Genomic DNA, 72089 nt, shown 5'->3' with positions numbered 1-72089 from the left:
ACCATTAGTAAAACCTTTAGTTTTGTATTTTTTTATTTTCTTGTTCATGTTCTTAACTCTTTCCCGGGTAGTTCCCAACGATTTCCACTTTATTTTTTATATTATATCGTAGATAATGATAGAAAATCTTAAGAGCTCTTTAAAACAATATTTATAAGACTCAAAAATTTTTGGGTGGATACATAAGTTCCAAATATGCCTCCTATTTATAATCATAGGATCAGATCAACTTATACTAATCTTTCGATGTGGGACAAATCTACTATTTATATGTAGTATATTCACCACACCTACTTATTTTCCAATGTGGGACAAAACATACTAAAAATTACACAATTTTACGTATTAAGAAGTACACCATCTTTAATATGTGCAAATAATATGAAATCTATACTCTAATGATAGCATTTTTTACCACAAAGCTAATTATATTATTTTCATAATTTTTTTAACGATATTTTGTTGCCAAATGAAATGTAAAAGTTTGATATAAAAATTGGAAATATCACTTGAATATAATTTAGGAAATATACATATTATAATAATTAAAAGATTTTCCACTTTATTTTTTACATCAAAAATTATACTTTCCTAAATTAATTTTTGATGATGTGGACGCTCTAGAATCGCTCGAAAAAACTCTCTTTTATATATATACTAGATTTAATGCCCGTGCGATGCACGGGCCTATTTGTAATTGCTCTGTTATGTATAATATAGTAACCAAAAAGTGTTTTCATGGTCGCAACTATATACTACTTTACTTGTATTGATATACGTATATGTATAAATGTATAGTGTAACTGTTTATTATAAACACGGGAATTTACTTTTGTCTCATCTATCTTTTCTACTTGTCCCATCCTAAGCTTAAGACGAAGATACACCCATCTAAAATAAGAATTTCTGTTAAAAATAATGAATAGTTGATTGATTCATTATTTAATTTCTGTTAACACGTAAGCTTCCTTTGCCCGCAAGAGAATAGTTGATTCTAGAAGTACATATGAGAATTTGTGCTCATGAACGCTTTAGTGATAAATAAGGTTTTCTAATAAGATCTCTTTAATATCTTATAATTTTTTAATTAGAGATTAGTAGCTTGCATAGTGAACGTATGAATTGGGTAGTTAAGTCCTTCATTAGGCATTGGAGTCCTTATTTAATTTGGTCTATGAATTGAAGTTGTGTCCTAATGTAGTATATAATCCTAAGATCGTCTTTAAGATAATGACGTAATTTCATTTAAAATTTTATCTTGTATTTCCTCTGTTCCGATCATCTGTTATCCTTATTTTATTTTGGGTGTCTCGGTCAATTATTGTCATTTGTTTTAGGATTGGATTTGATGAGCAATTTGATTATTCACACCCAATTTATCCCACTTGTCATCTAATATTTGGACCCCTTAAATTTAATTGTATTGGTCTTTGTGCCAAAATCAAAGGACAACAATTGACCGGGATAGAGAGAGAGTAATACTTTTCTAAGTCTTAAGTCGTTCTCAAATTGAATCGAATAGTGTTCGAAGTGTTTTCTAAAACTTGTACTATTTGTAATCGCTCAATAAAAAAAGTCCCCTATATATATAGATAGATAAATAGGTACATATACTCGTGTTATCGTATTTTTTATTCAAAGGCTTATGTATATTTTGTATTCGAAGACTTATATATACGCACAATTTAAAATCTGCTCTAGATTCACTGTTATATACTCCCTCCCAGTCGCTATAATGTTCCCTCTTTCCCAAAACGGATTATTCAAGTAATGTTCCCCTTTCTATTTTTAGAAACTTTTACTCTTATTTTATTCATTTCTCTCTCCTATCACCAAACCCCACACAACTCTTTTACTCATATTTTATTACTTTCCTTTATGTTTTGGCCCCACAATTCTTATTTAACTACTAATAATTCATCCCTCTCTCCTACCACCAACCCCACCCAACTCTTTTACTAATATTTTAATAATTTTCCTTAAGTATCGTGCCCATATCAAAGGGGAACATTATAACGACTGGGAGGGAGTAAAAGTTTCTTAACAAATTCATAGTACTTGCATAACTTATCTTTGCGTTTTATGTTTGAACACTATTAGGCACATTAGAGTTGTGTGGTTAAATTGGTTTCACATCCTTTATTACCATATTTCTCTAAATATATTTGTAAATATTAGCTTATCTTTAATTATGGGAGCGTTGTTTGACTATATAAACAATAATAATACATACAATATGTTGATGGATTTTAGATTTTTTTTTTAACTATACAATATGTTGATAGATTTTAGAATTTTTTGAACATATAGAACTCTAATAAGTCGTATTTATTAATGTAATTTTTAATATTGTTTTAACTCTTACGCGCACTATATAAATCATGAATGATCTTTCAACTCTTTCATTAAACCTCAGGATTCGCTTTGCACAAAATAACGGAGAGAAAGGAATGATCATGGATAAAAATTGCAACACAACACTTCCGGATAACCATATTGTACACTCTCTTTTGCGCTAAACTTGTGTGATATACATCAAACCCAAATTATTGTTTAAGGAGGAGTTTGTGGGTGGGTTGGGAAGTGTGGATTTAACTCCTAAGAATACAACAATTGAGTTCTCATTTTGTTCAAAGTGTACTATTTTCATATTTTTTTAAGTCGGTTGCTTTCGCATTATAATACTCCGTACCGTAGTAGAATTAGTTGTTCGCAGACATACATGGACGCAAGCTGAAAAAAAAATTGTAAAGGAAAATATATACCGATGTGGTCAAATTGTCATCCAATTTCTGAAAATATTACTACTATTAGGAACGTAATACAATCCGATATGTAAAATTATGTATATTGCGGCTAACATAGTATATTATGATAACCATAATATTATCTTTCCACTTAATAATATATTTCCTAATATTCTATCCTATCTAATATTCTATTCTAATATTCTCTAATAAAAACATATTAGATATGTAACAACATCAAACTATAAAACAATACATTGTATTTTATCAAAATAATAAAATAGAAAAACATGATATAATGAATGAACATGAAAAAAAGAAAACTAAAACTTGTTGTATCCCTCAAAAGCAGCATTGAACAAACACCAAAGTCCTTGCATATATAGCACCATCAAGCTATGAAACGTACATGGGAAAACCTAATATATTGGTTCGTTGATGGTAGGCAAAGGAAGCTTACGTGTTGTTTCATCGCGATTAATCTTCATGCTTACGGGCTTACTGCATAGCTACAATATCTGCACACAAATGCTAAAGAATAGGTCGTTGGAGAGACGGTCTCTTAATAAAATCTAATACTAACACTTCCCTGAAACAGTTTTAAGAAGTATTTGCCATATTGAAATAGGAAAAACGATTACCTCAAGTATGCTAAATTTTATATAATATCAGACAATATTGCACTGCACAAAAAAAAAAAAAATTAAGTTAGCAAGTAAACACCGCTAAAATAATGAGACATATAAAAATTGTGTACACAATAAATATCAGAAGGGAAGGGGAAATTTCGAGGAATCTATGCTTGAAAATTTAGGTTTTTTTTACTGTTAAAAGCCATATTTATATACGCAGATAGTTAGAGTCTTATTACGACTATAATGAGACATATAAAAATTGTGTACACAATAAATATCAGAAGGGAAGGGGAAATTCAGAGGAATCTATGCTTGAAAATTTAGGTTTTTTTTTACTGTTAAAAGCCATATTTATATACGCAGATAGTTAGAGTCTTATTACGACTAAAATTGTTCATTAAGAACCGAGGAGTCTTGGAAGTCTAGTGTTAATTACTACTCCCTCCCAGTCGTTATAATGTTCCCCTTTGATATGGGCACGATACTTAAGGAAAATTATTAAAATATTAGTAAAAGAGTTGGGTGGGGTTGGTGGTAGGAGAGAGGGATGAATTATTAGTAGTTAAATAAGAATTGTGGGGCCAAAACATAAAGGAAAGTAATAAAATATGAGTAAAAGAGTTGTGTGGGGTTTGGTGATAGGAGAGAGAAATGAATAAAATAAGAGTAAAAGTTTCTAAAAATAGAAAGGGGAACATTACTTGAATAATCCGTTTTGGGAAAGAGGGAACATTATAGCGACTGGGAGGGAGTATAAGATACGTAGTACATATATCTACATGAATTCTAGCTAGTAGCATGAGAATACCGGACGTCCGAGAATACTAACTTTCATTGGGACTGTGGTTATTTTATTTTTTTATTTTTTTAAATATTAGGTAGTTCGTAAAAATTGGACTCTCTATAATCGCTCGAAAAAAGCTTCCTTTATTAATATAGATAGATAGATAGATAGATATAGATTATCATATTGTTTTCTTTAAAATTAAAGGGGTGGTTTTTATATAATCGGTTATTAAACCCTAGTCATATTAAATTAGGATTAAATCTGAAATAGAATTAAACTAAATCGAAACAAGATGATACAAAATCTGAATTATATACTTGACTCAAAAATACCGGCCTAAGTTTAATTAAATTGACCATTTTTCTATTTACATGTTTTATTAATGATTTTCGATCACTTTTCAGCTTTATAAACCTCAGGTTTGGCTCATATTAAACCAAACTCTACGTCTCTATCTACCTATAAAATTATATGCTAATATCAAATTTTGACTAAATCGATTTTAAGAAATGTGAGTGACTTCTCGAGTTAAACGATCTTTAAGTTAAAATTTCTCACAAACCTATTTTTTTTAAAAAAAAAAAAATTTAAGCGGCTGATTATGAGTGACGCCTTGAGTTAAGATCGTGTAGATATTTTTTATTTTTATTTTTTTTAGCTTATAAAATGAGTTATGTTGGACACTTGGACTCATTAAACTAGCACTAACTAGAAAAGGACAAGAAGGACATTATCATTTAATTTGCATTATCATTCAATATACTCCCTCATATTCACTATATTCTTTCCTTTTCCTTTTTGCACAAGAAATAAGAAAGTGAATTTGGACCACACAAAACACACTACCCCACATGCAATTTAATTTGGACCACACAATTCAACCCAAAAAAGGAAATAGGGAAGATAACCCGAATAATCCAAATAAGGAAATAGGGAAGAATATAGTGAATAGGGGGAAGTAATAATTCCTTTCATGAAGCTTATAAGGCCACGTGATTCTTATGCAACTTGCCTTTAAACTTTCATTACAAATGTAATATCTGGACTAAAAACAAAAAATTACACCAACTTCAAAATTGGAACGGCTCTCTCTCTAGAACTCTCCATCTTCTCTCTTCTTTTCCTCCCCCTCTAAGTAATCTTTGATCTGCTTTCACCGACTCTCTCCCTACCAACCCTTATCCTCTCCGACGCCGCCGGAGATATGGCCGTTCCATGGCCACTCTCCGGCGGTCCTGATCCGCGATCACGTTTTCAGTTCGTCGTTCTGTTTTAAGCCGCCCTTCTTTTATGATTTTTGGGTTTCTTTGCCGCCTCATCTTGTTCTAGGATTTTGACCTGGTTTTCTGATCTTAGGTCGTTGGTAGCTTGTTGTTGGCTTGTTTTTCCCGAGCTCTTTTCCTATCTTTGTTTATTGGGATCGATTTTAATTTCACAAGCTTTGAACGTTCTGAATTCTTGATCTATGCCTTTACTTTGAGATTCAGTTTCTTTTTAGTGCTCGAATATCCTTTTCAGTTTCTCTGGGTGATGATGGTGTTTGCTGTGAGTTCTTGTAGCTTGCTGTATGGTGACGAGCTTAGGACTCTTGTTTGGCGGCGGGTTTCTTAACTAGTTGAGCTGTTTCTTTCTGTTTGTTGGCTCAATTTATTTCTTTTACCGATGGTGGCTTTTTTTTATGCTCTTTCCGTGATCGTCTTTCAGTTGGAGGGGGTATGCCTGGTTTGGCAGTGGAGTTTGTTTGGTTGGAAGCAGTATTTCTTATCATCGTTTGTTCTTTGCTACGATCTTCTTTAAGCTTCCTCTGCCTTTTAGTTTCCTTCTTTCTTAAGTTTGTGTTTAGTTTTTCGTCCTTCCTTCTTTATGGCTTATCACTTAATTTTAGCTAGTCTTGTGGATATGTTTCGTGGGGATGATTGTCCCGAGATGGAGGTTGTCCTTGGTGAAGCCATTATGGAATGTGGGGTGCCATCGTGTCAAAGTGTTGGCTTGCTCAAGGATAAGGGGAATGCGTTCTTTAAAATGGGTATTTTGCCTTTGGCGTTCCTTCATTATAAACTCGCTCTAAAATTTATCCTGCTTATGGGTACCCCAACCAGTTCCGATGTACCTGCTGCAACTTCTCTTGCTCTTTCTATCTTTTTGAATTTGGCAGCTTGTGAGCTCAAGACTACCGATTACGACCAAGTGTGCCGGTATTGCTCTTTGATTTTGATGATTGAGCCGTTAAATGTTAAGGCTCTATACCGAAGAGGGTTAGCTTTTAAGCACTTGAATCTTCTTCCGAAGGCCATTGCTGATTTCGACTATGCTCTCAAAATTAATCCTCATAACAAGGACATTTCCCGAGAGCTACAAGCTGTCCACGACCGTTTAGCTATCAACTCAAATGGGAAACGAGAATCTTCTCAAACCGATCCGCCACCGAGAGGAAAGGAAAGAAGCCCTTATTGTCTCGGCTTTGCTTGAAGATAGTGCCCCTTCGCTTGATGCTTGCGTCCCCGACGACTACCGGAATCGTCTTCCGAGGTGTCTATGGTTTCGAGTTTTTAAGCGAGGGGCCTATGGAGACCGAGTGTTGCCCTCGCTCTTGCGCTACTGTAAAAAAAAGACCGTCGTGGATGATACCGTCTCCTCTGCTAGCTCAAAATAAATCGCTTTCGGTTTTATCAACAAGAAAAAGCCTCATAATAAACTTAATCTTTCATCTCAAGTCTATGAAAATTTAATGTGTGGCAAAAATTTGGAGTTTTTCCACCCTAGGTCTATGTCTATCATGAGGGTTCGTCCCCTCATCTCAAAAACTATCCAGACGGGAACTCCCCTGAAAGATGTTTCAGGTCGCAGGTTCCCATTTCTTCTCATTTTACGGAGAACTTTGATACACAATTTAGTGTCATGCAGGCTGAGAGTGATGAGCTGATTCAAGAGGACGTCATTTTCCAAGCAGAAAAGAAGAAACGCCTCTCTTCTGTCTCTTCCCATATCAGCAAGGTTTCGGTGACCAAGTTCAAGTTTGCAGCGGTCGGAAATCAGTTGAATAGCAAATGGAGATGCAATAGGAGTCCCTCCTACGGGAATGCTCAAAAGGGCCAAGCTTCTAATATTTCGAAGAAGCGATCGTTAGTTTCTGTTGATGTTTCAGTTGCTTTTACCAGAGTTGCTCACTCTACCACAAAGGTTGAAAGGGCCAAGCGAAAGGAGTTTCACTCGATCGAATTTGACAACCACTATCATCCTCCTTTTAAGAAATATCGTTGTTTCTCTTCAGTAAAGACTTCGAGTTCCGTTACTTCGGTTACATTAAGCAGTTCAGGGGTCTCTAATCCCCCTTTGTTTGTATTTTCGATGCACGATATGTACTAGTTTTATTTCTCTATGAAAGTTTATTGTTGTCAAAAAAAACAAATGTAATATCTGTACTTCATCTTTTTGCAAGCGGGGACACTCCTGCCGAAAGCACCACTTAACTAATTCAACCCACCAATATGTCTCATCATAAATTCTTTGGTAAGATTTTGTAACGAGTTAAATAAAACTCACATAAATAAATATAGATAAATTATTTACAACTAACTAAACACTCTGATTTTTGTCGTATCTACTTATGTGAGTTAACCCGTCACATATCCTCACAAGGAAGAAGACTTACTGATGACCCATGACGCTCTTGAGTTATTAAGGTGATTATATATTACCGTTTCTTATCTAAAACCGTCTTAAATTTAAGGCTAATTTATATCAATTACGTAAGAGATTATGTTTTTGTAATGAAGTACGAAGAATTAATTTAATTCACTTTTTGTTATATTTAATCTTACTATTACAAGTTATTGTATTGCATATTTACATGGCCTTTTCGTAATTTTTAATTAAATTTCTCGAATTTTTTTCTAATATACCTGATATAATTACTCATTCACCTCCCTAAAAATTTCCGCCCCTAATTTTAAATTCTGGCTCTGTGACTACTGTATGGTACCATCCACTATTTCATGTACTGCCAAAAATTATCTGCATACCAACGACACTCGTTACCATTCCCGATGCATGATATATACCGGATATTATGTGTAAACTTCTGCGTTATTTGTCTGGGGCAGGTGAGGTGCGATACGCTATTCGGGACAACTGACATACTAAAATGTCAAATAATGGTATTTTAACTAGGTTGGTGTACCTTAACATAAGTGTAAAACAGCGTGAGAAAAACGAGTAGTTAACTAAATTACTATCATACACCTAAGTTAGTTTAAACAAATTAGGGACTTTAACACCAATGTATGTAGCATATATTACAACATTATGTTACGTCACAAATTATTAAGTAAGACAATCTTAATAATCATGATCAATAATTAAAAGGTTACAAACACGCATAAAGGAAAACGAAAAAATAATTTCTCAATAATTTTGAGATCATCTTTCACGGGCCGTTGTGATCTTTAGTTATATGGTAGACATGAATCCCGAGATCGGCATATAACTTGTCAAATAAATTATCGCATGACTTTTCTGTATCTCTATAGAACTCGAAACTCGTGCTACCATCAAAATATATACAATTCGATTTGTATCTCACGCAAGGGATCATATCCCAAGCGTGAGCACAAAAGGAAAATTCACGCCCAAGAAATAAAACCGAATTACCAATGCTACCAACCTCGAACCACTCCGAATCATATGACCTAAATTGATAAACCTTTATTATAGGAAGGTACTGGTAGTAGTCGGTACCATACCTGAATATCCATACACTTAGCAAAAATAATCGACCGGTCAAAAAATCAAACACTAACCGTTTTCTTGTCATCAAAAATACGTAACCTTTTTTTTCGATCTTGTATATACCCGTCCTATCAAAAACTGGTGTCACAATTTGTGACAATTTTAGGGTTTTACGATCCAAAATAAACCCTCTTCCATATCGGTCTATCACAAAGAAGTTACCTTTGTAATCAACAACATCATCAAATTTACCGTTACCTTGTATTATTTTCGTCCATTGCATGGCATCTCGATCTCCACATGATAATCTAAGTACAATTAGCTCCCCTCTATCCGTTATAGCTAAAACAACGTCTTCAATTACCGCGACTTTCCATAATTTTAATTTAGGTTTATCGGACGATGTAATGGTGTAAAACTTGGACATGTATGACATGGAATACCCTAAATCATTATTAACCATGTTCATCTTCTTATTGAAAAATAAAGAAGAATAAATCTTTTTTTTATGGAAAATACTATATGGTCGGAATTTGAGCTCGTTTTTCTCATGACTAACTTGTTCAAGCTCAATTAATAAATCGTTATCCCACAAAAAAGGGCAATTCCCGTGAACTAGGTAAATTGTTCTCTCTTGGAGCATACAATTCCCGTCACCTTTATGGCCGTCCCATGGTGACGGTATTAATGTAGGTACAAAAGGAGCCGGAGGTGGAAGAGACGATCGCCATAATTTGCAAACCGAGCGGAATCGAGCCTTGTCTAGTGCACTTTCGAGATGTTGTGCTATCCATGGCCATAGGTCCCGTGGAAGGTCCGGCCATGGCACGATCGTGTTGTCACATTGATCGATTTTACGTCCTTCCATAGATAGATAGACAGATGTTCTCTATGTCTATAATTTATAATGTATCGGATTTTCTAACATGTGCCGAAAAACCCTTAATATATTTTGTAAATTGAAGGATGTACGTACGTGTTTACTTGTTTTATAAGGTTTTTTATGGAATGACACTAAGATTAGGAAAGTTTTTTTTTGCCAAAATTTTCCCATTTGACTTAGGTTAGGATCTTAGAGTGGATTTATGTTTACACATTTTTTAACATGTGCCCTTAAGACAATGTTAATAAGTTAATTAGAGAAACTTTGTTGAGAATATTTTACTAATTATGGTAAGTGTGAGTTTGTATATCTATTTTTCATGATTTATTCTCAACAAAATTCTCTAATTAACTTAATGGGATTGCCTTTAACATGTGCCCTTTAGGGCACATGTTAATAAAAACCCTTATGTTTATTGTTTCGATTTTCCAAATTAACTTAACTTACCCTTATGGAAATTAAATTATATGGTAGTACTTAGTTTATTAGGGTACATGTTAAAAAAACCCATAAAATATAGGAATGAAATATCATATTGATGTTTTAAAAATTAAAGGGGCCAAAGTTATAAGAAAGGGTAGTTTTTATGTTATCGATTATTAAACCCTGGTCGTATTTGATGGGGCATATTCTGCACCGCTGACCAAGTCAACACACTGAGCAAGGTCAAAGATATCCACAGCAAGTCAACGACTTAGATAGCCTAGCCGATGCATCCCATCGGCCCGCACACTGGGTCTCGGCGTGACAACTCGCCGGTAGGGACACACATCCGCGTACTCATATCCAAGACCCCTCGGCGCGCGTCAACATTGTCCGCCGGCTCGCCATAGGTCCCTCGGCCGAGGGGTAGATCGATCTTTCCACTGCTAGCCACTTGGCCACTTGGCCACTACGTGACAAAAGGTGAAAGTCTATAAATACTCCTCAACCTTCATTGAGGAAAGGATCTCACAATGATAACCTAAATACACTATTCATCCGGTAATATCTCCTTATCTCTCTACAATACGCATCTAGCCAAGTAACACGGCTTAATCCTTTAAGTTTTCGACTTGAGCGTCGGAGTGAGTACGCTTGCACACAGCCAAGCCCTCGGTTCGTTCATTGTTGCGGGAGAGGCCGAGTGGGACGATAGGAGCAAGAAGGATTCAGCTCAAGACATTATTCTACAAGCCATGGGTGGTAACTAATCACTGCTCTGGAATTATACCCGGAACAATTGGCGCCGTCTGTGGGGAAAGACACTAGAAGCCAGTCACATTCATTCCCAAACAAAAACAAAACTCAAAACAAAAACCCACCCAAAAAGCCGAGAAAATGTCGAAACAAAGAAGACGCGATCGTGGACCGAAACGAAACGCGTTCTACCAAGATGACGCTTTCAACAACTCCGGAGTCATGCAGCCCTCCACCGGCGGAGTAATCCAACCGGAGTTCGGGATGCCAATGATACCGACGCGCGGTACCAACCAACCAGGTCACCATCATGGGGCATGTGGTTGAAGCAAAGCAAAGCTAAAAATGCTCCTGGACCTAATCAAGCAACACGCCCGCTCACACTCTGTCACACCGACAAGAGCGGCGGAAACCGTCCAGGATAACCGGGCCCAAAACGTGACTCGAGAAATCGAACGGAGCACTAAGAGAAGTTGACCCGGTCAAGACGGGGGAGCCCAAAGTGGGCGCGGTAGACCTAAGTCCTTCCCACACTCGCGGGAGGACAGCGTCCCCGCCGCACGAACGAGGCACACCCCAAAGGAGCCAGAGGAGTCCGACTCAGCAGAGTTGGAGAAGGAGTCATAGTCGAAGAAGGAGCCCCTCCCGCTACGAGGGGAGAAGCCAAGATAGGGATGCGAGGAGCCGATCGCCACGTGTCATTCAACACGTGGTCAGGCAACCCCTCAACGCCTACGTCCTAGAAGTCCCGGTGCCAAACAAGCTAAAACTGCCACCCCTATCATACAAGGGGGATAGCGATCCAGCCGACCACGCTGAGGCTTTCGAGTCTTACATGTCGGTATGGGAGCAGCCCGACGAGGTCTGGTGCCGAATTTTCCCAACAACTCTGCATGGGATGGCTCAGAGTTGGTACAAAGGGCTTCCCGATGGCTCGGTGTACTACTACGCCGACCTGAAGGGCGCTTTCCTAACCCAGTACTCCTGCAATAAGAGAAGGGCCGCAGAGACCTCCGACCTCCTAACTATCAGACAGGAGGGGGGCGAGTCTCTCCGAAGCTACGTGAAGAGGTTTGATGGAAAGGTCCAGCAGATTCGAGAAATTAATCCCGAGCTGGCGGCCTTCGCGCTGATGAAGGGCCTCCCGAGGGGAGCCTTAAAAAACGAGCTCATCAAGAGCGGAGGCCTAGGCTGGGACGCCGCCAGGAAGCTGGCCGACCAGGCCATCAAGGTAGAAGACTATCACAAGACCTGGGTAGATCCCAGCGAAGCCGAGCACTCAGAAAAGAGGAGTCACCGGCAGGACAGCCAGGACGAAGAACGCCGCGACAACAACGGTTCGCGGTCCGATGGAAAACGCCTTGAGAATAATAGATCACGGTCGGACAGATCCGACCGGAGGCAAGACTCGGTGGGCGCCGGGTGGAATTCGGGAACGTACCACCAGAGGCGGTATAGTGAAAAAACCCCCCCCGTCGTATCAGCCGCCGAGGTCTTCGCCCGAGCAAAAACGAGGGCCGAAGTGGGAAAGACCCCCAAGCCAAAAAGTGACGGTGACACGAGCCAAGATCTTGTGAGTACCACGGCCACACCGGCCATTTAACCAACCAACGCCGCCATCGAAGAATGCCATAGAGGAACCGATCCCGGAAGGGGCCTCGGCAAGTACGTCGCAAAAGGCCAAAAGGCGACGCGGCAGTTCAGATAAAAAGTCCGTCTTCGAACGGATAGGAGTGATTCACGTTGTCATCGGGGGCAACGAGAACGGAGGGTCCGCTCATGGGCACAAACGACACCTAAACGAGCTATATCAGGCCATCAACTTTGTGCCCAACTCGGGGATCCCTCTGCAAGCATCCCCGACATGACTATTGGAAGAAAGGACTACGAAGGGGTCATCGCCCCTTACAAACGACCCGCTCGTAGTCAATTTAGACATATCCAACCACCTGGTCAAGAGGTGCACGATTGACACAGCGCATACACGAACATCATGTTTAGAGAATGCTTCCTCGGCCTCGGCACGAAGATCAAAGACTTAAGCCCCCGCACCAACCCGCTATCTGACTTTTTCGGGGCCGGCCTGGTACCACTGGGGTCAATTAGGCTCCCGGTGAGATTCGGCGAAAAGACGTCAGCCAAGAACGTCCTAGCCGAGTTTGTGGTCATCGACGGCTCGTCCGCATACAACGTCCTCATAGGCCGGGTCACCCTAAGCGAGGCCGACGCAGTGATGTCCATCCGGGCCCTAACACCGATGTACGTCTCGCACCGGGGAAGCGCATAAGCTCGTCTCCAAAGACGAGAAGGATGAGGTGATCAACGTCCAGATAGCTGCCCGAGGATGCAACATGCAGTCCCTCAAAGAGGCGAGAAAGTCCGAAAAAGGGAAGAGTCCGTCCTTGCAGCAGGAGGGCGACCAAATGGATACAACTAGGGGCTGACTGAGGAAGTGTGCCTGTAATGAGCCGATAGGGCATCGGTAATCTCGTAAGAGTTTATGTAGCCGCGGAGGTGTCCAAAATATCTGTGGACACCCCAACGCATGTTTTCACCTAATGAGAAACCATCAAGCCTTCGATCAAAGCGAAATTTTCCCATCAGTTATCTATCAAGAAACAGACGCCGGCTCACACTGTCATACCGACAAGAGCGGCAGTCGTTATGAAGAACTACAGCGCCGTCGCAGTCACCCCAAGTAGTAGACGCCACGGCAGTCACCCCAAGAGGTAGATGCCGTCGCAGTCACTCCAAGTGGTAGACGCCACGTAACACGCTATCAAGAAACAGACGCCGGCTCACACTGTCACACCGACAAGAGCGGCACATCGTTATGAAGAACTACGCGCGCCGTCGCAGTCACCCCAAGTAGTAGACGCCACGGCAGATCACCCCAAGAGGTAGATGCCGTCGCAGATCACTCCAAGTGGTAGACGCCACGTAACACGCTATCAAGAAACAGACGCGGGCTCACACTGTCATACCGACAAGAGCGGCAGTCGTTATGAAGAACTACGCGCGCCGTCGTTAGATCACCCCAAGTAGTAGACGCCACGGCAGTCACCCCAAGAGGTAGATGCCGTCGCAGTCACTCCAAGTGGTAGACGCCACGTAACACGCTATCAAGAAACAGACGCCGGCTCACACTGTCATACCGACAAGAGCGGCAGTCGTTATGAAGAACTACAGCGCCGTCGCAGTCACCCCAAGTAGTAGACGCCCACTAGCCACCCCAAGAGGTAGACGCCGTCGCATCACTCCAAGTGGTAGACGCCACGTAACACGCTATCAAGAAATGTACGCGGCTCACATTGTCATACCGACAAGAGCGGCATCGTTATGAAGAACTACAGCGCTGTCGTTAGTCACCCAAGTAGTAGACGCCACTAGTCACCCCAAGAGGTAGACGCCGTCGCAGCTACTCCAAGTGGTAGACGCCACGTAACACGCTATCAAGAAACAGACGCCGCCTCACACTGTCATACCGACAAGAGCGGCAGTCGTTATGAAGAACTACAGCCGCGTCGCAGTCACCCCAGTAGTAGTAGACGCCACTAGTCACCCCAAGAGGTAGACGACGTCATGATCACCCAAGTGGTAGACGCCACGTAACACGCTATCAAGAAACAGACGCCGGCTCACACTGTCATACCGACAAGAGCGGCAGTCGTTATGAAGAACTACAGCGCCGTCGCAGTCACCCCAAGTAGTAGACGCCACGGCAGTCACCCCAAGAGGTAGACGCCGTCGCAGTCACTCCAAGTGGTAGACGCCACGTAACACGCTATCAAGAAATGACGCACGCCGGCTCACTTTGTCATACCGACAAGAGCGGCAGTCGTTATGAAGAACTACAGCGCCGTCGCAGTCACCCCAAGTAGTAGACGCCACGGCAGTCACCCCAAGAGGTAGACGCCGTCGCAGTCACTCCAAGTGGTAGACGCCACGTAACACGCTATTAAGAACCAACGCCGGCTTCCCCGGTCAATCCAACAAGAGCCATCGCACATTACACTCGCAAAAACATTCAAAGTGTCTTGGAAGCGTTGAAACACAGTTGAGATACGCACTCAAAAACGGCCCCGGCCAAGCCGAGGCGAAAACAAAAAGGGCGCTCAATTAAGAATACAGGAAGACAACTCTGATAGAGATGAGATAAAGACCACGGCCAAAGGCCGCAGCGAAAGAAACGAATTGTTATTAGAAGATAAGTTACAAGATTTACAAGTGAGAAGAATAAGACGACGACGGCCGTCCCCGCGGGATAATCCGAGACACAACCTACTAAAAGTTGTACAAAAACAAAAGCTACGATTATACCAAGAGATAGCGGGAAGGAAGAGCCGAGTAATTGGCCCACGGACAAATTGAAATCGATCATTTGTAAACTTGTTCTCATCAAGCAAAGACATGTTAGTGAGGAGTGAAATAGATCTCTTTGTAAACTTGCTCTCCTAGGCTGCTTTGCCGCCATCGTATCGGCGGCCGCATCTTGAAGAGGGCAACCCAAAGAGCTTCTCTAGCGGCCTCGGCCTTGGCCTCGGCATCCTCATTTGCCCTCATCCTTTCGGCCTCTTCCTTAGCCACTTTAGCCCTCTCAAAGAAGAGTCGCTTTCTCCGCGGCCGCCCCCCTCCATCTTCGCCTTCGCCGCCTCTTTGGCCGCCTCCACCGCGGCTTTCTCCTTAGCCTCGACTCTGTCATCAAAAGACGTCGAACCTGTCCCACGGGAAGGAGCCATCAAGAGGAAAAGCTCCCGATAACTTCCCCTGGCGGCGTCTTGGCCAAGTCCGGAACTCGGCGCACGGTTTGGGGAGCATGACGGTTTGGAGCATATCAACGTCCGCCTCCTTTTGCTTGATGATGGCCTCTTTGCCACGAATCGCTCGGCACTGGGCCTTAAACATGCCCTCGTATTGATCCTCTGCTGGAGACAGAGGTCGGCACGCTTCGAGCAAGGCTACATTCCTCCAAGCAGCCCGCGGCCGGTCGCCGCAGCCTCGGCCTTAGCTCTCTCAGCAAGGACCTCCTTTTCGGCGTCCTCCCGGAGCTTTCGCTCAGCCAAGAGCGCCTTCTCAGCGTCTCCCCTGAGCTTCTGCTCATTATGGAGACTCAGCTTCGCCGACGCAGCCACCTGCTTAGTGGCATTACACTCGGAAATAGCTCGAGCAATGACCCTCTCCTGCTCCTTGAGGCGAGCCCCGGTAGCCACGTTCCACCTCGCCAGCTCCCTAATCAGCTTTGTGCCTTCCTCTATAAGCTGGGAGACGGAAGCCTTCTGGGGGGGAGGAACGGCGGTGGTACTTTGGCCACCAGCCTGTGGCTGGGAGAAGGAAACCTTCTGGGATGAAGAATTGACGGTGGCGCCCTGATCGCAAGCCTGCGCAGAGAAGCCCACCGCCTGCCGCCCAACGTGAGCGATGGCCGGCTGCGGCTGATCTGCAAAAATTCAATTAAAGCATCAGTATCAACTGACTTATCAGGAACACCTAATGGCACGGCTAAGTTTAAGCCACAGGATAGACGGATACCATGTCCGGCCTTCTTGGCGGAGAAGGCACTTCCTTGCCGGCAGCAAGCCGTCCTTTTCCTCCTACGAGATAAGGGGAGATCCCTCGCATCGAGTCCCCTCATCGGGAATATCAACAATCTCCACCTTCTTAGGGGAGAGGACGGGAGTTGAAACCGGTTTCGACGCCGTTTTCCGCGTCCGACGCACTACGCCGCTAACCACCCGAACTGCGCCTCCTCCTTGCTCAAGCCCTTCCCCCATTGTTCCATAAGGTCATTCGGCGACGTCCTGCGATCATGGGCCAGAGCCTTGGGATGCAAGTTAGCAACGGTTTTGTCTTTATGCAGCCCCATTCTCCGAAGAAGATCCTCAGATAGGTCCGGTCCGAAGTGGTCTGCAAAAGAAACAAAGAATCAAGAAGAGGAAATAAATCGAAGTCCGAGAAAACAGGAGCATTGAGAGCGGTGACGGGCCTCACACCGACCCCACTCACCTGCGCGGGGGCCGGTATGAGGCCGACGTAGCAAAGCGGCTCATCCTCGAAGAATGATCGTCGGGGAATCCATCTTTTCGGCACCCCACTCTTGTCCACCTCGAAGAGCCTCATCGCCAACCTCTCATCCTCCTTCGGATGGACCTGCTGGCATCCATTTTCGAGATGTTTCCGGGTGACCCATCCGTCATGCTCCGCCCTAGTCTCACACCGCAAATTAACCTGGTCTTTGGAAGGAGCGGGGCGTGGATAGTCGTCCGGTACCTTAACGTACACCCACCGACCCCGCCGGTCCTTGCAAGAAGAGAGCTTGTCAACAGAGACGTAACCTTGCTCCGTTTGCACGCTGTACCATCCGACACGGCCAGAGATTGATGGTTTCAGATAATGAAGTCGACGGAATAAATTCACCGTCGGAGCCTCTCCCTTGAAGAGACAAAGCCAGACGAAACCGATTATGGTTCTCATGGCCAACGGGTGCAGTTGGGCAACGGCAACGTTCATAGCCTTAATTATGGCCATAACATACCCATTCAGAGGAAACCGGAGACCATACTCCAAATGCCGCATGTACACACCGGTGTGGCATGGCGGAGGACAACAGACGGACCGACCCTCCCGGGGATGACAATTTCGTATCCACTACCGAAGAAAAAATGGCCCTCGAAAAGTTTCTCACGAACAATCGCAAGCTTATGGGACCAAACACGGTCAAGGCGAACCTTACAGGCATCACCGTGATCCATGACGATCGCCTCTCATTAGGACGAGGCCTTTCCTCCTCCTCACCAAAATCATCACCAAAATCACCACAAGAATCTTCATCCTCCCATTCCTCCGAATCCGAGGATCAACCTCCGGAGAAGGAGACCTAGGACCCTCCGACACGGGCCCACTAGGTCCAAAGATCGCAGCAGACATGTTCACAACAAATTACTAGCAAAGAAAAGAAAAATTCGTTTGTTTACCTTCAAAGGAAAAAGTGCTAGCCGGATCAAAAACTCTGAAGATTGGAAGAAAAAAGAAGCCCTTCAGTTTAGCAAGACGAAAATTTTGAAGAAAATTTGAGAAAATGAAATTAGTGACCAAAATCACGGAAAAACTGCCCTATTTATAGAAAAAAAAGCCCACAATGAAGGGCCAATCGAGCACGACCCATGAAGCAACAAAGCCAATCAACGAGCAAACACGTGTCGAGCATGCAACCACGGAATGTCAATCGTCGCAACGCTTAAACGTCAATCAATGCAACAGTGACCAAGCGTCTTCAACACGCCGTTCACATCCCTTCAACTATTCATTTTCCTCAACAAATTCCTAGGTATCCGGTCTCCGCCGCCACCGATCAACCAAGCTAGGAAGCACGGCCGGGGCAATCAAAATCAACCGGCACTCTCGGCCTTGGTCACGGCCGGCGTCATATTCTTTTCCACATCGAGTGCCCTTTACGCATCCATGTGGAGGGGGGATATGGTATACGGCACGGCCTAGGATATGGTATACGGCACGGCCTAGCAAGAGCCTCGCCGATGCACAAGAAGAAGCCGGTGCGAAAATTTCTAAAAATTACTTGTGCAGAATACATGCTCAACGTACATCGGAGCCCATACCACGGCATAGACTACGCTGGGGGCAAATTGATGGGGCATATTCGCACCGCCGACCAAGTCAACACACCGAGCAAGGTCAAAGATATCCACAAAGAAGTCAACGACTTAGATAGCCTAGCCGATGCATCCCATCGGCCGCCACACTGGGTCTCGGCGTGACAACCCGCCAAAGGGACACACATCCGCGTACTCATATCCAAGACCCCTCGGCGGCGCGTCAACATTGTCCGCCGCCCATAGGTCCCTCGGCCGAGGGGTAGATCAGTCTTTCCACCTGCTAGCCACTTGGCCACTTGGCCACTACGTGACAAAAGGTGAAAGTCTATAAATACTCCTCAACCTTCATTGAGGAAAGGATCTCACACTGATAACCTAAATACACTATTCATCTGGTAATATCTCCCTTATCTCTCTACAATACGCATCTAGCCAAGTAACACAGCTTAATCCTTTAAGTTTACTGACTTGAGCGTCGGAGTGAGTACGCTTGGCACACAGCCAAGCCCTCAGTTCGTTCATTGTTGCAGGAGAGGCCGAGTGGGACGATAGGAGCAAGAAGGATTCAGCTCAAGACATTATTCTACAAGCCATGGGTGGTAACTAATCACTGCTCTGGAATTATACCCGGAACAGTATTAAATTAGAAATAATTTCTTTAGAATTAAACTATATCGAAACAAGATACCGGCCTAGATTTAATTAAATTGACCTTTTTTCTATATACATTCTTTATTAATTTGGCTCATATTAAACCACGCTCTACTCACATATAAAATTATAAATAAATGATTATTCTCTCAAAAAACAAAAGAAATTATAAATGTCAATTAATATAATCATATGCTGATATCAAGTGTTGACGGAATCGGTTTTAAGAAATGTCATGTACCTCAAGGAAATCACTTATTTTGTTTAGTAGGTTTTACTCAAGATAATCTTTAAGTTAAGATATCTCACAACTTTTTTTAAAAAAAATTATTTAAGTGCGTTTGATTATGACTCACGCCTTGAGTTAAAATTGTGTAGGTAATTTTTTTTTTCAGCTTATAAAATGAGTCATGGTGGACACTTGGACTCATTAAACTAGAAAAGGACAAGAAGGAGTTGATTATTTAATTTGCTTTATTGTTCAATATAATAATTCCTCTCATGAAACTTATAAGGCCACGTGATTCTTATGCAACTTGCCTTTAAAGTTTAAACTTTCATTACAAATGTAATATCTGTACTTCATCTTTTTGCAAGCGGGGACACTCCTGCCGAAAGCATCACTTAACCAATTCAACCAACCACTATGGGGTTAGCTCTTGAATTATTAAGACGGTTATATATCACCATATCTAATTTATAACCGTTTTAAATTAAGATAATTCTCATAGATAATTAAAATAGAAGTAAACATAAGAACCAGTTGAGATTTTAACTTAACACGATCTTAATTAAGACAACTTGGTTATACATATTAACCGAGCGCCCTAAATAATTATAGTTGACTTGTTAGACGTTATTCAATTAGTAAATCGGACTAATTTTAAATCAAATTAATTTTATTTGAACATATAGATATAGCTACTTGTACGTATTTCCTAGAAGAAGAGGGAATAATTATTCCTTTATTTTCCCTTCCGACAACCTTTAAGGCAATAATATTCCATATCACAAAATTCCAAAACTACCCCTAATCATGAAACGGTCCATGCAAACTCCAAGGGTACCCTCCACAAGAAAATATCAACCAAGTACAAGGGCATTTACGTAAGCCAACCACTATATAACCACTAACAACATCATAGTGCAAAAATCATCAAACAAACAATACTCAAAAACTCTCACTAAATCCTTTTATCCAAACCAAATATTACACTTGCTTTTGAGTAGTTTTTGAGACGATTTAATGGCAGGTGGTGCAAGAAGGAGTATGGTAAACAACGGAAGTGTATCACAAAGGAACACTTCTCCTAGTCGACCAATTCCAATGAGAGGTCAAGTTAAGGGTAGAATCGTAAAAAGACTTGCTCACTCCGTTGCTTATATTTTCTCAATTTCAACTACAACTTCTTCCCATCCTCGATGATGAGTTTGTGTTACAATCTGGTCGATGCAGTGGCGGAGTTAGGGGAGGGCTAGCATGGACACTCGCCTCTACTAGAAGATAGAAATTTCAAAGATTTTAGTTATTTTTTTTTTCTTTTTTCAAGTTTACTAGTTCAAATCCTGGTTCCGCTACTAGTTTGATGTCGGAAAAAATATCGTGTACTATATTATGTAGTTACGATGTTCTGTTACGTGTCCTCGAGTTTATTTCGGACCGTCTTAGGTGAAAAAAATTTGGTTTTTTTTTTTGAACTTTTTTTGTGGGAGTTTTTGTTTGGTTTGTGATCTTTGTAGAATTAGATTAGTGTTCTTGCTCAAGTAGTGATGTTATGGAACTTAATTAGGTTGTAAATAGTGACAAGTTTTTATAATAATGAAGTATGAAGAATTTATTTTACTTACCTTTTGTTATATTTCATCTTATTATATTACTCCTACTAGAAGCTATTGTGTTGTATGGCATTTTAATTTGAGTGTTTCTTTATTTGTGTAAAGAGAGTTCAAGGTTGATTTTGATGCTGACGTAATATTTGGATATTAAACTGTGATTTTGAAAGAATAGTCATAAACATTATTGCATTATCAAATATCTCCCACTAGTCAATAATATATCTTCAATTGGTCAAAGTATTCATGTACACAATCAATACATGATGAATTTAATACTCATTTGACTAGGAATTATTCAACAAAAAAATAAATTTTGATAAAGATGTTAAATTTGTTAAGCAAAAATCAATTGATTTTTGAGACGATAAATTAGGAAAGGCTATGGCCGAGGCAGATTTAATAGTAAGTTCTTAAACCGGTGGGTGATTCTCAAAAAAAAAAAAAAAAAAGTCCCTAGTCTATACGTCATACTCATATTTTTGTATTATTTGGTCTAATAACTTCCCTTTTGAAACATATAGGCAATTATACTCATATCTCCGATCCCAATATACACTTCGTATAACTTGATACTAGCTTAACTTGTAAAGTTACGAAGTATGTATCCAGTATTCATCATAACCTGTGTCCGAATTCAATATGCACCATGCAAAGTACATATTGCCTTTATGGCTCCGTCTACAAAAAAAATACTCCCTCTTATTCTAGATAAACCTCCTTATTCATGGGGGGCACTAGAATTAAGGAGAAGAATTAAAATAAGATAAAGTATTGTAGTGGGGTTGAGTAATTGGAAAGAGTGAAGATATTGTGGGGTATTATTGTGAGTGGAGTTATTAAAATAAGTATTGTTGTGGGGTAAGTTGATTAAAATAAGTATTGTTGTGGGGTGAGGTGGGGTATTGTTGTGGAGTAAGGTGATTAAAATAAGTATAAAACTTTTACTAAATAAGGAAATAGGGAAGGTATTGTGAATAGATGAAAAAGGAAAGAGGGAAGTTTATGTAGAATAGGAGGGAGTATCTACTTGACACTAGTTCAATATCTAAAACTTAGATAAAGTTGAAAAATACCACGGGTGATAGTATCAGAATGTGTACGTAACAACAAATGTTTGTAATGGATACTCATCATGAACTGCGATGTACTCCCTCCGTTCCAGTGAGATGTTTACACTTCCTTTATTTTGTGAGGGAAAAATAAAGGAAGTGTAAACATATCACTGGAACGGAGGGAGTAAGACATTTCCGTAAGATCATAGGGCCAAATTCTGTCAAAAGTATACGTATAGTGACGGAGTTAGAATTTGTTACTAGGGAAAGGGGTGAAAAATTTAAACAGAGACGAATAATTAACGTCTTAAGGTAAATTTGAAAGAAATTTGAAATTTTAAATGAAATTTGAAATTTTTTCAGAGGGATGAACGTCTTTACTAGTCTGATATCAACCCTCATCCACATTGACATAGAGATATTTTGTTGTTGATAATATAACTATATTATAAGCAATATGTCTTTATCATCATCTATGATCCACGATTTCATGTAGTACCAAAACTTATTAACTGCATGACTGCGTACCAACGACACTCGTTATCCATGCACCATGCATCATGCATCATGCATGTTATATTCTGAATATTATGTGTAAATTTCTGCGTTATTTGAATTTCGGACGAAATTTCATGTAAGATATCGGAAATTCTCATTTTAACTGGGGCGGGTGAGGTGCGATACACTATCAGGACCACTGACCTGCTCAAATGTGACATAATGATATTATTACTAGTTTGGTATTTCGTCCAACTTAAATTTGTTACTTCAGCTCTGTTCTTTTGGACTTTTAAGAGTTAAACTGAACCATGTATTATTGACTCGGTTTCTCTCGTCACTAAATTAGTAAGACGAATGTGAAAGCTAATTAAACTAATACACTGTTAACCCCACTTATCTAAATCTAGTCACTAATGTGGAACGAATCTTTGAATCAAATAGTATTTGTATAATGTAAAAATGTCTACTTTTAATAATACATCCCAAGTAGTGGGATTAAAAAAGTGTTAACAAGATTTAGGACATGATTAATATAAAATCTTGTTGAAGATGGATATCTTAAGACAGATATATCCGTCTTAAATATTAAAAGCGAAATAAATTTATAAGACAGAAACAAAAAACAGAATGTCTAGAAACAAAAAAAAAATTCTTGTCTCATCTACCTAGGGTAATATTTGATCTGTTTTACACGTAACACGGATTTATATATGACATTTTCAACTCTCAAGGGATATCAATTGCATGATTAATTAACTATATTTAATTAATTCCATACATTGAATGGACCCTAATCCAACTAATCTTATTTAATATTAATACCGTCTTAGTTCAATGTTAGCTCAAATAATTTATTATATAATTATTCATGGTTGTGTTTAAATTATTATTTTAAATAATTCCGACAAAACTAAAAGCTGTCACTAATTATTGACATGGCACTAATGTACTGACGAAAGTGGGAGGAATTTCATAAAATTGATCTTGAATTTCCCACATAATCTAACATAAAATCGCATAACTTTATTTGGTAAATTTATGTTCTTTTGTTCATGTGCGTTTATAGATTTCAGGAGTACGTAGAAGTTTTTATTAGTTTTTTTCACTTAATTTAAATTAAAGAAACGGCTTTTTGTACTATTTATCGAAATTAAAATGTGTTCATGCATGAATATAACAAACTACTCCGTAACACGCTATTAGACGATATTTACTTAAGAAGAGGCGTCTAAAATCTTAATTTCAATATCATTTTAAATGAAGAAACGAGTTTAGGTAAATTAAAACTCATTGTAAGAAGTCGCATATGAAGTTATACTTGAATATCTCATCAGATCTGTTAGGGTGCAAACTCATGTCCCACATCGGTAGAATAAAGATGAAAGCTCATCTTTATAAGTGTCTACAAAATATGATAGTACGAGGCCTTTTGGGAAGGAGCTCAATAGTAAATCCGTGAGGGCTTGGCCCAAAGCGGACAATATCGTACTATTATGGGTTGTGGACACAGATGCAGCTGAGGCCCAACACGGGATATTCACGCTTCCGCACAACAAGTGGTATCAGAGCCCAAGGTTGTACACTATGCCGAGTTCTACATTAGGTGTAAGAGTCACATGCACTTTCGACATTGTACTGTTTTAGCGTCGTCCTTAGATTAATGAAAGGTAAAATTTAAGCCATAAAGAGTTCATATTTTTGAACATTGCCGCTATTTTCTTCTTATGATATCGTAAATTAGAAATGCTCTTTAAATAAATTGTCGATTGTAAGAATTTGCATTTTACTTTGAATTGTATGCATTAGGAATTACAAATTATTGTACACAATTCTTAATTAGTTAAAAGATGACATGGACATGAAATAAACGATCTAATACAAATCCCAGCTTGTCTTCAAAAAATAAATGCAGAATTATCAATAGTTTCAATTAATTCTAGCAAGTACATTGCATGTACGATGACTACGATCTAATGCATTAATTATGCGAGATAATAGCTGCTCGATCTAATATTGTACATTGAACTTGGAATATTGTACGTCTCATATTGACTCATAATGTGATTAGAATTACTGTTTAGTTGATGGAATGAATTGAAGTGATCACATGATATACAATAGCATATTAATCCCTATTAGGCTATTATTATCCTACCAGCACACTCAAATGTCCTCTATTTCTTCTCAAAATTTGTGTGGCTATTTTTAGTTAACCCGAAGAATCATCCGTATTATTTACGGATATTTTAGTCTTGGGAATCTAAAATCCCGAAAACCGTGTATTATACACTTAAATTTGAGCCATTTGGGAGGTCGTACCAGGTCATGTTTATTTTCCTCCCAATTTTTCTACCACGTGTCAGGGCTCGAATAATGAGTTATCGTATTCGATTTTCTACCCTAATTAAGAAATATTCATCAATATTTAAGGAATACCTGATTTTCGTCCGAGAATCGTTTATCGCGTACCTCCACCCTCGAATGTCCTCTGTTGCTTCTCAAAAATTTTGTGGATGCTTTATCTGACCCGAAAAACCATCCATATGATTTACAGATTTTTTTTATTCCAGGGGCCTGAAATCCCGAAAATCATGTATTATACACTTAAATTTGATCAGTTTGGGAGCTCGTAGCGGGTCAACTTTCTTTTCCTCCTAGTTTTTCCTTCACGTGTCTGGGGTCGCTTTATGAGGTTACCATATTCGATTTCATCCCTAAATAACAAGTTATCATCTATTTTAAGGAGTGCCCGATTTTCGTCCGAGACTAATTTATCGCCTACCGGCACACTCAAATGTCCTCTATTTCTTCTATAAAGTTGTGTTGCTCCTTTAGCTGACCCGAGGAACCGTCCATGTGATTTATGGACGATTTTGTCTCGGGACCCTGAAATCCCGAAAACCGTGTATTATACACTTAAATTTGAGCCGTTTGTGAGGTCGTAACGAGTCATGTTTCTTTTCCTCCAATTTTTTCTACCACGTGACTGAGTTCGAATCATGTGTTACCGTATTCGATATTCAACCTTAATTAAGAAGTATTCATCTACTTTTAAGGAGTACCCGATTTTCGTCCGAGACCCGTTTATCGCGTACATGCGCTCTCAAATGTGCTCTGTTGCTTCTCAAAATTTGTGTGGGTGCTTTATCTGACACGAAAAACCATTCGTATGATTTTCGGATATTTTTGTTCCGGGACCCTGAAATCCCGAAAATCGTGTATTATACACTTATTTTTGAGCCGTTTGAGAGGTCGTGCAGGGTCATGTTTCTTTTCTTCCCAATTTTTCTACCAAGTGTCTGGGGTCGATTCATTAGTTATCGTATTCGATTTTCAACCCTAATTAAGAAGTGTTCGTTTATTTTTAACGAGTACCTAATTTTCGTCCGAGACTCGTTTATCGCGTACCTGCACCGTCAAATATCCTCTGTTGCTTCTCAAAATTTGTGTGAGTGATTTAGCTGACTCGAAGAACCGTCCGTATTATATACAGACGTTTTTCTCTTGGGACCCTGAAATCTCGAAAACCGTGTATTATACACTTAAATTTGAGCCGTTTGGGAGGTCGTACCGAGTCATGTTTCTTTTCCTCCTTGTTTTTCTACCACGTGTCAGGGGTCGATTCATGAGTTACAATTTTCGATTTCTAACCCTAATTAAGAAGTATATATCTATTTTTAAGAAGTACCTGATTTTCGTCGGATTTTTATTTATCGCGTACCCGTACCCTCGAATGTCCTATGTTGCATCTCAAAATTTGTGTAGGCGCTTTATCCGATCCGAAAAACCATCCGTATGATTTAGAGACATTTTTGTTCCGGGACCCTGAAATCCCGAAAACCGTGTATTATACACTTAAACTTGAGCCTTTTGGGAACTCGTACCAAGTCAAGTTTATTTTCCTCCTAGTTTTTCCTTCACGTGTCTGGGGTCGCTTCATGAGGTTACCATATTCGATTTTATCCCTAAATAACAAGTATCATCTATTTTTAAGGAGCGCCTCATTTTCGTCTAAGACTCGTTTATCGCGTATCTGCACCCTCAAATGTCCTCTGTTACTTCTCAAAATTTGTGTGGGTACTTTAGCTGACCCGATGAACCGTCCGTATGATTTACGGACGCTTTTGTTCCGGGACCCCGAAATTTCGAAAACCCTGTATTATACACTTAAATTTGAGCCGTTTGGTAGGTCGTACCGAGTCATGTTTCATTTCCTCCCAATTTTTCTACGACGTGTCAAGGGTCGATTCATGAGTTAGAGTATTCGAATTTCAATCCTAATTAAGAAGTATTCATCTATTTTTAAGGACTATCTGATTTTCGTCCGAAACTCTTCTATCGCGTACCTGCACCCTCGAATTCCTCTGTTGCTTCTCAAAATTTATGTGGGTGCTTTATCTTACCCAAGGAATCAAAATCAATTTAGCGATTGATTTCAGTCGCCAAACGCCAGTCGCAGACATTAGTCGTCTTTTCTAATTTTGGCGACTAATGTCGGTCGCCAAATTTGGCGACTGACATATCAGTCGCCAAATGAGAAAAATAGCGACTGAAATGGTAGTCGCCAATTTGGCGACCGAAACCAGGTAGTCGCCAAATTTGGGTGACGTGGCCAATATCACTGAGGCAAAATTGGCGATTGATTTCAGGGTAGTCGCCAAATTGGCGACTGAAATTCAGTCACTAAATGGCTTTTCAGTCGCCAAAGCCACTGATTGTTTTGGTGGTTTTTTTCGTTTTCATTGCTAGCCAAATATTTACAACCTGCATACAAACTGAAGTTCTACAACGCCATACATCCCAAACTTCAACACACACAACACCATACATTTCAAATTTCAACCCAACACCACACATTTTCCCCAACTTCATTTCATATATTGAAAATGAAAGTTTTACAAGCTAACATATTCTAAAGTTCAAGTCTTATTACATGCTAAATTAAACTTACTTAACTACTTGGAAGCCAACACCGGCTCCACTCCCCCCTTGTGGACCATTCGGATCAAAAGGATCGTAGTCGGGTCTAGGTCCGGGGTTACAACCTTGCCACCAAGTCTCAAACATTGCCATTTTTTCCTTCATTTGGCGGAATTCTTCATCACGTTTTCTTTCACGTTCATCACGCTCTCTTACTTGAGCTTGAAGTTGACTAATAACTCCCGGTTAGGGGTGAACAAAAAGTGGTCCAGACCGGCAAACCGGACCGACCCGGACCGGCCGGTCCGGTCCGGTCCAGACCGAATACATACCGGTCCGGTCTCCGGGTCCCAAAAAATATGGTGACCGGTCTCCGGTCCGGTCCGGTCCGGTCCACATAAAAAAATAAAACTAAATTGCCTTATAAATTAGTACCGGTCCGGTCCAAACCCGGAAAAAACCGGACCTAAAGGGTTCCGGTCCGGTCCGGGTCCCCTTCTAACCGGTCCGGTCCGCGGTCTTGGGATATGTGGTTATCCGGTCCGCGGGTTCATCCGGTCCGGTCCGGTTTTGGACCGGTGAGCACCCCTACTCCCGGTTGATATATACGTGTTGCTGGGAATTGTTGAAGTCGATCTCCTACGCGTGTTCTCATAGAAAGCCGGTGTTGAACTTCCGGTACCATACATGTGCCATTTCTTGAAGCCTTTCACCAACTCATACCATATGTCATTATCCGCCTTTTCTGGATTGGCGCCTTTTGCATGTTCAAATGCATCCTACAATATTAAACAAATCATTATAAGTTAATATGGTAACCAAAATATATAAGACATTAAAAAAGAGTAAATTAACAAAAATTAAGTGTTAGGGAAAACTTACATATAATTCCTTGTCTTTTGGCTTAGTCCAACTTCTAATCCCTTTGTGGTCAACCCTGGAATGCGTGTCGAAAACAGATTCGGTACCGTCAGAATCGGCTTTGACTTCTTCTTTCCTTTCTGAATGAAAAAAAAACATACATGTTAGAAAATCAACAAAAAATCTAACATAAAATAAACATGTTGAAAACCAAAAAAAGTGTGAAATAATAGACAAAATTACACCCAATACACGATCCCAGAACGATCAAAACTGTATTTCCTTCACTTGTCTCATATCTATCCGCCCCACAATCTTTGCATTTGTCAAGCAAAGCATCATCTTTCCAAAATTGCATACATCCTTCAGGACATGCATCAATCTTTTCATGCGGCAACTGAAGACCTTTAACTACTTTTTTGGTAGTGTAGAAATTTCGGGTCATGATATTATCATCGGGGAAAGATTCCTCAAGGAACGAGGCAATGCCATCAACAGCAAGAAATGACATATTAAACTCACATTTCAAGGTAACTATCCTAGAAGCGGCTTGTAACAATGTCATTCTGCTTCCTTCATACAAGGGTTTTTCTGAGGTTTTTAACATGTCAAGAAAGGCTTTTGCTTGTGGGTGTGGCGGTTGTTCTTCAGAAATGGTTGTATGGTCATCACTATTAAAAATAGTGGAATCCATAGCATCAACAACCATATCTCTATATGGGTTCTCATCAATTTGTATTTGTTGGGTGTGAGCTTGTTCATGAATTGGAGAATATGCTTCTCCATGTGAAATCCAATTGTAATAATTTTGCTTAAACCCGTTTATAATGAGATGTTCTTCTACTACAATGTCAAGCTGGTATTTCAGGTTTTTGCATTTGGCACAAGGACACCTAAGTTTTTTGTCTACCAAGTCATATTCATCATGTTGTTTAGCAAATTCAATAAACTCGCTAACACCCTTTATAAATCTAGCGGTAGGACGTCTTTTCTTATTGGAATGGTCTAATCTTCCTTCATACATCCATGAACGTTCCAATCTATTCATTTTAATCTAAAGAAGACCCCACAATAATTTAAACATTTTTAAAAAATAACAATAATATTACATACAAAATTTAAACATTATACTCCACAGTATACAATAAACATATGAAAACAATATATAAATATTGTCAATAAGTAATCCATCTTCGAATGGGGTCCTTATCACTCCAACCTAAACCCGTCAATGTACGTTTCAAGTCACTAGCAAACACACTTGTAATTTATTAATGAGGAAAAAATTCGGCAGCAATTCCCTCCAGTTCTCCAAATACACATCAATGTAGAATAACTAATTACTCCACATATACATGTATTCGGAGAACATTAAAGGGATCGCCACCAAACTCATTCTTCATTAATAAATCACAAGTACGTGTTTACTACCTAAATGACTTGAAACGTACAAAGACAGTCCCAAAATGGGGACTATTCAAGAATTACTCCTAATGAGTAATTCTTGAACGGGTACTAAGTCAACATCAAATCAAACTAACACTAATTTAAAGTTTAAGATAAACAACAACACTTGGTACTAAATTAATTAAGTCAATCAATATCACAATTCAACAACATAATAAAGGTTTCTATCCTAGAGTCCGTAACATAATTTGAACTAAAATTAGTAAATTTAAAAGGTACTTCCTCCATTCAACTCCACTCTACCACTTTGCTTTTTCACGTTTGTTAACGCGTGTTTTCACGCTAAATATCGTTAGCTACGTATTTGCAAAAATTATAAAAGTTAGATATTTTTAATATACTCGTAAAGACGAATCAAACAAGATCCCACATGAATATATTTTCACTTATATATCGAGAGAAAATTAAAATCGAATACTTATTTGTGAATAGTGTATAAAAATGAAAGTGGTAGAGTGGAGTTGAATGGAGGAAGTAACTAGTAATAGGAGGTTACCTAATCAAGTAAAAGCAAAAATGAAAAGAAAACAAGAAGCAACTGCTACCGCGGACGGTGGTGCTCAGCAGCGCGGTGACAACCCTGGAAGGAGAAAAGAAAAACAAAAAAAACAGGGTTATTCAATCTCAATTCATCAATAACATGAATTATCAAACTAAATTTATCAAAATCAAGTCCTAAAGAAGGTTCCACTTAGCTAATAGCTAATTTCTCTTAATCCAAAAGACGGTTCCACTTAGCTAATTCCATTAATGCAAAAGACGGTTTCACTTAGCTTAATATTAATAATAATAAGACGGTTTCAATTAACTTAGTAATAATAATAATATTAATTAAGACGGTTCCACTTAGCTTAATACTAATGATAATGAGACAATTTCACTTAGCTACCCAACACCAAACACCACCCACGACCCACCCAAGGCCACCCCACGACCCACCCACCCACGACCCACCACGGCCCACCCACGGCCGACAACCGCCACCCACGGCCGACCAACCCCCCCACCCATAACCCTAGACCTAAACACAAACCCCCTTAATCATTCCATTTTAATTCAAAAATTAAACTAAATCTTACTACAAATTAATCTAACATACTAACTACAAATAAATCTAACAAACTAACCACAAATTAATCAAACTAACTACAAATTAATCTAACAAATTAAACTAATTAAACTGAAATTAAACAAAAAAAAACTAACCTAATTAAAGAGAGTGATGGAGGCAGTGAGAACGGTGGTGGAAGTGGCGGTGGAAGTGGCAGTGGAAGTGTGGTTGTGTCGTTGTTCGTCGCTCGCGTCGCCTGTCCGCTGCTTTTTTTTTTTTTTTTTGGGTTCGAAAGAGTAAAGTAGGAGAGAGGGGGATCTGGTTTTCAATAAAAAAAATTGGCGACTAAAAATCAATTTGGCGACTGAATTTCAGTCGCCAAATTGGCGACTACCTTGAAATCAGTCGCCAAATTAGACAATCAGACGCCAAATTAGATTCCCTTTTTAAAAAAAATCAGTCGCCAAATTAGGGACTGATTTCAGTCGCTAATTTGTTAATCAGTCGCCAATTTGGCGACTACCAATATCAGTCGCCAAATTTCGGTCGCCTGTTTTAGTTTTTCTTGTAGTGCCTAAGCATGTTTCTTTTCCACCCAATTTTTCTACCACGTGTCAGGGGTCGATTCATGAGTTACCGTATTCGATTTCCAACCCTAATTAAGAACTATTCCTCTATTTTTAAGAAGTACCTGGTTTTCGTCCGAAACTCAAATATCGTGTACCTGCACCCTCAAATGTCCTCTGTTACTTCTCAAAATTTGGGTGGGTGCTTTATCTGACATGAAAACCATTAGTATGATTTACGGATATTTTTGTCCTAGGACCCTGAAAATCGTGTATTATACACTTAAATTTGAGCCGTTTGGAAGGTCAGACCAGGTCATGTTTCTTTTCCTCCTGTTTTTTTTTACCACGTGTCAGGGGTCGATTCATGTGTTACCACATTCTATTTCAGTCCTAAATAACAAGTTATCATCTATTTTAAGAATTACCCGATTTTCGTTCGAGACTAGTTTATCGACTATCGGCACACTCAAATGTCCTATGTTTTTTTCTCAAAATTTGCCTGGCTTACCCGAGGAAACATATCTATGATTAACGAACCTTTTTGTCCCGGAACTTTGAAATCCCTAAAACCGTGTATTATACACTTAAATTTGTGTCGTTTGGGAGGTTGTATCGAGTCATGTTTGTTTTACTCCCAATTTTTCTACCACGTGTCAGGGGTCGATTCATGAGTTACCATATTCGATTTTAAACCCTAATAAAGAAGTATTCATATATTTTTAAGGATTACTTGATTTTCGTCCGAGACTCGTTTATCGCGTACCTGCACCCTCAAATATCCTCTGTTACTTCTCAAAATTTGTGTGGGTGCTTTATCTGACTCGAAAAATCATCTGTATGATTTACGGACATTTTTGTTCCGGGACTCTGAAATCGCGAAAACCGTGTATTATACACTTTAATTTGAGCTGTTTGGGAGCTCGTACCGGGTCAAGTTTCTTTTCCTCCTAGTTTTTCCACCACGTGTCTGGGGTCGTTTCATGAGTTACCGTATTCGATTTCAGCCTTAAATAACAAGTTATCATCTATTTTAAGGAGTACCCGATTTTGGTCTGAGATTAGTTTATCGCCTACCGGCACACTTAAATGCCCCATGTTTCTACTCAAAATTTGTTTGGCTGGTTTATCTTGAGAAACCTTTTTATGATTTACGAACATTTTTGTTCCGGGACTCTGAAATCCCGAAAACCGTGTATTATACACTTAAATTTGAGCCGTTTGGGAGCTCGTACTGAGTCATGTTTTTTTTCCTCTCAGTATTTCCACCATATATTTGAGTCGCTTCATGAGTTACCGTATTTGATTTCAAACGTAAATAACAAGTTATCATCTCTTTTTAAGTAACCTATTTTTGTCCGAGACTAGTTTACGCATAATATCATCTATCTTTATACTCAGGTATTTGATAATTCACAAATTCTCATTATAGACGGACACTATCCGTATATACGTATAGACGGATACCATTTCCCCTCACAAAATACCCATTTGCCATAAAGTGGGAAGCACATGGGGGGTGCCCCACCTTGTCCCCCCTACCCATTTTATTAGAAGTCTTTACCCGGCTGTTCGCCCCATCCGTCTATACCAAGACCTATTGTTGATAATTTTACAATAGAACTGTTTTACCATCAAATCTAATGGAAAATAGTGTTCCCTTGAAATGCAATGGAGATCCTCTGTCCCATTTTGTGTCCCATCTTATGTCCCATCACTTCTGATGATGACACATAAACACTTTGTTATTTATTATTGCCATTTTTATCCTTTGAAGTGTGATGTGTCAAGATCTTAAGGTAATGGGACACAAGATGGGACATAAAAATGGGACAGGTGATCTCAACTCCTTGAAATGTTGTGTCTATATGAGTCTATATCTAAACACAAAAAATTTCACTTTAGACCTATACTATCCGTCTAAAGTTGCCCGTTTACATCTTTAGACGGATATACCCATCTACAATGACACTAATTGATATCTAAATTATTTTCCGACACATTTTAATGATGCCAACTCATTGCTTCATCTCGTACATAACATGATAACACAATCAATTCCAAACGTATCATTTTTGAATTGTTTATTGTACTTGTATTACTTTGATTTTAGTTCATTTCGTGTCATGTGATAAAATTAGGTTACATATTGTACTTGTATTAATTTTGCTTTTATAACATGAAATTCGGTGTATTTCCCTGTTTTTTTTTATCGGTTTTGATACTTACAGCCCATAGGGCTGTATATAAGCATTAAATTTTCCTGGTAATTAAAGCTAATTTAAACTTTCAAGAGAATCTAACTTAACACTTATTATAAATAACTATTAAGATTCCAATTTATATGGAAAACATAAGAGAATTTAAATTAGCATTTAATTAGTATAATAAGTGTTAAATTAGATTCTCTTGAAAGTTAAAATTAGCTTTAATTACCACGAAAATTTTAATAAAATTTAATGCTTATATACACAGCCCATAAGTATCAAAACCGTTTTTTTATTAGGGACTTTAAATTTCATATTTTATTGTTCTCAAAATGTATAACCTAATCATCGGGACTTATAACAATTTTCAATCAAAGTGTCAAAAAATTTAACAAAATTTTCACTTAGGAACGGTTTTAAAGGATGATTCATGTCAGTCGATCCCAAATTATATGCTACTCGGTGTATAAATACATAAGAGTATATTTAGAAAAAAAAAAAAAGGAGTAATGATTGCGTAAAATGTATAAATTATGTGTTACAGGGGTCGAACCCGAGCATCCACCTATATACTTTTCAAATGTTGAATACTGATATATACACAATAGGTGTTCCTATCTAAATGAAGCTTATGAAATTAACAAATGCAGTTGTTTCCATTTTTTATTTATGCAAATGTTACTGTAAAAGTATAACATCTATTCTTGCTTGTGCTGGAAAGGTACTCGTGAGTCGTGACATCTCACAATCACCTCCCGATTTATCAATATATAAACCGGTTGTGAGACGTCACAAGCTTATGGTCACAAATGAGAATTTGAGAATGTATCACTTCAACTAACAGGGAGAAACTGATCTTTCAGGTTGGAGTATTTAATTGGGAAGAACATCTCATGCATAGCTTGATTCATGCTCACCTCTTCCGACGTCTGAGATAAGCCCGCAAGAATCGAAAATCCGGTTAAGAGTAGCAGCTAATCGGAGTCCTCCTTTAGCTAGCTGTCTCTCAACTATGGGTAGCCTAGTCAGGAAGTAGTCGTCTTCATTGCGCATTATGTAGGAAATGAAAATTGAATTAGATACGAGGGTACAAAGCCAACAATATTTCGCTACATCATCATTATCAATGCTCTTACGAAATGTACGGTAGGCGGTTGGGACGGTATCCAGCCGTTCCCTGAAACATGGGAGGTTGTTTAAAAGAGACCCATAATGGAAAACGTTCAACCGTCTACTACTTCATAAAGAAAGAAGCATAAGGTGTTCTGCGAAATGTTTTTTTTTTTTTTTTTTTTTTTTTTTTTTTTTTTTTGGCAGCTGTAAATAACGAGTTTTTATACAGATGACATTTGACTCATATGGTCAAATGCACTTATTTTAGTAATACCATAAACTAAAACGCAAAATGTTAATTATATCCCAAGACCACATAATACACTATCTTTGACTTCATCGGAATTAAATGGACACCAGTGGCAGAGAATTAGACGGAATTTGGGAACGGATGATCCTTTACTTCTAACAAAAAATTCAATTAGCGGGTATGAGAAATATTACCTTTCAATACGCTTCCTGGAGTGGCATTTTTGTAGGCGTATTGGCAAGCCAGCTTTACGCTCTCAGATGCATACCTGCGAAAGCACATTGTAAGCATGAGTCAACTGCTATGTCTTTCCGTTCCAACTTCCAAGCAAGCAGAATGCTTACTTTTCAGATTCTTACTACTTTCACTTATTGGCAGGGACGAAAGGATCATCTCTAGAAGAACACGCTAGTATTACGAATATGTTCCCGACTCTTACCAATCTAGTACCTCCCCGGTAAAGATGTTAGGGAAAGATCACATGGAAAAAGTAGAAGAAGAGACATTGTATGAAATTCGGAGTATCTAAATATGTAATTAGTGATTTTAAGCCTTATTTCCCAAAGCATCTGTGTATCACTTCAAAGACGGAATATTTTTGTTCCGTGTGTCTTTGTTCTCATTGTCATTTTAGGACGCAGAGGCATGCGTCACAAAAAAAGAGTCATCCACAGTTCTACACTCTGATATGTACCAGTGAACGAGTGACCTTGGGAACTAGTGCAAAGAAACCACGAGTAGGTAGACTTACGGATTAGGACAAACTGTGCGATTAGATTCACATTCTTCCCATGACTCGGTGTAGTTGGACCAATCCTCCTGACATAAAGAAAGAAATCAAAAGGTGTAGAAATGTTGAGAGCATACATACGTGACAAACTTATAGGAGTTGGTTACTACTACGTATAAATTAAGTCATGCTGAGTCTGATCCTTGGATATGTACCCAGTACCCGTATGCGTATCCGAGTAACATAACTATTCGACGTTTATGTAAATCAAATTCGCAACAATTACAAGCCTACCGTAATGTTTTTCTGCACAGCCTCTATCATGATGCTCAGATCTGAATCATAAAATTTCTTCAAGGCAGTATCAATGATTGATGTATCCCACACCTGTAAGCAACAAATGCAAGTTTAAAATACAAGTATTTTTACAAGCTTGCCTCCAATATAAAACTATAGATACCGATATCTCTACAAAAACGGAAGTTGACTATGAGATTGTAATATTTCATATAATTTCTATCATCGTCTTAATTGCCTCCAGAATTTTCCACGGTCATATTGCCAAGGTTATCTGCACACTTCTAAGGAACTATTAGTGCATGGCCATAACAGGTACAAAATTTTCCCATGTTCCGTTTCATAGGATCGAATATGTAACGGCTTTTCAGTCATATCCTCCGTAGTCATTAAATCCCTTGGAAGAGTATTATTGATCCTTGGCATTATGGACTCCATGTTTTAGTTTCCTTCTTTTACAAAAAAAAAGAAGAAGAAAAAGAAGCGTACATGATGCAGGTTAGCCTTGCGGCCGTACCAATGAAGATGGATTTTGTTCCCACCAAGATCTCCTAAGAAACCACAATGTAGAGGCTGTAGACAGGACAAAACACATTTAATTGCATGTTTTGTAATATGAATTGTGATGCATGGTATGTATGATTACTAAAAAGAATTCACAGAAAATCTCTTCAGCAGTAAGCTCTGATACTTCCAACATTTCGACCCGTGTAAATTGGTGTTCACTGTTCAGTGGTAGGAGAACGTATTGAACACATCCAACTGACAGTTACTTTACACTAGGCTCTTCTGTTTCTCACCTTCTACTTGCGCAAGGAAATGCTTGTTCCGTGTATTCCTGAACTAATACTTCATTATCATTGGTCAGACGTCACATTTAAAAAACACAGCGATGACACAGTGTGTTTTTAAATGAGTTCGTTTTGATAGATGAACCATCCTACATCCTCAAGTTAACCTGATGAGTTTATACAATCAATACCGAGAAATCTAGGTATCATCACACAAGCTTTAATACAGCTGAGAGTTGAAAGAAGCATTATTTCAGTTACAATTGCATCATGCTGTATGCAAGGCCTGCACGCCTGCACACCTTCACAACTTTAAAACTTGAAGCCAGCAAGAAAGAAGACTAACCTGATGAACATCACCGATAAAATGTGACAAAAACATAAGAGCCTCGGTCAAATTATCTGTACACATTAGGTAATTAATGCCCTTCATATGACTATGAGACAGCAAAAACAAAAGGGAGACGGTAACTTCTTACATCTGATTTCGGAAGCAGGGTTATCGCAAGCTGATGATAGTTGGTGAGTATAATTGTAGATTGCTCCGGTCACACATCTATTCTTGCGTCCAACAGAATCATGGCAGTCTCCTGTAAAATGTAGTTTAAAGTTGCTGAAACAGGTACATGAGCAATGAAGTTCACATTTTTAGCTTCATCCAAGCAAGCTTAATCTACAAACTAGGGCCAAATATATTACTCGCTCCATTCCATTTATATCGTCCCCATTTGACTTTGTGGTCAATCGATGTCAACTTTGACCATGAACTCTCCGAATGTATATATAGTTTGATGCAATGTATATTTTATTGTGTGTGGTTTGTGGTGAGAATATGTCGTCAAAGTTGACATTGTTTATCCATCAAAACCAGATTGGGACAACACTAGATACAAAGATTTAGGGGGATGCTTAGAATCAAGCACGTACCAAGAGATCCTTAGAGGTTGTATACAATTTTCTGACTATTATTGTTGAACTTTTGTTATCGGTTTTGTCTTTAAGTAATCGGTAATACTAAATTTTCCGTTACAATGTGTCACCACAGCAGGAATATTCTATGGGTATAGATAGTAATCCAAATACTTACTATTGTAGTCATAATTGCACCTAAAGTCAGGAGTATCAACAAAATGCAAGGCACGGCTCCAATAATAATGCGAACGAACTGCAAACAAATCAGCCCAAGAGCAAACAGCTGCTAAATCCCCTTCAGCAGATTCTGGAAGAAGTTGTTTCACAGCAGCCTGAGTGTCTTTTGAAAGATAATTCTGAAGTACACTAGATACATCATACATGAGACAAGTCTAAGCAGTAAACCTCTTTTCTTTTTTTAGAGTTGAAAAGGCGAAAGATTCAGTTCTGTAAACAACAATCAACACATGAATAAAGTGCGCATAAAGGTAAAGGAAGTTGCTTCAGAGCACAAGAACGATGAGGGTGGCGAAAGAGGAATGAATTGGTAGTTGAAGAAACTAAAACGCTGAATGTCCAGTAAAATTTGTTCTGTGGAAAAGAGAAAAAGATCAAGAAAGAATACGCAACAGCCAAAACAATTTCCCCTCATGGAACATGTATTAAGAGTTGAGAGTTGAGACTTTTGTTCTCTTGTATTCATTATACAACAACAACCCACCACCAACGACAACATAAACAGTGACGTAGATTTTTGGCCGTTTGTTTCTGCTGTTCTTGACACTATTGACCATACAGTTCCATTATCATAACGTAATCCTCTCTTGTATCATTGGTCAATGGTCACTATACATATGGACTTCCACAAGAACAAGCTTCAAAGACTCGAGCTTTCTCGGTCTTGCATACCCTAAAACAACTGCCTTAGCAAAAGCACAACATAAATATTTCTTTCCCTCCCAAAAGAAATCGAAACATTACTGAACTGCAGATACCTATCCTTATCTCAGCTCAGATAATCAATTAATCTAAACAATTTCCTGGTGAAGTAACAAGAAAATCATCATAGACTATTCCTAGAAAGCGATAACTGTCCTAGGCTAACAACACAACCAACAACAACATCGGAGTCTTAATCCCAAAATAATTTGAGCTCGGCTGACATGAATCATCCTTAAAAACCATCATCCCTCGAAACCGTAAGGAATACAAGACCCACTTAAGAAATTCACTAAGCAGTCAAACTTGCTACTTAGAATACTAATCATGCAAGTGAATCAATTATTGGCATATCAACATATACAACAAACATTACAATAACTGAGACTGTAAAAAGTCAAATTATAATAAAATCAAGTCAAAACCCAGAAAAGTATGAACATTTACCTCTGCAATTTTACAAGTTACATAATGCCCATGTTGTCCCCAGCCAACTATCCCAGTAACCAACTGCAGAAATACAATTACCACTCCAAAAACCCACAAATTCTTCAAGAATCCCATGTCTCTGATCACCTAAAAGAATGAAACTTTGAAAAATATATACCATAAATTAGCATATTTTCCAAATATTCAATACACCCACTTAAAATTAAAATTAAGCAAAAGGGTCAATAATTTGAACTACAAAATGACAATTTTTACCTGTTGTTGTGGTTTAATGCAAAAGCAAAACCAAGAAAGCTGAAGTCTCTGATGTTCAGCAGTTCAGGAAAGAAGGAATCTGCAAATACATTTTTATGGCGTTTTGTATTTGTAATTTTTGTTGATGATAATAAAGTCAACAAATTTTCTGGGAATTCAGAAGTGGTTAAGAATAAGAAATTCGCAAATTATACTATGATTTGGGGCAATCGACAGAAAAATTAATCATTTCATTGTAGATGATACTGTATATCCGATTAAATAGGTCACCACTTTGAAAGACAACCCCAACCATCCACAGATGTAAAGATTGTTAATTGTGATACTAAGTTAGTACTCAAGAGTCAAACCATTAGACCAATTATAGAGTGCCATCTAAATGAAGGATAATCTTTGGGTCATGAAATCAAATCACATCAGTGTCGTTGTTTAGTGCAGAGCAGGTTTGATTAGTCTTGCAATGGGAACTTGCACAGTATAAATTTAGAGAAATTCTTAGTTATATCGGGTTTATCAAGTTATAATAGTACGCAAGATTGTCAAAATATTTCTCACAAATAATAATAAGTAAACAAATAATTTGGACGGAGGGGTAGTCTTTACTAACATTTTTTTGGTGACGAGGGAATCCGCAGTCGTTACCGGTGTACGTGATAGCCTGCAAACCACGTATTCCAGGTAAGTCACCCGAGGATGACAGACTCGAAGTCTATTAGGCATGGACTCAGGACAAAAATGCTCCACAAGATTTTGCTCTTGGGGAGACTTGAACCTGAATCTCCTGGAAATATCACTCAACTATTTGTGTTTTTTCTTAGTGAAAAGAGGCATAGAACTTGGGTCGGGTATTGTTTCCGAACCTTCGAAGTTCAACTCATCTTGTTCATAAATCCTCAGTCTCACTCTCAAATGACTTAAGGTTTTATTATCAAGTTCATCGGTGAAATTAATCAAAATCCGACAAGTCCAATTCCTTGGATGATATCCCAATTAACATACAACAACAACATTACCCCAGTGCCTCAATGGCTCCCGCAAATTGCGGGGTAAGGGGAGGTCGGATGTACGCAGCCTTACCCTTGTGTTAGAAACACAAAGAGGCTGTTTCCGAATGATATCCCAATTAACATGTGGAGAAATAATTCACTGCCTCCCTGGTTCAACACAACAGAACCGTGAGTCCGTTATCCACGAAACAACTTAATAAATCAAATGTATAATTGTATAAATGTATAATGATCGGTACAAGTCCCACAATTCAATTGCAAATCGAAACTAACATCTTGGCTAGATGAAGAACAATATGAATGAATTCCCTAAATATGTCGCCGAGAGTCTTTTAGTGACCAACACTGTAAACACCTCGAGTTCAAACCACAAAATTAAGATATGCCCGACAATTGTGTTACTAATACCTACACCTATACATCAACCAAAAATAGACTCGTGTTAAAAGAGCCAGTGAACACTAATGTTTCCGAGCCAAATAAAGAGTGGAAGCTGAGCAAGTGCAATCAAGAGCAAGAGCACGTGATGCTTGCCCGAGTCATAACTCCTTACTTCTGCATATAAAACCCGCTTCATAGTCTTCACCAAAAAGATTCCCATGCAAAGGCAAGTCCAAGGCAACAAGACATAATATGAATGTTTCCATAACAATCTTCCTAAGACTGCCAAAGAGATACCTGTAAATGCATACCCGGCATATGCGACAACATCCAACAATGGTGCTTCCCCGCTACTTAGAGAAAATAATGATAGCTTTAATAAAGTGACTTGCAGGAACCAGCCTACCATCCCCTTCATGAACAGCCAGTTTACAGCTTCTGGATTAAACCTGGGATTATTTGGAAAACAAAGGTAGCAGTGTATCAGCATACGGAGAGCATCAAATAACATTTAGACTCATTTATGATAGAAAGAAGGGGCACAATAAGATGCGTGCAACCAGAAGTTAGTGAAAAGAACAACATACATAAAAATTTGAGGCAAGAAAAATATTCTCAAGACTACCAGAATTGGCAAACGGGTCATTTCGGTGGTCGTATTGTTACAAGTCAGGCTTGTTAGGTCAGAGTTGGGTCATTTGTACATGTTTATTAAGGTTTGTACCTTTAGGGCTAGTTTGGATGGAGGGATTTGGAGGGAAAAGAAAGGGAGGGAGAGTAGGGGATTTTAAATCCTTTGTCTGGATAGCAAATAAGGGTGGAGGGAAATGAAAGGGGAGGGATTTGGAGGGATCCATTTTCCCTCCTCCAAGGCAAATCAAAATCTCTCCACAATAGGAAAGATTAGGAGGGGAATTGTATCCAAACACCCACACCTCATTCCCCCTCCCCTCCCCTCCCCTTCCCTTCCATCCCCTCCCCTCCCTTGCCTCCTATTTTGGTATCCAAACAAGGCCTTACTTACATAAATAAACTTGTTTATAATTCAAATTAGTATTTTAGGTCAAACCAGCTCATTTATGATCTGGTCATTCGCTGGGTCGTGTTATTTCGGGCCGGCCCAAGATTGGGTCCAGTTAAATTCGAACCAGCCAAGGGTCTGATCAGGTTAACTCTGTTTTAGAGGACTTCTCAGGTTATTCGGATCAGGTATCGGGGCCAAGTTATTCGGGGAGGATCAGTTTACAACTTTACATAGGTTTGCTTACGGGTCTATAATTGTCAGCATAACAAGTAGGCTGATTGCTAATAACAACAGTTCCATCACAATGAAAGTTAAAGCACAAGAAATCGAGAACAACCAGTCCTACAAAGTTAAAAATTGAACCTTAAGTAACTAACAAGCTTGACAGACAAAATTCTTACTTTCCGTTCAGTCCCAAGACTAAGCCTGCTAAAACAACGTAAGAGAGAAATGCCATCAGAGGAATGTAAAGATCTGGAGCATTGATGTCGTAAATTGGAGGTTTGTAAGATAGTTTGCCAGCCATTGGTTCAGTTATCCTTGTCCAATGCCCCTATAACGAAATAGAAATTAAGAGAAGCTAGATACTAAAAAACAAATCTGACACATGAAAAATAATTTAATTTATAAGGTCACCATTTAATTGAGGAATTTAGGTTGGGGACGTTACCCGATGCAAAAAGGGGAATAGAACCACCTTCAATTTGTTCCTTACATAGTCATCGTTCACTTGGAAGTAATACTGTGGATCAGCAAAATACCTACTTATCTGTTGAGTTTGAAACCGGATATTAGTCAATGAATTATATTCTCCTCCTCAAAGCAAACAAATCAACGAGCCATGCTAAAACCCATGACATGATCAATCAGGAGAAGGTGGCTGTCGCAACAGCTATCAATAAAAGAAAGACTTCAAAACTATTTTACCGTATAACAGTCTTTTAATACACACTGATTGGCAAACAGGGACGTAGCTATGTTATGGCCGAAATAGGCCGGGCCCGGGTAGGAAATTAAAAAATTTAGCATTATAGAAGATGATCCTGGCTACGTCCCTGTTGGCAAACCACCTTCATAAACAGAAGAATGTAAAGTCATTTCAGCATGTCAACAAACAATGAAATGGATTGTTTTCACCACTGAAGATTAGTTAGCAAATAACGAAAACAACATTTTACCATAGCCTGACATGTTCGAGACGAATTACAGCAAACACTTCTAAAATCAGAGGGTGGGGAAAGGGGGGAAAAGTTTTAAGGAGAAAAACCGTGAATGATCACCAGTAAACCAGGGATACTCAGAATACAGTCAATGCCAAGCAAACCAAACTCAATAGAATAAATCTACCTTCGAAAGAATTCAACAATATTTCATCCGGTCATATCTATATTTAATCACAGGATTTCAGAGCTAACCAAAAGGGAGACTGAAATTATTAGGGAGATGTTTTGAAGAGTTGGATTATTTTGGCTTTATCAAAAATGGTGCCGTCTGGGACTCCATGACGCGGATACAAAGTTCATTGGTCACAAAGACTGAGAAAAAATTGTACTACTCCGTATTTCTTTATTTTCATTTTTTAGTAGAGTAGTAATGCTAGCGAACAACAACAGACACCAAAATTGATTCCTTGAACCATTCAGTGTATAGTATATTTCTATCAACTAAAAAAAATCTGAATATCAGCTAAATTTATTGAATAGGAAACATACGATAGGTCTCTCAATTCAATCTCAAAGTTCTTATTTATCTGTTCTCTATTCATCATATAGGAGCAAAGCATTTGAAATCGCTACATTAAAAAAGTTCATTGAACAACCATAGCTGTCACAAAGCAGCGATGCCTAAACAAATTCTCAAGCATATTAGGAATTCTGTAGCCACTGAATTTAAAGCCTTAAGCCCCAAAAGCAACAAAGTTAACCGCACAACAAAAAATCGCACACATCTACAACAAGATACCCCAGTGCCTTGAAGGTCTCTAATATATTTCAGAGTAAGGAGGTCGATATACACAACCTTACCCTTGTGTTAACAACACAAAGAGGTTGTTCCAAGTGACCCAGAATGAAAATTAGAGAATAAATTCCACATCTAGGAGATAAAGATAAGTTAAACTATCTAAAATGGAAATACCATACTAAATGTAAAAAGGAACAAAACTAAGGTGCCAGAGCATTACTCACATTGCTTTGCACATACTCCGAGCTTGAGCCTAGGATCTTTTCCCCATACGCACTCAATCCACTGCGGATCAATCCCGAACCAGGCCCATTGAATGGATTTCCAAACGGACTAGCTTGGTTAGGGAAAGGTGGTTGGTGCCCTCCAGGCTGCGCTCCAATGTGGTTCATGAAGGGTGGTTGTTGCCCCCCAGGCTGACCTCCCATATTACTATACATGTCTACAACCTTCGGAAATAAAATAAATAAATAATAAATAATTATAGAACCAAGTTAACTTGGACAGTTTAACTACTAAACCCTACATCAAAACAAAATTGTTTTAATCCTTGATTTCACAAAACTAAAATATCAAACGAGCGAGAAAAGGGAAATGAGTATAGTATAGCCTGAAAAATATTCTTAAATATAGAATACACAAAACTGGTTACTACCTATGTTGCTCAGACTCTTCAATTTTACCTCACGTACCCGTGTCGGACACCCGACACTCAACACTTGGACATGGATATTGGATAGGACACTCTAACATTTTAATTTAGACCAAAAACATGATTTTTTTCATAAAATAGCGAATCCGGCATTTGGAAACGCACACAACCGAGTTTGAGCAACATAGCCTTACTATTCATATGTTCCATTTGATTGTAACTCGTTTTATAGGTTGTATATCATTTAGGGTTGGATAGGGCGATTTGGAGGGAAAGGAAGGGGAGGGATTTGAAGGGATGAGAAATCCTTTGTTTGGTTAGCAAGATGGAGGTGGAGGGATTTGGAGGGGAGGGAAATTAGATCCCTCCATTTCCCTCCTCCAAGCCAAATTATTTCCCCTCCAAGTCTCCAACAAAGGCAAGATTTGGAAGGAAAATGACCACCAACATTCTCCCTCCCCTTCCCTTCCCTCCCTTTCTCTTCCCTCCTCCCCCCTCCCCTCCCTTTCCCTTCTATTTTGATATCCAAACAAGGCCTTAAGGGCAAATGGTGAGACCTACGAGCTCAGTATAATGTGTTGCATTTGCTCGACTGACTTACAATCAAATGGAACAGATAAAGTAATATACTCATTGTGTCTCACTAACATATTCCTACTCTTTCTCTACCTCACCTGTCACTCGATCGATCAACCAAATGCTAACCCAAAACAATGTAAAGCAGGAAAGAAACATCACACAACATTATTACAATACTACATTACTACATTATCACACCGCATCGAAATCGATTCAAATAACAGCGTAGGCATATTTAACAATGATTCAAAACTTAAGTTACTAATTGAACTCCTATCAAGATCTTAGATATTCAAATACAAGCCTAATCATCGAAAATCTTCGACTTTTCTAACCGAAATTAGGCCAATGAGATTCAGGAGCCTTTGATCTGATTCAATTTACTTCAACAATTAGCATTAAAACAATGTCAACAAGAATCAACAAGTTTAAAACCCTAAAAGTTCGCATATTTAACAAGAATCAATCGATTGCGGATGATCTAATTACATGATTCGTAAATCAACGAAATAAATCTAACTATAGCATAAAAAAGAAGTACTCCGTATCAATTAGTATAAATACTGTGCAATTGAATGATTGATCATGAATAATCCCAACCAAATAATAAATTGAGTAGAAAGTATTGAAAATGCAGTGTAATTGATTGAGAATTTACCAGAAACGAAGGAGAAAACAGTTCGCCGAAGATGAAGATGAACGTTAAGGAGCTATTGATCGCAATTCATGGCTTCGTGTTTCATAAATTTGAAGTTTTATTGCAAGACCGTCTCATGGAAGACGAGGTTGTGACACGATCCGAAAATAAGACACTAACCCGACTCGGAATTAACGAGTTTGGGTTGAAATTTACTGACCCATTTATATAAGTGGGTCGACAAAACCATGACACGAGATTTAATTGGATCGGGTTTGGGTTGAACTTTCTAGAGAATACAGATCAAACGCTACTCATACGGACCACGTGCCTTGTTGGGCCGTCTTGGACCGGACCACATGCCTTGTTGGGCCTAATTAAAAGCATCATTGGAGCTACTCATGATTAAGATGTATAAACCTAAAAAACACAAAATACTTATCAAGACAACTTTACATAAGTTTATTACTTCTATAAAACAGATTTTTATTTTAATAATTACTTTTACCCGCTAATATAATTATACTTAGATCCGTTTTACACTATTTTGTGCAAAACCGTCTTACAAAGATAAACTACTAAAAGAAATGTCCAAATAAAGGGGCATGGAAACATGGCAAAAGGTCATTGTAGCTTATAAGATAGTTCCACTTCCACCGTCCATAACTGAAAGGATAAATAGGTTAAATTTGGCAGTTGGAAATAACTGCCACATTTTATGGATTTTAGTTAAATGGTCTTATTAGCCATGCATTTTAATCTTCAGTCTTAAGATTACGTTCATATTCAACAATCAAACATGTAACTTTCGACTTAGATAATAAGGTGACAAAGGAGTTAGATATGTCTAGCTAAATCAAACATATCTAATCAATACGTGTCTATTAATGTTTGTTTACCATATAATATTCTTGTTAGATACTCTTTTTATTTTAAGTGTCCCTACATATATTTAATCTTCTTGTTTACACACTAATGTAGTAATGTGACGTATTATTATTAGCAAGTCTCATTGAAGACGGACATATCCGTCACAAGCTAAAGACGGGTCAAGTAATACACAAGTGGGTAGATAAGACAAAAGCAGATCGCCTAGCTAGGGAGTAGCATTCTGCTTTTGTCTTATCTACTCACTTGGATATTACTTGACCCGTCTTCAACTTGTAACGGATATACCCGTCTTCAATGAGAATTTATGTATTATTATACACAAATTCTTATTTAAAATGACAATTTTTGTCTTAAATTTAATACGAATCAAGTATAAAAGATGAGATAGAAGAAGAATGCATGTGGAATAATAAAATGTTAGCCCAATATATGTAAATAAGGGATATTTGATCGGTTTTAATCTTAAGACAGATACCATCGACTTAAGAGACACTTGCTAATCATCGTAACCTCTTAAACAATAATTTGTAAAAACCTAAATAAGACTCTTGGAGTATTATGGACGGTCAAGTATGTCAAATAAAAGTAAAATATTCAGTGAAGAACAAAATATTTGTCTTATCCATATAATTAAATAGGATACTACTCAACCCGTTTTAACTATATCGGTCTTAAGACAAACTAAGCCTTAATTCAGCTCATTTCAGTCCAGCTTTATTTAGTTCAAACCTTCAGTGAGTTTTGTTCCACTCATCTCTTCACAAAATTAACTCTTACATTAACACAACTCCATTCAGTTCAGTTCAATTCAATTCAATTCAATTCAACTCAGCTCCATTCAATTCAGTTCAGCTTGTTTCATTCGAAAAAAACAGGACCTGACTAGTAAATTTTATATTACTACTTTGTATATTCATCAAGTGGAAAAGGAGGATGTTTGAGTGCCATGTAATTTTGGAAGAAAAAAGAGAAGAATGGACTAAAATGAGGGAAAGGACAAGTATGGTTGGTACGCGCTAGTTATACCAACTTCATAAGATTATTCCTGAGTGCAATTAGATTACGTGACATACGAAATCGCTATGAAGATCTAATTAATTAATCAAAGTGACTAATGGAGTTGACTAAGATAATTCAATCTTACTTAGTAATTACCTACTTCGTAATAACAACTAAACTTGATTTGACTGATTAATTGAATAGTTCTAGTCTCTTTTATTAGAGTCTACGAGTCTTAATTACTCGGTTTATCGGGTTATAGTATTAGGGTTTGTGTCATTCTCATATATTGAGACATTTACTTTATTAGTCGTTTATTATTATCAAAATTAAACAAATAGTTATTGATGTATATAAATATTCTTTTGAAGTAGAAAAACTAAGGTATCTTTTATCTAATATGACGAAGTACTCGTAGTAGTTAAGCTCGTTTGAGTTAGTTATACAAAATTGTATAGAAGATGTCCTACCCTAATGGTTAAAAAGGAGCTATAATAGGGATTAGGTTAGTTTCCGTTTCCCTTCTATATAATACGTACTTCCCTTACGATTCATCAGAAAGAAAAAAAAAAGGCGAATTAAAATAACTATATACTTTGCCATGCAGTATGGCAGAGTAATAGAGCATGGGATAGTTTTACATACACAACAGTCAATCAAGATGGTGCAACACTATTCGGCCATACAATAATTGAATAACTCATCAGTCGATATTCAATGTTAGAAGAAGCTTCATATATATTGGTTGATTAAGCTAAGCAAGTGTATATATGGTATTAAGATTTAAGACTCGTATCATGGGCCATTCAGAACGAGTCATAACATATAATCGATCATATAATAGCGGAACAAGTCAGGATAATTGAAAACTCTTAGTTAAATTTTTTCGATATTTTTACTCTTTTTGCATCGTCAATAGTAATTTGCTCCCTTCTATTTGCATGCATCATTATTAGGAATTTGCTCCCTGAGTTTTTTTGCTTTCCCTACCATGGATTCCTGATTCTGCCACTACTTACATATAGTCACACACTCACACGGTAACAAACTGTACAAAAATGAGAATACCACTAAAGTTATTATTTTCCAAAACTCGATCAATAAAAGTAGAATCAACTTTTTTTTTTGTAAAGTGAATTATTATAATTAACATATTCATAGTGTCTCCAAATTAAAAACTCAAACAGTGAGGAAGAATGTCTCATAGACAGACTCATATTATTTCTTTATTTGAACTGTCGTTATCGTATCTGAGGATTATATCAACTTTTGTACGTACAGAAATTGCGGCATGAATAGAAACTAGACGCCAAAATCTTCTAACTAATTCTTCAACAGTTAGATATGAATGTGAAAATGATGGGTCAGTCAGTCTTTCCACCGTCCATTATCTATCTATTAATCCATTATATTCTGAATTTGCATGGAAATTTAATCCATAAATAATTACGATCACGTATGTAGTCTCTATATACGAGTTATACGACCATACTCCATAAATACCAAGTGTACAACTTGATTCTTAATAAGGGTTGGTAAAATTCTTACCGGTCGATATTTGAAAACTGTGAAGTCTATAATGAATTGAATTGTTAGGTTTATACAATTCTACAATTGATTTTAAATAATCGAATAAAAGTAATTGAAATAACTTTAAAGTTGTGGAACTCTTTTACAAAGTTACGGAGGTACTAAACTAGTTTTAAAGACGAGTTTAATAATTTTGTAAGGAAAATGTGTCTGTCACCAAGTAATTGAGCTAACTTTAAAGTTAATTCGATAACTTTGTGAATGAGTTCAATAATTTATAAAGGAGTTCAGATAGTCAGGTTGTACAAATAACGAGTTGTGGTAGCCATTAAGTAACATAAACCGATGGTATAGTGTACGATTCACATTTTTAAGGAAAAAACTTAGGTCATGAGCTATTGGTTTTGATTATTGTTTTAATTTATGACTAAAATTATATTATATGAAGATTTATTGCGTATTTATATATCTTAGGTCAAGTCATAATGTTACGGATCCTGAATTTTGGGCTAAATCGATTTTGTGACCTAAATAAATTTACGTATTTAGTCAAGTATATAAGTTGTTAATTACTTAATTTGTTCACAATCAAGCTATCACTTTACTAAAGAGGTCATACGTTAGTGGTTAAGACGAAAGTATCATGATAATATATCTTATGTTTCAATTTCGATTTCTTCCCTCATATATATTATATTGACCTTGCACCTCACTTGACTCCCAAAAAAAAAATCATACTACCACTTTATGTAACACATTTTAGTTTCTAAAGTCAACTACTAAAATGCGATAATAATGTCTTATTGCGTATTATTAAGTATTCCAATTAATCTTAAATCTCCAAGACGACGAGTAATAATCTGCAGTGATAGAGTAACATGAAGGCAAGGAATCTCTGTTGCATAACACGTTGACGTACTATTATTGCATTTTTATACGTTGCATGAAGTTCGATTTCTAAGCAAAGTCTAAGATCTAGGAATACAAATAAAATGATAAACAAAGTTTGTTTAGTTACATGTCATAAAGTCAACGTATTCCACCATCAAGCTAGATTCAATTTGCTTTTTATTTTACCATCAAGATTCAATTTTTATTTTTATTTTAAGGAGTAATAAAATTTGTTTATTTTGTTTGATTAGTCTTCAAGAATTTTACGTGTTACTCAAAGTATAACTATTGTGATTTGTGTTGTTAGTTAGGGAGTACTTTACTTTAATTATTGATTCAGGCGTATTGGAGAAATGTTAGTTTGGCCGATGATTTGGGTGAATATGTTCGTGACCAGACTATTGTTCTCCTTCATTAAGTTTCGGATACCCAACAGAAATCGCTCCCTGGTTGTTTCTTTATTAGGAAACTATTACTGTATGTATCTTATTCGGTTTTACCTTGTAGTACTTCAGTATGGCTCTGAGAGTCTGATAGCCATATTACTAGAATGTAAGACTTTTTCGCACTGTAAAAAAAACTTAGTGATATTATATAGCGTCATCTAAATTCTAATAGCATGTTCAAAGTTAGAACGAGGGTTTAAATCCAATTACTCCCTCCGTCCCGGTCAATTGTTGTCCTTTGATTTTGGCACAAAGACCAAGGAAAGAGGAGAGAACCAATAACTAAATGACAAGTGGAACAAATTGAATGAGAATGATCAGATTATCCATCAAGTTCATTTTTAAAATAGAAAGAACAACAAATGACTGAGACGCCAAAAAATGGAAAAGGACAACAAATGACCGGAACAGAGGGAGTATTTGTTTTTGTTTGCTAGCTGAATGTAAGGTTTGAGGATTATTATTAGTTACAAAAACAAGTTTTTTCCTATTATGTAGGGCTTGAAATTATCTTTTAAAAATGAATCTCTCAAATATATTTGACGGTCCTGAATTTTCATGCATTATCTCACGACTTCAATCTTTTCATGGTTAGCAAGTATTATTGCAAATGCAATTCTTGGCGGCCCAAATTAGTCCAAAATATTAAGGGTGGGGTTAAGGAAACACTTAAACCTTCTGATTATGATTATGATAATTATCAAGTTAATAACAACTTGTTTCACACTTTCACACACAGTAGAGAGAATTAGAGAAAGGCAGGCGGGCTTTAAGGACAAGTAACAAGTGTATCATGCAGTGCTGGAAACACACTGGCAAGTCAAATAAAATTGGTCGGCAGTTTAGTGGGTGTAGGGTCACGTGCATGATGCATGGGCCCGTTAGTTCCACTACTTTGGCCCGCTTTCTCTGGATCCCTCAACACAATTCCGCAACTCTCCTTTGGTAACGGTCACTCATATACGGGCCAATCGACTACGTAGATATTTATGTAAAACGGTTTTACATAATTATATTGTAAAACGGATTGTGTAACTTAGGTCTTATGTTAGTACTTAGTAGGATGTAGGATTCGTTTTATACAGTACTAATGTAAAACCATATTATTGAAGAAATGGAAACTGGTTGAATTGATTGTTAAATATTACTCTTTTCGTGGTCGATCATTTCCTTATATTTACTTTTAATATAAAAACGGTGGATATAACTTACAGAAGCGTACAATCTTAAGGACTAGAGAGATGAATACTTGTGAATAATGGAAAGAAATCTTTATGAAACTTAAATAATTAAAGTTTTGTTTTTCCTTGCTTAATTTCAGCTCAATTCAATACAGTTTAGCTTTATTCAGTTCATCGTTTCATAAAGTAACTATTACTTTAGTTTGGTTCAATTCAGCTCTATTATGTTCCGTTCAACTCCTTTCAGCCGAAAAGAACAGGGAAGTACGCAATAATAAAACATAATGAAATACCCCATTTGTCCCAATTATTTGTTTAATTTTTTATTCTTTGTGGATAAATTATTGGGACGGAGGGAGTGACTAGAACCAAGAAATAATTAATTATTATTTTAAATGTAAAATTACGTATAAAAGTCATATTCATACGGAGTATATATAATGATGTAAATGAGTACTTCATTTTATACGAAACTAAAATTTTATCACAAACAACTGAAAGAGAATAGATGATCTATCATTTATCCTTTATCCTTCTTTCCAGATAGCTTCAACTTAAAAGTAAGAGAAATAGACTACATTTGTAGATAATTTGTACACTTGTTAGACACAAAGAGTGTAAAATGTACATAGATAATTTGAATATGAATAAAAAAAATTAAACTTTTAACCAATTTCACTAATTGAAATCGTTATCATCCCTACAACTCTACAAAAAACTACCTTTTAATCCACTCGAATCCTACCATTATTACTATTTTTTTCTCAGTTATTTTCAGTTCAGGTCAGCTCGGTTTAGATATTTATTTTTATAAAAACCAGGTGTAAGTAGCACTTAATAACAAAGATTAAATAAAGTTATCGTAGAAAGATACTTTTCGTTCTATACCGTGAGAGAGCTAGAATTTGATTTCAAAGGGGACGGAAATTTCAGCAAAGACGAACATATAATGGTATAAGAGTAAACTGGGAAATTTCAATTTTTTTTAACTAAAACCTACGGAGTATTAAATTTCAATTCTCAACCGGGGATGACCGTATTTTTTTTTTGTTTATGACCGTGCTTCTTGCTAATCCTTCATAGCTTCGCCACTGATTGATAATAGCAATAAATAAGTTGTATTTCGTGTAACCTGTTATAAAGTCGATGTAAACCATAATTTCGAAAAACTTACTACTCAAACATCCCAAGTAAGATGTAGACCCATACCCTTCCAACCACTATAAATACTCATCAACACCCACTCCTCCTACCCATTAACAAATCTCATACGCTCCCCAAATAAACAATCCCAATATCCCATACTCCTATTTACTACTCAAAAATGGCAACCGGAAACACACTACAAATGTCAATAAAAATACTACTAATCTCAACCGGCCTCATCCTCCTAGCCATCCTCTTTTCCTCGGCCGACATCCCGGCGATATACTCTGCGTTCAAATCCTGGCTCCGCCCCCCTTACCTTTACTTCATCATAAACGGTATCATTATCACTATCGTCGCCTCCTCCCGTCTCCACCACAACCACCACGCGTCACCTTCTCCACTGGAGGGTGACATCCACGTGCCGCCACTTCAGCTGGAGCGTGAGACCCACGCGCCGGAGCAGCAGCAGAATAAGGTGTCCATGTTTGTGAAGGATGTCGATGTTGAAGAGATTAAAGAGGTGATGGTGGCGTGTGAGGTACGTAAGCCTTTGGAGTATGAGATTGTGCAAGAGAGTAAGGCCATGGAGTATGAATTTGAGGAAGAGAGTGTGGGGTTGGTGGCAGAGGCAGAGGTGGAGGCGGAGGCGGTTGAAGTGGATAGGTTTAGTTGGGGTTCAAAGCCTCCTGTCCCGTTAGCGAGACAGGAGGCGTTGGTGGATTTACTCTCCCAGCGTCCGCCGGCTGTGTCCAGGTTTGGACATAACCGACGTCCTGCTAAAGGTCCTATTGGAGGTATTTAACCATTTACTGTTTCAATCATTTATTTACTTTTATTATAATATTTTTTCTTAAATAATCGAAAGTTAAAACAATTAATTAATTAGAGTTTGGGATGGTGGGAGTATTTGCTTATCGCTCTTCATTTTAATCATCTCGTTACAATTTTTTTAAGGTTCAATTTAATGAGCAATGCTACTGACCTTCTCTTTTCAACATTTTTCGACTTTATCCATTAGCGATCAGTTTAAAATGGCCGAATTATATTCCATTTTAATGTTGTATTAGAGAAGAAAGTTGAGAAGAAAAGGTCGATAACATTGCTCGCTCTTAATTTGATAGCAACATCTCCCTTATCATTTGGAGGTTTGATGATATATTTATTGATTTCATTTCACCATAAAAGTGTATTGAATGTTAAGAACATTAATTATAGTTCATCCTAAGTTTGTCTAGTTAAGGTAAAGTACAAGTGTCAGATTAGACATGCTAATAAAAACTTGCCACCAATGCATATTTTTGCAAGTAAATCCTAGAGTATTTCTTATTCTTAATATAACCACACAAAAAAATTACCTCCTACGATTCCAATCATTTGTTTATCTTTAATTAAAATATCCTTCAATCCCTCACAGTTAAGCAAATGATTGAAACAAAAAATAAGGAGATAAGTCCGGTTATGTGTTTAAATCTGAGCAAGTTTTTTTGTAAATCGACTTTACAATAAAACTCGTGTAAAACACAGTAATGGGTGGAAATTTTAAGATAAGTTATTTGAATAAAGGTTATTTAAGTAAATTAAACATATGTCTGTTTAACAATACTTGTGTGAAACTGTTTTATCAAAAGAATTTGTGAATCTTTCTAACCACGAAAGATTAGCTAACTCTATATTAAGGATAAAATGGAACGAACTATACATACAGACAGTACAATAAACGAGACATAAAGATTTAAACATGCAACAGTGCAACACGATGCTAGTGTCCCGTCTTAATCATTAAGCTAACACATTATCGGAATAAAAGTATATAAAAATTTGGAGGGATTAGAGATTAGATCATGTAGAAAGGAGGAAGGTGGAGTTTAGGTAAGATGTATGAGTCATGTACGATGTCGATTTGGTGCAATTTGTCGTTTATTTTTGTGACGTTTGAATCAAGTTATTATTATTATTATCGTGTCCGTTAGACTTGAACTTTTTTTGGTGGAATCTTCAGGTACTATAATAACTTTATAAATAACGTAAGAATAATTTGGATTAGCATCTTAGTCACCGGAAAAAGGCTCCATGCAACCGTTAGTAAAGTTGACTTTTTAATGTTGACTTGGCATTTTCATGTGAATATAGATCTTGCATCCCCTTATTTTTATGGTCCCTTGTACTTTAGATTGATATATTCCATGTGACACATGTAAGTGAGATGGATCTGTCGGATGATCTCGAATTTCGTTACCATTCTATCGTAGAAATTATCAAAATAACTGAATTTATATCAGACATATAAGAGCCTGATATATACAACGACTTTTTATCATCTAGTAACGTCCTAATATTATTATTTGTTCGTGTGGATAACTTTACATACTTGACGTTACAAGAAAAGTATATACGCATTTCTCGTTGTATAAACATTTTAGAAATAAACTTAAAGTTGATAGGTTTAATTTTATAATAACTTATTTTATAGCGTAATTTAAAAATTGATTTTGATATATTTGATCCGTTTTGTAGGTGGAAAAGTATTGAGAAAAGTGGCTAAGCCGAAGAAGCAAGACACCTTAGAGAGCACTTGGAAAGCTATAACCGAAGGGCGTCACATCCCTTTAACAAGGCACCTGAAAAAGTCTGATACATGGGAGAATAACAACAACAACAACGACCATCAGATCGACTTGCTCAACGACTTACCTCCGATACAAGAGGTGAAGAAATCTCAAACGTTTACTGATCGTACCAACTACACCTCACCACGTGTCACCCCCTCGATTACCAAGCTTAAAAAGGAGCCCTCGTTGGGTCAAGACGAGTTGAATCGCCGAGTTGAGGCGTTTATTAACAAGTTTAATGAGGATATGAGGTTGCAAAGACAACAGTCCATGCAACAATTTATGGAGATGATTAATCGAGCTGCTTAATTATACAATGTTGGGTTTTTCAACACCCTTCATATAGGACAGTTTACATAACTCTTTCATACAATACTTAGCTTTTTACGTTAGAAGAAAATACAAGTTTATTTCTTTCATTTTGTTTAATTATTGATTGTACATTACTAATTAATATGTGGGATAATAATATTATTAGTTTTGGGAAAGAATGACAAAAAAAAAAAAAAAAGAACTTGATGTAATTTGGGAATTTTTTCTTCATGAAAAGAATAGGAATTTATTTTGTTTTTGTAATCTTAGTTTTGTTGTTCACTATGTCTTCATATTGTTTCGTCGCAAAACTATTTGTGCATGCTGAAAATTGTATCGCTAATATTCGTGTTGGTATCGTGTTCGTGTAGAGGTTATTTTTAATGAAGTTATCGTAATTAACCAAATGATAATTTAATTAAATACAAAAAAAATGTGAAAATTGATTCTAATATTATATCTCGCGAGTTGTAACATTCAATATTTCACACTTCTAAGAAGAAAAAAAAAAGATAATTCTAATCGTTTCCGTTTGATAAATGTCCAAAGTAGATATTCATTTGACTAGAATTAAGATGGTGACACTCACTTAAATTCTTCGTATTGTCATACTGTCCCCGACCGACGACGTGATGAATATATATGACACTAACAAGTAACAACCATCACAATTAATTAACGTCCGTGGTCCTAATAATTAGAGTATATCCTTTATTTTATTTGTATTATTGATTTATTGTCCTAATTCTTTTATTCTTTGTAATTAACATTGACCATTATCAAGGGATATACATAATATTTTACAATCGTTATATTTAATCAAGCTGGACAAACTCAGAGATATATATAATAGTCTTTAGACCACAAGTCTATAACCAGACTAACCATGTCGAAATATAGTTTATCTCCCAAAACAAGATATGAATTACTCTGTAGGATAGTACTTCATTCGTACTATATATATAGAAAAAGACGGTATTCATAAGCAGTCACATACTAAGTTACTAACTATTATTGTAATCAATGAACTAATTATTATTATTAAAAATTAAGACGATGAACCTTCATGGCTACATCTTTCGTAGTTATTAGTTTATGGAAAATGATTCACGGAAATTAAGATAATTGAGTAATATCACAGTCGTTGTCACTCTCATTTTAACCATGTCGACCAAAAGATTTTACATGTACATGCACAAAATATAATCCAAACAAGTTGTAATCTAAGACTGGGTCTTAATCAATCAAGCAAGTATATTTGTAGGCTAATATAGGCCCGTGGACTTTAACGGGCCCATTGACCCACACGAATAAAAATCACATATTCACACTTCATTTTCAATTGGATTTCCAAGGAAATTTCACCTTTTTTATTTGTTATTAAATAATTTCTTTCTTTTTTGTGGCTAATGTATAAACAATAGCATAATTTTGAGGATTTTATGAGTTTATCTTTCACTATCCTAAGTTTGTTAGGAAAAGTCTTGTTGTTGGACATCTAACTTCAATATAGCTATCAAAAAAAAATTTAAAAAAAATATAATGGATAAAGACTCGGTTTTATACTGTATAATGTATATTGAATAATTTTTTTGTTCGATTTGGCTTTATTATTATTTTTCGTAGTCTTGTGTTTAAATATTTGAACTGTATGAACACGTATCATCACTCAAGTTTATCAAAGATAAAGACTTTTAGTTTTGAATTTTCATTGGAGATAAAAGAAATGTATTAATTCAGTACTTTTTTAATTTGTTAATTAATTCAAAGTGGTGAAATACTCCATGCATATATGATATATACATGAAGGGAAAAGAAACACATCTAAAAATTTATGTATTGACTTTCTTAAACCATACGTGGTATACTGGTATTATACGTACAAGGGAACAGTTGAAAAGTCAAACTAACTAACTTAACTACCATTGACTTCTATTTTGACTCGTAGTTAAGTACGTAAATATGTGGATAGTCAAGTAAGTACGTATGCATGAAATAAGTCGTCTTGATTGGTTACGATGTACCTATATTTTAACAACTTCGAATTGATTCTTACTAATTATTATGTGAAACGATATTATATTATAAGGAGTGACGTATCCAGTAAATTTGATTAGTGAAGTCATAACGTAAATTTAAGAACCACCCATAAAAATGTTAGGGCCTTACATAGTAAAAAGTTGGTACAATTTTACGCATGGACGCTTTTTATATGGTAAGACTACAAAAATCCGTGGAGACCCCACACCCTCCTTAGTAGAAACGCCACTATTGTAAGACGGTATTTTGTATAAAATCACTCTTTTATTAATAACAATAGATGAATGATTTTTTTTTTTAAAAAGATCGTCTCATGGTGTTAAACTTTATTCCGGTATTTGTGATTGAATCTTTTTTTTTTTTTTTTTTTGAAAAACCACCCCAGGCGGTATTACCTCATATTATAAATATCGTCGTGACATAAATCCATAACAAAACGAGGGAGCGTAGCATCCCACTCTCTCCTACCTAATTGCGACGAGCAAAGATGTGCTAGCTCGTGTGCTACTCTATTATGTTTCCGACTAACAAAAGACCAAACAACTGAATCAAAAGCATTACACAACTCATAAATATCGTCTAAAATTAAGTGGAAATCACTTCTTCCCTTGGATTTCGCCTGCAACTCAGTAATCAACATCTTGCAATCGCTTTCAACGGTCACCCGTCGACATCCCTTACTCCGTGCTTTCTTCAGTCCAGCCAACACCGCTTCAGCCTCCGCTATTCTCACCTCCACTGTTCCACACCTGTGCTCCGCCATCCCCCACAAAACTACTCCTTCGCTGTCTCTGGCCACCGCACCCAGCCCTGTTCCCCATCCTCTTTCACACGCCGTCCACGTTCACCTTTACCCACCCCCTCTCCGGTTTCTGCCATTGTCCCTTCTCCTCCTCAATCACAGCTACGTCTCCTGCCCTCCTCTTATCGTCATAAAGCTCCCTCTTAAGATCCTCCACTCTTCTCATAACTCTGAACACATCCACCACAGTCCCATCAAACACTAGCTTATTTCGAGCTTCCCACATCGCCCAACACCCCAACATAAAGATATCTATCTCACTAGCCTCCAACTCCCTCCACACATCCTCCACCCACTCCCTCACCCTCTCATACCCATCCGCCATACGCACCTCCAATCCCAGCCTATCCCATAACCCACCCGCCCAACCACAGCCCCGAATAAAGTGAAGACAAGTCTCCACCTCACTGTTACAAACCGGACATTCCAACTCAATAGTCTTCACCCGTCTTGCCAAGTTGTCCCTTGTCGCAATTGAATTATTACACAATTGCCACATAAAGACCTTGACCCGTGGGAGAACATTCGCTTTCCAAATACGGTTCCACAGCTGCTTCTCCTTCGCATAATCAGATGAGGTTGCCTCGTCCTCATTGCCCCTTGCCAGTTCTTTATACGCTGACCTAACCGAATATTCACCATTCTTCTCGAGGTCCCAAACCCAGCTATCTTCAGGTTTCGTATCACTGATCCGCATTTGGAGGATGCGGTCTTGTTCAAAAGGGAGGAAAAGAGAGCGTACCGTGTTCGTATTCCAGCTCAGACCATCCGCCATCCAAAGCTCCGCAACCACCATTTCAAGACTAGCATGATTCCTTGGTGAAATGACCTTCCTTGACTGCGTGCCTGCTATCCACGGGTCGGACTGCATTTAAAGTACTCATCCCATTCCCTATTCTCCTTCTCACGCCCAAACGTAGAACATCACGGGCCTCTAGGATCCCTCGCCAAGTGAAGCTAGGAGCCGTACCTAACCCAGCTGTCATAAACGAACCATTCGGGAAGTACTTCCCCCCTAGCACACGCACCATCAAGCTAGATCGATTTGTAAGAAATCGCCACGCTTGTTTTCCCAGCATCGCCATATTGAACTTATGAAAGTCTCTAAACCCCAATCCTCCAGCACACTTCGGTCTACAAAGTTTCGACCATGCAATCCACGGAATCTTGCTCTTACCATTCGAAGCTCCCCACCAAAAACGAGATACAATCGACCGTAATTCCTCACAGAAGTTATCCGGAAGTTTGAAGACGCTCATCGCATAAGTCGGGATTGATTGGGCCACGGCCTTTATCAATACCTCCCGACCCGCCTTCGAAAATAAATGCCCTTTCCACCCCTGTAATTTTTTAGTCAACTTATCTCGAATCACACTCGCCACTACCCTCTTCGAATGGCCAACCACAGTGGGCAGACCCAAATACTTCTCCTGCGCCTCAACAGCCCTCACCCCGAGACAATTCACCACGGCACTCCTATCAGCCACCCTAGTTCCCTTGCTAAATGAGACGGTAGTTTTATCGAAATTAATCACTTGCCCCGACGCACTTGCATAGTCAGCCAAAATATTCTTCACACAATTAGCCTCGACTTGGTTCGCCTTCACAAAGAAAATACTATCGTCTGCGAATAGCAGATGCGTAACCACAGGCGAGCTAGCTGCAATTCGGATACCATGGATCGTCTCATTCTCAGCTGCCCTTCTCATAAGACTCGACAGAACTTCGGCACAAAGGATGAATAGATATGGGGATAGCGGGTCGCCCTGACGAAGACCCCTACCCGGTTTAAACAGCTCCGAGGGCACTCCATTGATCATAACAGCAAATTGAACCGAGGAAACGCACATCATGACCCTATTCACCCACCTTTCATCAAAACCCATCCTAAGCAGAACCCTTTCAAGAAAAACCCACTCCACCCTATCGTACGCCTTAGACATGTCCAGTTTTAATGCCATATGGCCATTCTTATTTTTAGAATTTTTCATGAAGTGGAACATCTCAAAAGCTACCAAGATGTTATCCGTTATGAGTCTCCCAGGGGTGAATGCACTTTGATTTTCAGACACAATATCCCCCAAAAATAACTTCAGACGATTAGCTAAGACCTTGGACACCAATTTATAAATGACATTACACAAGCTAATCGGTCTAAAGTCTACCATTTTATCCGGGGCTTTCTTTTTCGGGATTAAAATAATATGAGTTTTATTAATACCTTCAGGAAACGGTGCACCTCGGAGTATTCGAAGGACAGTGCGTATCACCGCAGGGCCCACTATATGCCAGTAGGTCTGATAGAAAAGACCGTTCATTCCGTCTGGGCCCGGAGCTTTCAAAGGATGCATTTGATTTAGAGCAGCTACCACCTCCTCCTCGCTATACTCACCTCGGAGGATAGTATTCATACTGTCCGTCACTCTGCCATCGATGCCGTTAAGAAGATGCTCGAAGTTATGTGGTTCTCCTGACTTAAAGAGCTCCTCAAAATAGCCCTTCGCCACACCGGTAATATTCTCCAATCCTTCCGTAATTCTACCTTCCTCATCCACTAGCTTTGCAATATGATTCCGCTCTTTTCGTTGGCCCGCTTAACTATGAAAATACTTTGTATTCCTATCCCCTTCTTTTAACCACAGCGCCCTTGATCGTTGTCTCCAAAAAATCTCCTCTTGCTTTAACAAAGTGGCAATCTCCATCACTACCTTCTTCCTCTCCTCAACCTCGAACTTAGACCGTCCCCCTTCATTCAGCTTGCTTAATTTCCGACGTTTAGTATTTAACTCCCTCACAATTTTTCCTATACTAATGCCCTTCCACTTTTGTAGGTTTTCCGCACATCGTTCCAGCAGATTGACCACCTCCACATCCCCAGTTTCCCACGCCTGCCGCACCGCTTCTTCACACCCCTCTTCCCCGACCCAAACTTGTTCAAAGCGAAAGATTTTTCCCGTAAAGCGTTCCTCCACCACCCTCTTTGCGAGTTTCAACAAAATAGGAGCGTGGTCTGACCACTCCCGGGTCAAATGGGCCAATTTAGCTCGCGGGAACAGGTCCGCCCATTCATCATTACACATTGCTCGGTCAAGCCTACTTTGTCTATTGTCATCATCAAACTGCCCATTATCATACGTGAAAGCGTAGCCTTCAAAAGCAATGTCCCTTAGTCCACAATCATCTATCGCTTCTCTAAAGTTGTTCATCTGCCATTGGGGTCGTGTACCACCTTTCATCTCTGTCGCAAAAAGAATTTCATTAAAATCACCTATGCACACCCACGGCCCCCCATATTGCGCTCCTAATTCTCTAAGCAGCTTCCAAGATAAGTACCTGTCCGTCACATTTGGCCACCCATAGAATCCTGTTACTCTCCAGTTCCCCTCCGTCTCATGAATTTCGAAGTCCATATGATGGACCGAAGCCGATCGAAATACACACCGTACATGTTTTTTCCACAAGAAAGCTAATCCACCTGATCTTCCAACACTATCCACTTCCATGCCCTCATACTCATCAAACTGGGCACGGACTCTCCTAAATTCCTCACCACTCAGTTTAGTCTCGGAGAGAAAGACTAGAGTGGGGGCCTCCTTCCGTATCAAGTTACGGAGACCGCCTACTGCAGCGGGGTTGCCCAGCCCCCTGCAGTTAAGGCTCAACAGATTCATTGGGCCGGGCGGGGTTGAGTCATCTCAACCTCCGCCTCAGATGAACATACATCCATGATTTTACGAACTTTCGACCCCGCTTGTTCTTCCACTCCTTCCTCGGTAATCCTCCCCCTTTTGCTCCCTACCACGACAGATGGTATTTGATTCACACAGCCTCCCCCTTCCTGTCTACCATCCTCACTCCCCTTCCTTACCCTAATCCACTTCGTGCCCTCCTTCACAACTACACCGCTCTCACCTCCTTTCCCTACTGACCCTCCACTCCATTCCCTAGCACTCCTCCCCTTTCCCTTCACACCCCCTTCAGTTTCGACATCACTCCCTTCATTATGAATTAACTCTCGTACTGGACTAGTTAATATAATGTTCATATCACCTCCTCCCTCATGCACTGTCTCTCTCCTTTCCCCACTGGCTTGACCACTCTTTCCCACGTCATCCTTACCCTCCATGTTCACTCCGCTCATCTTTTTTGTCTTGGATAAAAACGAGATATGTTGTAGCTTTGCAATCATCCGTTCAATGTCCTCATTCTCCTTTTGTTTGAACTCCTCCTCGAACACACTGGTCAGGTCCCTAGAGCTCTTCAACCCCATATCTTTCTCCTGTCTTACCACTCTCCTCGGTGAGGCCCTCAGATTCTCACTAAACCGCAACTCACCTTCCTCATAGGGACCGTCATCACAGTCCTTTTCCCCGTGTCCAAGTACCCCACATCCGTAACAAAAAATGGGGAGACGTTCATACTTGACATCGAACTCCTCCAGCTTTCCCATATCCATCCTTGCACGCACAACGTCACACAAGGGTCTTCTTACATCATGCAAGACCCTAATTCGAACTGCCCTTTCAAGCTCTGGCAATGGCGCTTCATCGATTTTCACAAACTGGCCAATTTGCGTTCCCAACCTACGTACATTCTCCACATTTGAACGACCTCGAAGAGGCAGATCATACACCCTAGCCCATAATGGTACTTGGAACAATGGCGTATCTACCAGTTTCCCATCCAAGACGGGGTCATTAAAGCACCAAATATATTTATCGAAATGCCATGGTTGGCCATCGAATACCTTTGCTTTATCATAGTCCGATGCAAACTTAAAAAGGAATATTTTGTTTTTCGCATCAATCATATTACCGACCACTGTACCTTTTGTGTTCCATAGCTTTGTCATCGTTTCAATGGCTGCCCTCGCATTCACCGTCTTCGAAGACCAAACCCTACCCACCAGCATCACCTCTGTCTTCTTCTGCTCATCGCCTCCATCTCCTGTATCCTAGATAAATTCGTCTTCGTCGCCAGCAATTCCCTTTCCCTTTCTTCGACTACTTTCTTCCTGTGACGCCATAACAACCAAACCCTAGCCCGCTTTCACTCAATACGAAGGCAACGTAACTATGCCAACGTTATTAAACCCTTTCAGAGACCACGAATATAGTAGAAGATTGCCTGGAAAAGAGGATGATCTAAAGACTACGATTAGACGGAGGCTCTCATAGAAACCCTAGAGATTTTTGGATTAGTCCGTTTTGCATGAGAGATTTTTGGATTACCCTTGTTTATAGGGCAATAATTTCCTAGAAATTTCCAAGGGTCCAAAAACATGCCTTTTTATTATTTTAAGTACCAAATGGCACCAACAATTGGATGCCAAGTAGCCAAATCAATACGCTTTCAAGGGAGTAAAATCACTTTTTTTTTTTTTTTTGACAGCTGTAAATGAAGGTTTTACAAGTTCATGGCCTGTTTTGCTAGATTATGCGCAAGACCATTGAAACGTCTCGGAATAAAGTTAAAAACTAAGCAGTGAAAAAAACTAAAGGAAGCCCGAATATCTTCAAGGATACCCATAATCCTGTGATCCTCCTTTTCAGTTTCCGCTAATTGAGTGACAAGTTGTAGGCACTCCGAAGAAATATCCAAGTGGAGTAAAATCACTAGATACGTCAATTGTGTTATTTTCTTCGTCATAATGAAGTTTGTCGTACCTCTCTCAAGTAGTATATCCTATTGCTTGTTGTATTATAGAAGCTACATAGTAAGAACGATATTTAGGGTATGTGAATATGTGATGGAGGATTTTCAATTGTAGTTTTGCGGAATAGAAGAAGTTTAAAATAAGACACGTGTTAGGAAATTGATAGTACGTGTGACTACGTCAGATTTAAAAAAAGACGCGTATTATGAAAATTGACCAGGTTATTGTATGTATTATAACACGACTTTAATTTTTGTAAAAGATGAGAGATTGTTCAAATGACGATTCACTAAATATTTTTTTAGTGAACCATAAAATCGTCGACAAACAAAGCTTGGACCGAATTTACAGTCACTTGAGCAAATAAAGTGCAAAAGGAGTTGTGACAAATAAAGAAGGCTACATATCCCACAGGTATTTTGGGAAGCATTATTAAGCCATGAAAACTAAAACAGCGAGCTAATAAGCCAAAAAAAAACAAATAAAAAAATAAAACGCCGTTGCCAGGGATCGAACCCGGGTCACCCGCGTGACAGGCGGGAAAACTTACCACTATACTACAACGACCTTCGTTGTCATAAGGCTTCTGGTAAAGCATTTTATACAGTTCTGTAAGTTAAAAAGCAGAAAATAAGAAAAACCGTGATGAGGATCGGGAAATTGAACCCGACGTGAATCGAACACGCAACCTTCTGATCTGGAGTCAGACGCGCTACCATTGCGCCACGGATCCTCTTGTTGATTGTTTATGCTGTTAGTTAACTTACTTTTGCTCAAGGGTTGCATTTATCACAAAAAATCACCCATTGAAGAACACCGATTTTTTTTAAGACCGTCTTTACTTAAGACGATTCTCACCGTCTCACAACGAGTTAAAATTGAGATGACAATAAAAAAAGGTTATGAGACGTTGATGTATGTGAGACCAACTGAGAACGAAAACAATATTCTTGTATAAACCGTTTTATATGACAAACAGTTTTTATACGAAATATTATTATAAAAGCAAATGTGTAGAATTTTTTTATTTTTATTGGGCTTAAATAGTTTAACAGTTTAATATGTAGGCTCTGTTTGGTAAACAGCGGATTAATTTCAGCATAAGCAGATTGCAAAAGCACATTATAAATGACAGATTTTATCAGATGGTTTGACTAGTATATTATAATTAGCAGAATTAATTTGAGTGTTTGGTAATTTGTAGATTACGATTAGTAGATTTTTACTTTTCTTTGTAAAAGGGAGAAAAATTTCATATTTTTCAATATGCTGGGGTAAAACAGCATATTGACCCAAATATGTTGTTTCAATATGCTGTTTACCAAACACTAAAATTAGCATATTGATTGGTCAAACATGCTAAAAGCCTAAAACCCTTGAATATGCTAAAAATTGGTCAATATGCTGTTTACCAAACAGCGCCGTAATATATGAGCCTGTTGTACAATGCTATTGTACAACACTAGGTTTAAACCCGTGAAATTCACGGGTCTGCTTTATATGTTTTAATTTGCTATATTTGTAATTTAAAGCTCATATTACTACTTTTTATTACTACTTTTATAATGATGATAACATTCATTTTATGATCCGAATCTTATTTGTAATATAGTTACTTTTATATTAATTTTACAATGATAAATTTCAACTTTGTTTTTTTTTTACAAAGGAATGGTCTCACAATCTGAGATTTTCTCAAGTATTGAAATCGTCTCAAAGTGTGAAGCCATCTTGCCTAATAATTATTGTTTAGAGTGGCTAAAATAATATACGTATTTCCATTGCAAAGTATAAATTAACACTCATTATAATAATGTGATTTCATATTTGTGGGATGGTCTTGATTCATGGTCTAAATTTGCCATTATTCTTGTTGGATCACCCGTTTGATGTAGGCTAGCAAGTCCGCTGCATATTACATCATCAAATTCAGATCTTGATTTTCCGAGATGACAACAAATTTAGAGGTCTCGTTATCCATGTCAATCACACGAAACTTTACCTAAAATTTGAAAACACACACGTTTTTGTATGAATTATCGGTCAGATACTATAATTTTAATATTCTTATATATAAAAGTCAGTATTATGGAATAAGACAGTCACCTTGAATCCTTGGAATGCTTTTTTTGAGCCGGTTATACTCCCAAGTCCCACTGCACTTGTCTCGTACGGCGGAATAAGAAAATCACCTTAGATTTTTGGAATGCTTGTATATTCGAAATAAAATCATTACCTCTTGTATGGCGGGGTTGAGATAGAAGCGAGTAACATGTCTCGTAGTTGTCACTCTGACTTCGCCTATGTAGTTTACCAAATTGTTGTTTAATTTGTATTTCGCATAGTCATTCCAAACTGAGCATGGTGATCTCCGCCATAAGCATGTTCATTTTGAAGTGATGTATGGTGACATGAGTGCAAATAAAGATTAAAAGGCCATGGTTGAAATTACAAAAATTGTGTTTTAGAATTGTGAAATATTAATGTTGACAACTGAGAATGATTTTAGCCTTGGTTGACATAAGAAATTTATAGTTTTTTTACTTCTATTAATTTGAACGTGATTTTAAGGAATATACTCGTATTATGGAATAAATCTCGAGATTAGCGGGAGATAATTGAGAATTTTGAATTATTGAAAAAATCTCAACAAATTTGAAAAAGATAATTATTAATCATCATATGCTGGATAATATATAGAATTTTCCAATGCACATTCCATTTTATGCCACTAATTTGATATGTTTCCGTTTTTTTCATGATTTTATTTCAAGCCATTGACTATAATAATTTCTTATTCTATGGCATGAATTTGTTATGCCGACTTTTTTATGATTTTTTTTTATTGCTACAATTAAGTATTAGCATCTTATTAGCTGCCACATAGGAATGTAATGTAAAAATAGGATGCCACATCAATTTTTTGGCTATTGCATTAGAGATATATATGATGTTGTAGGATCCTATTTGTGCACGGTCCACCTAAGTACGACAAACTAAGACGCATTTAAACTACAAAGAAATAAGGCTAATGCGGAGAAATTGCTTGAGCACATTCAAGCCCGGTACGCCACGGGCCGTGCCATTTTCTTCTCCTAGCATGGTTGACCGGCACAAAACACCACCGTACACGATCCACTTCCATCTCTATTATCTACAACATGCTCAACAAGGTATTACAATTTTTTTTAAAAAAAAAAAGAGTTATAAGGTTAAGCAGTTTTATAACGTCTTTTTGTATAAAATCTTTAAAAGTAATAACTATTTTCTCCGTTTTTTTTATATCCTCATTTCTATAAAATAGTCCTCACATATAATGGAGAAATGAGAAGATTTAAAAAAAAAATAGAGAAAGTATATTATACTTGTAAAATAACTTGCAAGTAATTGAGTATTTACAAAGTAATGTTACTTGTGAACTTAAAACTTTAAGTTGTTTTGCAACATCTTATAGTTAATTTTAATGGCCTCATGCGAAAACACGATCTACCATAGAATTGAACAAGCAATGCAACATAAAAAGATCCAATAACCAAAAAATGTCATAACAGATCACTGGAGATAAGGGAAAAAGAGAGACTAAAAGAGAGTATAGAGAGAGCGACAAACGCTGTCCTCCTCCGCAGTTCAGCGACGCGGAGTCAAAGAGTCATCCTCAGAAATCCGAGTCGTCTAACTCTGGCGACGACGACGCTCCTCTTCCGTAGTCTCAGTCGTCGGATTCCGGCAACGACGACGCAGAGTCGAGGTGAGCGGATTTGGAGTATGCGGGATCATACTCTTTGACGACGGCGCCGTCGATTCCTGTACTAGAGCAACGATCATTATCTTTCATTCTCGTATTCATCTTGATATTATTGCATATGTTCAATCCCGTTTCTGTCAAGGTATGCATTCCAAGACTCCAAATCTTCTTTCTGATTTATCTGCATTTATGGCATTGTCACTTATTAGTAAATTTCTATTTTAATATACAAATGACCGGGATGGAGGTAGTATAATAAACAAGAGGGAAAAAAATGAAAGACAACAACAACAACAACAACAACAATAATAACAATAATCGTGGCAAAACATTAATAAACATAACAATATTCATGCCAAATACTAATAATTCGTGGTAAAAGTTTAGTAAATTGTGGTCATATATACATACCATAACTAGATTATACTTTGAAGATATATTATGGCAATATACGTATTGATTAATAAATTTTTGTTTTTTTACCTGACCATTCTTTTGTGTTTCTTGTGTTTGATGATAGAATTGAGCCTAATGTTACGTTTCTAACTCTGATTTGTAGATTCATGCTCAATTACGGCCGTAAGCACCCACATAAATTACAATCTGGGAATCTCCTATGCTAGGCACACTGATACCCCGACCAAACTACTACCGGGAATATTGGTGAACTTTGGAGAATTGGGGGATATGATTCGTACTGCGATTGGAACGAAATTGAAATATGTTTGACATTTGCTGCAAGAGGCATCGGAGAATGGGGCGCCCATATGGAACAGTCTGAATGTGAGGATTGAACGATTCGTTCATTTTCAGAAGGATCAACAAACTCAAACTTTACATGAGGATCAAGTTCAGTGAATTCACTTTGGTGGCGGTAGTGAATATTCATGGAGACTACTCTGAGCATGGTGAGAAGCCTTACATGGAGAGGCTTTCACCGACTTACATTGGGAGTCCTAAGATAATACAGAAGCATGCGGTTGTAATTGTTGGGGAGTACGTGGATAATTTTTTATTTGCGACTCATGAGCCTGTAGAACCGTTATGGATCTATCAAAACTCTGATGGCCTAAAACACTTGAGTTTTTTGGTGAATGGTCTAAATGTCGTGAGGCATAGCTTGTTATCTGAAGTGTATTGTGCAGAGACATATGCCACAATTGTGACTCTCAGTAATTCGTTCGCACGGCTTACCGATCTTTGCCGCCAGGTTCAACGGGTGAATGTCAATTATGCTACTTAGGGATGAGACCGTGTTTTAGTAATCATCGTCAAATCTTATTTGTATTAATTATGTTCTTGTTGTTGAATTGTTCAGTCTATTTTTACTGAAAATGTTAAAGAAATAATAAAACTTTTGCTAAAATAAGTATAATTTGTAATTCAACGTCTTTAGACGAGAACGAAATGGAAAATTACGATTTAGATATTGCCTTAAGCCAAAAGCCAATTATAATTATGCCAGTAGGAGTTGTTGTTGATCAGCACCAATCAATGTCCAAGTTTGAAACATAGTAAATTATATTTTGTTCTTTTTTTATCTTTTGCAAAATCAAAGAAATATTGTACGTAGATCTAAAAAGGAAATGAGTTGTAATTAAAGCATTAAATCTAAAAGTCTATTTATGGCATATTACCTTTTTTATTCACGAAAAATTAAGCTTGAAATTTGCTCTAATTAATGGTATTAATAATACACTATGTTAACAAACTACTTATTCATTGAATTTGTGTTTTTAGAATTAAATGCACATAATTTTTTTTATCTCGGCCGGGCCATGGCCCATTGGGCCAGGCTAGAGTTTCGCCTCTGCCCGTATGAACATATGAAGCAAAATTATGATGAAGATTAGTATGGGATAATGATTGTGGTTTCACTAGAATCGACGGCAGAGAGTATGATTTTTTGAAGTATGAATCAAAATCCGCTTACTGCTTGCTGGAGTCGGTGTCAGAACTCTCCAAAAAACCCTTTGTATCATTACTAATATAGGTTTATAAAATCTTGAGAGCGATTACCCACCGATGTGGGATGTACCAAAACCAAAATGACTTTTACATTAACTCTCCTAACAAAACTTTATCAAGACAACTACTTTTCTATGCTTTTCCACCATATTTTTTTGTCATCGCCGGAGTTACCGCCGCCGATATAATCAGATCATCAACACGAGTTCGTGGTATGATCCTCCATTAATACGACTATTCGTCTATTCCCTTCTACTCTCTCCATTCAACTCACTCTACTACTTTACTTTTTCATGTTTGTCAACGTGTGTTTTACACGGTAAATATTGTTAGCTACGTATTAGCAAATATATAAAAGTAGATATTTTTAATGTACTCGTATCTATTTCTAATCCATCAAAATTAAGCGCAAGGCCTTTGATTCACAAGGCCTTTGATTCAGCATACCAACTCACCAATCCAAACATACTCATCAAAAGATATAATAAAGCATAGGAGCAGAATCGTCAACCAAACTTTTCATTTTTTTTTCTTTCTTTCTTTTTTCACGTTTTTTTCACTTCTTTGATTCACGTTTTTTTTTTCATTTTTCAATTTTTTTTTATCATCATCCTCTTCCTCCATAAATTACCAACTCCCAATGATCAAATACGGACCAAACTTGGCAAAATAAATTATATATCACAAAACATACACTAACTAGCTTGACAAGGCAGGCTAAATTTGGATGTAGTTAAGGGTCGAAAGACAAATTTGGTTAAAGTGGAGTTAAATGGGTAGAAATGAAAGAAAGGGGAAATGTAAGCGCCTCCCTGCATGTGTCACCAACCACTAATGTATGTAGGCAAAAAGCAATTGAATATCATATACGTGCAAATTAAAGAACATGTTATGCAAGGAGTAACTACTCACAATCCTACATGAAACTGGTCACAAATGACACCAGTTTATAAGGCTCTTATATCTTAGAAATTATAAGTAGTTTGCCAAAATTTTCAGGTCAAGCCTATTCGTTTAGCTAAATTTTAACATTAACTCGTAGATATGCAATAAGACAAGGCTAAAAGATAACAGTTTAATGCAAGGCTTAAGTAAAAGGACAAATAATAGTGCAATTTCATCATTAAATCTAACGTTCCGACTCGACCTAAATGCAAAAATAAACGTGAATGTTTTAAATTCTTTTGATATATTTTTGGAAATAAAAACAACAAGGCATGCGAAAATAAACGTGCAAACTGAAATGCAATAAGAACACTATGCAGACACAGATATGGATTCATAACCTCCCCAAACTAAACTGTAAAATGCCGCCATTGTACCCAAAAACAAGTTAAGGAAAGGAAATGCAAACTAAAAAGAAGAATGGAGCTGCCAAAAACTTACAAAAATACGCGAAGTAGGGACCTCCCACTAGTAGAAAAAGTCCCTATCGTGACGCCTTTATCGTGGCAGTTCTAATAGAACCGACGCAAAAAGCCCAAAAAATTGGCGGGAGCGAATTTTTCATGCTGTAGGAGGTCTATTGTGGCGGTTTAAATTAAGAACCGACGTGATAGTAGAAGTTATTATGGCGGTTTCATATAGAAAACGCCACTATAAGTCAATTGTGGCGGTTCTATTAACAACCGACGTAAATAGCGACGTTAAAGGTAATAATAAGTGACAATACTTTTTAATAAAAAACCACCATTATATGTTTTTATGACGGTTTTAATGACAACCGAGTACACACAAAAAAGTAAAATCCCTTTTTTTCTTGGTGTATCAAAACCCTTTAGAATTCCATAGTTATTAACTGATCGGGAATTCAAGATCATTTACAATTTCCTTCGTCTTCATCTTCCCCCTACCGCCAAACCCTTAATCATCATTACTCTACGTCGCTGTCCACTGTTCTCTGTCCAACGCCACCGTTGTCCGCCACCATTTCCTATTTCCTGTAAGGTTACGAACTCAATTCAGTTTTCGAATGAAGCAACCTTAATGTCGCCCTCTCGCTGTTCATTAATGTCACCGTTGAGAGTCCCGCTTCAGCTACTGTCGTGCCGCCATCGATGACCACCAGTAACTTAATGGGTACAACTCTCTACTCTCATACTTCCTTAATCATAGTTTTAAAGTTGTATGGAAGGAAATCCATTAATTAGGGTTTTGATGTTTAACATCTCTTAATATTAAACATCAATTGTCTGGTATTTGTCGTTTAA

At 38.0% G+C, this 72089-nt stretch overlaps 4 protein-coding genes, 1 long non-coding RNA gene and 1 other non-coding gene across 17 annotated transcripts in view; 2 read left to right on the top strand and 4 right to left on the bottom strand.

Moving 5' to 3' along the window:
• Positions 1-34194: 34194 nt before the first annotated feature.
• On the bottom strand, positions 34195-39883 carry LOC141596044 (endonuclease 4-like). Of its 3 annotated transcripts, XM_074416045.1 has the most exons (12): positions 39718-39883; positions 39508-39611; positions 39419-39466; positions 39161-39303; positions 37950-38130; positions 37342-37452; positions 37209-37264; positions 36561-36644; positions 36069-36161; positions 35796-35863; positions 35239-35312; positions 34195-34721 (listed from the first exon to the last, which is right to left on the bottom strand). In XM_074416045.1, the coding sequence occupies exons 4-12, from the start codon at positions 39275-39277 to the stop codon at positions 34573-34575; spliced, it is 933 nt and encodes a 310-aa protein (XP_074272146.1). In that variant the 5' UTR covers positions 39278-39303; positions 39419-39466; positions 39508-39611; positions 39718-39883; the 3' UTR covers positions 34195-34572. The 3 variants fall into 3 exon arrangements, with proteins under 3 accessions (XP_074272146.1, XP_074272147.1, XP_074272145.1); XM_074416046.1 differs by lacking the exon at positions 39718-39883 and having other exon boundaries at positions 39161-39289; positions 39508-39564; XM_074416044.1 differs by lacking the exon at positions 39718-39883 and having other exon boundaries at positions 39419-39519.
• A 719-nt stretch (positions 39884-40602) lies between these two features.
• LOC141596045 (uncharacterized) lies at positions 40603-45845 on the bottom strand. The gene is made up of 5 exons (XM_074416047.1): positions 45682-45845; positions 44017-44241; positions 42501-42599; positions 42232-42383; positions 40603-41255 (listed from the first exon to the last, which is right to left on the bottom strand). The coding sequence occupies exons 2-5, from the start codon at positions 44230-44232 to the stop codon at positions 40868-40870; spliced, it is 855 nt and encodes a 284-aa protein (XP_074272148.1). The 5' UTR covers positions 44233-44241; positions 45682-45845; the 3' UTR covers positions 40603-40867.
• Positions 45846-52853: 7008 nt separating this feature from the next.
• Positions 52854-55775, top strand: LOC141596043 (uncharacterized). Of its 2 annotated transcripts, none has more exons than XM_074416043.1 (2): positions 52854-53529; positions 55262-55775. In XM_074416043.1, the coding sequence occupies exons 1-2, from the start codon at positions 52923-52925 to the stop codon at positions 55663-55665; spliced, it is 1011 nt and encodes a 336-aa protein (XP_074272144.1). In that variant the 5' UTR covers positions 52854-52922; the 3' UTR covers positions 55666-55775. The 2 variants fall into 2 exon arrangements, with proteins under 2 accessions (XP_074272144.1, XP_074272143.1); XM_074416042.1 differs by having other exon boundaries at positions 52870-53541.
• Positions 55776-61104: 5329 nt separating this feature from the next.
• On the bottom strand, positions 61105-62181 carry LOC141597550 (uncharacterized). The gene has a single exon (XM_074418019.1). It carries the CDS (start codon positions 62179-62181, stop codon positions 61105-61107), a length of 1077 nt encoding a protein of 358 aa, XP_074274120.1.
• A 2646-nt stretch (positions 62182-64827) lies between these two features.
• Positions 64828-64899, bottom strand: TRNAW-CCA (transfer RNA tryptophan (anticodon CCA)). The gene has a single exon. It is a non-coding gene; the product is annotated as a tRNA-Trp (tRNA).
• Positions 64900-71609: 6710 nt separating this feature from the next.
• The window catches only part of LOC141596042 (uncharacterized), a 3645-nt gene continuing 3165 nt past the window's right edge, over positions 71610-72089 (top strand). For all 9 annotated transcript variants that reach the window (XR_012522376.1, XR_012522380.1, XR_012522378.1 and 6 more), the window contains exon 1: positions 71610-71958. This is a non-coding gene — a long non-coding RNA (uncharacterized LOC141596042). The remainder of the gene's footprint in view (positions 71959-72089) is intronic.

This window comes from Silene latifolia, chromosome 8 (assembly GCF_048544455.1).
Source record: "Silene latifolia isolate original U9 population chromosome 8, ASM4854445v1, whole genome shotgun sequence".
NCBI lineage: Eukaryota > Viridiplantae > Streptophyta > Magnoliopsida > Caryophyllales > Caryophyllaceae > Silene > Silene latifolia.
Note: the sequence above shows the minus strand (reverse complement) of the source record. Positions and strands in the feature narration are given on the sequence as shown.

Coding starts and splice junctions, on each gene's coding strand:
- LOC141596045 (XM_074416047.1), bottom strand. CDS start 44,232: ATGTATAGTAATATGGGAGGTCAGCCTGGGGGGCAACAACCACCCTTC. Junction 42,384..42,500: donor TATTCCCCTTTTTGCATCGG/GTAACGTCCCCA, acceptor ATTTCGTTATAG/GGGCATTGGACAAGGATAAC. Junction 41,256..42,231: donor GTCTTGGGACTGAACGGAAA/GTAAGAATTTTG, acceptor AAATAATCCCAG/GTTTAATCCAGAAGCTGTAA.
- LOC141596044 (XM_074416045.1), bottom strand. CDS start 39,277: ATGGGATTCTTGAAGAATTTGTGGGTTTTTGGAGTGGTAATTGTATTT. Junction 38,131..39,160: donor TAACTTGTAAAATTGCAGAG/GTAAATGTTCAT, acceptor AGTGTACTTCAG/AATTATCTTTCAAAAGACAC. Junction 36,162..36,560: donor GCAAGGCTAACCTGCATCAT/GTACGCTTCTTT, acceptor TGTTGCTTACAG/GTGTGGGATACATCAATCAT.
- LOC141596043 (XM_074416042.1), top strand. CDS start 52,923: ATGGCAACCGGAAACACACTACAAATGTCAATAAAAATACTACTAATC. Junction 53,542..55,261: donor TGCTAAAGGTCCTATTGGAG/GTATTTAACCAT, acceptor TCCGTTTTGTAG/GTGGAAAAGTATTGAGAAAA.
- LOC141597550 (XM_074418019.1), bottom strand. CDS start 62,181: ATGAATCTGTTGAGCCTTAACTGCAGGGGGCTGGGCAACCCCGCTGCA.